At 42.4% G+C, this 72,089-nt stretch overlaps 1 protein-coding gene across 1 annotated transcript; it reads left to right on the plus strand.

Moving 5' to 3' along the window:
* The first annotated feature begins 956 nt into the window (after positions 1–956).
* On the plus strand, positions 957–55,478 carry ajap1 (adherens junctions associated protein 1). Its single transcript, XM_068597825.1, has 6 exons — positions 957–1,860; positions 31,763–32,514; positions 45,908–45,995; positions 46,133–46,375; positions 48,226–48,358; positions 49,262–55,478. Exons 1-5 carry the CDS (start codon positions 1,832–1,834, stop codon positions 48,296–48,298), a joined length of 1,185 nt encoding a protein of 394 aa, XP_068453926.1. The 5' UTR covers positions 957–1,831; the 3' UTR covers positions 48,299–48,358; positions 49,262–55,478.
* The last annotated feature ends 16,611 nt before the right edge of the window (positions 55,479–72,089 follow it).

The following is a 72,089-nucleotide window of genomic DNA, read 5'->3' on the forward strand; positions in this document are numbered from 1 at the left end:
TTTTTTGTTCTTGCAAAAGTTCACGGCAGCCCACAGAAGATGAACAGTCCCCTGACTTCAGCTCTAATGTCAGCAAGAGGTTGACATTTAGGCTGTTTTTTTTTAAATTTTCTCAGCAGTCAAGTCCACCTATATGTCCTTGAAAAGTACCTGCAGACTTCACGTGTTTTTCAAGCTACAAACTAAATAGCATAACTGTGCTTTAATGAAACAAACTCAGTGCTGGAGTTAATATGATTATCGTTTTCCAAATGTATACAAATCTGCATTTCATGGTTCAAAATGCAATCTGCCCCTAATCTTGCATGGCCGAGACTAAGGTGTAAATGAGTCGTTCACCAATCCAATATACGTGATCAAATTTAAGGATGTTGACACCCTGGAAGTGGACCCTTCTTCCTGCCCCACAGCGTCTGTCGTTTCACTTTTTTTGGTCTTGCTAACGATCACTTGCTTGTCATGGTACCAATGCTATGATAGCATGGCGGGATTTAGCAAGCGATAGTCAGCGACACCCCCCCCTCCCCGCACCCCCTTCACACTCACCCGAAAGTGGTCATCAAAAATCATTCTTCCTGCAATGTAGCCATTACCCAAGATACTGTAGCCAGCTGCCATTAGCTTTGTCTGTAATGCATGCAACTGTGGAGTACTTTTCTGCAAGTGGGCGTGGTTTCACCTTGCAACCCCTTGACCACTTTTCTTTTTTGTGTGTGCATTTTTACAAATGATGCAGTGGGTGAAGTACACCCCTCCCCCATCAAGAGACTTTCAACATGTCATGCCTAATCCCGCACTCATGCGTGTGATTGACGTGACGTGAGACACTCCACCCCATATGAAACCAGGCACTCCGGCACGTGGCTTTTTTTTTTTTTTGGTATGTCTTTAAAATGACGTCACGGCAGCGAGGTGCTCGACAAGCAGGTCGTTCGTCAGTCTGAGAGAAGGAGAGAAGCAGCAGGAGACGGACCAGCCTCCTTTCTCCTCTCTCTGATGACAAACTCTCATCCCTGCTCTCTCCAACTCCTCTGAAAACAACTCTCACCCTCCAGGATTTTCCTACCGTCGTTTCCCACCCCGGTCCTCCTTTTTCTTCAGTTCCACCTATTTTTCTTTTTCTTTTTTCTTTTTTTCTTCTACTTTGTCTAACCCCTCCGCGCCACCAGAGAGGTTGGTGATGTGGCTAATGAGGACCCCCTACCAGCGGTGACTCGTCTCCTCCGCGCTTCAGAGATCCTATCATCCTCATCATCTTCGACCTCCCCCCCCAAAAACATCTTTGGACGTTCATCTTGCCTTTCAACAATGTAGGAGAGAGGTGCGCTTTCATTTCTGCGACTGGGATGCCAACTACATGCCTTTTTTCCCCTTCTTTTTTTTTTTTTTTTTTTTTTTTTTGCTCACCGCCTCTTACATATTTGTCTTTACAGCCAGTGGTGGAGGGAAGCTATGAAAGATTTCCATGAAGGCAAAGTTTGAGGGTACCTCTGTCGGTTTCCCGCTGCTCACCTGTCCGCGCGCGCGAGCCCCCCCGCCCCCCTCCTCCTCCTCCTCCTCCTCCTTCCGTTCTTTGACTGATTATCGCAGTTAAAACAATTGACGCACAATTGAAAAGAGACCTGACTGTTGTTCTGCTGTTGCGAGTGGGCTTTCGGAATTTCATGTGCGCAACGTTGAAGGATAATGGCTTAAATAATGGTTGCGTTCCCGACAGCCGGAGTAAGGTCCGTCACTTGAGTGTTTTCATCAGCGACTGTCGACTTCGGAGGAAACCCATCCAAATGGGAGGCTACCTGGACGACTGAGTCGGATTCGGGAGCCGAGAACAATGTGGATAAAACGGAGTGTTGCGCGCAGGTAAGACACCAACATTGTGTGTTTCATGTGACATTGGAGTTGCTGTGGAATTTGTTGCTCGGGGGCGACCGAAAAACGCAAGTGTTGTGTGCTATTTGACGCCACTGTTGGACAACATGTCTTAGTTTTGTCTTCTTCATCGACGCCACTGCAAGTTAGGAGTCTGTTGGAATCGATGCATGTCTGTATCGACTGACGCTCACACACAAAAAAAGTACAGACGTGTTTCTTTCTGACACCAAAGTTGTCAAACATAGCGAGTGTTGTCGTCGTGGTGTTGAGACCGAGGGGACGTTTAGACGGCGGAGGCTGCTCATGTGGATCAGGTTTTTGGGATGTTTAAGGCAGATATGTGATCGAAAACTTCTCATCCTGTACGCTGGGGGTCGCCAACAGTACGGCGCAAGCTGCACGCATACACTCACAGAGGCACGCACGCAGGCGCGCGCGCTCAAAACACACGTGTGTGGACGCACCGTGCGCGCATACACAGTCTCAAGGTTAGGTCTGCCAGGCTCACTCTTTAGGGAGAAACCAAAACGTGCACGCGTTCTCAGAGAAACGCCAAATTTACAAAGTAATTTAATAAATATTTTTAAAAAAAAGATACATTGTGCATAGTGATACGAGTGCTGGAAGTCTGATACATATGGAAGTAGTTTAGGGAGGGTCAGGAGGCTGATCCCAGGTAGAGGAGAGCCACGCAGACGGAGCTTTACATCCTTTATCCCAGCATCCTCTCACGCTGTGCTTCCTTATATTGTAAATAAATAAAACATATCTAGGAATAGAAGAAGTAGGAAAAAATAATAAACGTATGCTTTCTTTGTTTTTTGATGAGGACAAATGATAACCTCAAAACTGTAGCAGTACAGAGAGCAGTTTACAGACTTCGGAGAGTCTGGGAAAAAAACAACAGCTAAATTTAAGCTCATGGATTTGACTGTAAAACAGCTTCAGAGGTGATGACACGCTGTGAAATAAGACCAAACCTACCAGCGAGGTGAGATCCCTCTTGCCACCTGCTGGATCTCATTTCCACCGGTGGCTCTAATTCATGCCCATTTTCAGCCCTTCGTTTGTCATGTACGCACGACTCCAGTGCAGCTACATGCAAGGGCTGACCTCGCCGGGTTAACGGCAATGCACGCTCGGCAGACAGAGCGGTTGTATTAAGACGATGAAATGAAATGCATTTATGTTTCCATATCTGGAGATTGATCGGGGAGACGCACAGAGAAACCAATTTCCATCCTCGGAAATCTCCCTGTTGCTGACATGATATGGAATGTCAGAAATGAGACGCAGAGTGAGCGGGAGCTGCTGTTGTGGACTTCTCGTTTTGCAATAAATTCCCCACGCTCCTGAATGCTGTTTGCATTTGTCTCTAATTGTCCTTTCACTGTGATGGCGGTGTTTAGTTTCCAAGACATTTAGTGTGTGGATGAAGCTTCGCTTTCATGTGCAGGTTGTGTTTAACAGCATTAGTCTAATATTCATAACAACAACAAGAAACGCAAGCAGTGAGCACAGTGTGGAGACCGCTTCTGTACCTGTTGGAACAAAGAACAGACCACCTACAGAAACTTGATACGTGGGTGTAAATGCAACAGCACTGAGTTCAGCAGCCGAGAGAGGAGGAGGAGGAGGAGATGGATGGATGGGTGGATGGATGGATATATTCCCCAGTAGATTTAATACATGGATTGAATCCACTGGAGTTAGTCTTTAAGTAATCTGTGCAAAACATCTCATTCGGACACCTTGTGGACTTGGGCTTTGTGATAATATACTAGGATCACCTATAGACATTTGGTGTAATGGTAGGATGATGATATCACAATATCATCTCACAGACATTTTGTTTTTCAAACCAATAAGCAAAAAAAAACAAAAAACAGAATGAGTATTTTACGTTGTTTTAATTGAGTGTGGTTTTCTCTACAGTGATCCTGAACACTGGAACACTTTTTTCTTCAATTCTTTGGGTGATCCATCATACATACACCCCGATGGGGTATAAAATGATATGGCAATATGTTTCACTTAGACTATTGAAATTATATTGCCCAGCTTTCAAATATCTTATTGCAGAGTAACAGCAGGAGCCACCTCTGCTGTAATGGGGTTTCTAAAAAACTATTTTAAGAGCTGCAATAAAGTTTGAATAACCAATCTTTTTTTTTTTTTGATTGTCAAAAGATAGTAAAACATGTGAACCATCACAAACGTTTTAAGACTTTGAAGTTAAGTCTTAAAACGTTTTTTTTTTTTTTTTGTGGAAGCAGTTGTCTAAAGATATTTAGTTTGCATTGCAATACAAAAGTCCCACTGGGCCGCTGGGATCAAAGAGTATTTCAGCTGTTCTTGATAAATTACTTAAATCAATGATCACAATTGTGGATGATTTATTTTCTGTGAATGCATGTTTTTTCTAAGTATGTGGTTAGAGCTCTTGAAATAAGTTGGCGGAACACAGTTGCTTGCTGAAACCCTTTTTGAAGCTTAACAAACGAATAGAAAATGTATTCCTCTAGTAAGATTGTAGAGGCGCTTTATTCTCGCTGCACCTTTGGCAATGACAAGAGGTTCATTGGCTTGAATAGTGTGAAAAGTTAAATTCCCCCTATAGCGTAAACTACCAAAGTACATCATCATTACTAGGAGATGACACGATACACCAACTCGTCCCGTGAGCTCGCGTTGCCTCTTAAACGTGACACTTTCCTGTCAAAGTAATGGGCTTCTCAAGTTTCATCCATAAACATCTGAAAGAAGATGAATTTAGATCCTGGATTATAACAAGCCCGAACCAGAGAGTGTCTCACTTGAGGGCTAACCAGCAGGGATTCATCTCTCCCAGGCTCGGCGTCTCCAGGCTCAATCTTTCATGACTGTCACACAGTTTTCGGGTTCCCCACGGTGAGCTCGCATAACGCCTCGGCACTGGAGATGCAATCAGGCCCCGGCACACTGCAGCTGCAAAATATAGCTGGCGGCGAAACCGGTTGCCTTTTCAGGAGCGCTCCACTTGTCAGTTCCCAGTTGCCTACGACCACGTATATTAAATCCAGGTGACCCTACATGTGTCTGGCCCTTTTCGGTCTTGGATAGATATCTGTAGTTAATGGGGATGAAGTAATGACATGGCAAGTGATTTGACGAAAGACTCAGAATAATGAATACGCTGGAAGAAAAAGAGAGGCAGTGGGTTTATTAATGAATCCCAGCTCACAAATGTATGTGCATTGATGTTCCTGGTGATCATGTGTTTAGTATTCTGAGTGTTGTACTGAGCAATTGTCTCATTCTGATTAAAATCACTGGCTTAATGAAACACGGTTCCTAACATTTTGTATTATTAACTCTACAGAGGGGGGTTTTCTCCATTGGGAAACGATTGCACATCAGCAGTATAAAGCGGCAGCGTAGGGCGTCGGACACGTCGCCGTCCTCACTCGTTCTTCAGAAGAACCCAAAGGTCTAAGCATGGCATTACTGTGAAAGGGTCCATCATATATTCAGATATTCCTGTGATTTAGGTGCCATCTTAATAGCCTCTATGAGGGTTATTAACTGGGCCTCTCTGGAGCGTGATTAACCTAATTTGCAGTGAAATAGGCTGTGTTGCCTCTCTGAGATCCTATCCTCTGGAGACGTGTGTGTGTGTGTGTGTGTGTGTGTGTGTGTGTGTGTGTGTGTGTGTGTGTGTGTGTGTGTGTGTGTGTGTGAGAGAGAGTGTGTGTGTGTGTCGTAAACACCCTGTGCTCAGCAGTCTGTTAAATCCAGAAGGACCAGAACAGGTTGGCCCTGTGAAATGGTGTAAGAGTCAAAACAGACATGGATGTTCTTTGAAGATACAACTGAGAGAGAGAGAGATAAGGGAGAAACTTGCTGTTATTACATATAGTTGGTAAACCATCCATGTCTCGCCATCAGGCAGAAGTGGTCCATAACGGCGTCCTAGCTGCTTAAAGGATGCCTTTTAATGAGAGGACGGAGATCGGTTCCTAGCTTTTGGAAAACGCACAATACTACTTTTAAATTCATGCTTTGTTGGCCAAAGACCAAAGTTGTTTTAATTTAATAGGAAATAGCAATGATTATACGTATATTTCTTTTCTTTTTGGACCTGAACATACTGTGAAACCGGACCATTTTGGCACATTAAATCTTTCCACTAAATCAATTCAGCTAATCCCAACTAAAGGTGGGCAAACGGCTTCATAAGGCAGGCTTCTGTGCAGGAACCCTAACGATGATCGTTTGAGGATGGAAAATGACTGATGAATATGGGTTATTTAGGATGGATCTATGAGCTACATGGGCCAACAAGGACACTGCTGTCTTCCTGAGCTAAAAGCCCCTCATTCAGTCCCCCCCGAAGTGCCAGCATCCCTCAGCCTGATTGGATTTAATGACCAGCTTGTCCGGTTTGGGCCACGCGACAAAGTGTGTGCTTCTGTTGCACTGAAGCACATCCATCGTACCGAGTGAAGGAACTAACGGTACGGAGCTCATACTTGATTCATGCAGCGAGCCTTCTGCTGGATCAATACTGCCTCTACAAAGGATCAGATTTATCCGTCATGGCCCTTCCCACTAACTGGACTTCTCTAGGCGTGGTGGGCGCCTCTCAGCGGGCCACTTTCCACAAATAAAAATGCTTCATAAATGAACAAAAAAAATCCCCCCCACCCTCCCCTCTGAGTATTGGACAAACCTTTAAAAAAAAAGTTGAGAGCGAGAGGCTGAGCTGATTGGGGCATTGTCTGCTTGTCTGATCTTTTCTGCTTCTTCTATTTCACCATATTCCCATGCTCTTTACAGCCCTGCTTATCTCTCTGAGCATGTGGGTCATGCACACTGCACTGAGAGTAATTAATGGGATGATGCAACACCCTGGCTGTTGCATCTTAGACCCACTCAAACCACACACGCATCTCTGGAATCGCATGCTAAATGACTATTCATGCGAAGTATGACGTCAAATTGAGCATGTGCATCACAACTGCATTGTTTGTGACTTTTGTGTATGGGGGGAAAAGCCGCTGACGAGACATACTCGACTGCCCCACAATGCATTGTAATGTCTGTCACTTTATTAGGTTTTTTATAGATATTCAGTGGAAAAAGTAACCGTTTAGATCCCCAAATATGTAGTCAGTTTATCAAAATATATCGCCTGTTTGAAAATGACGGAGACTTACTGTCAATAGTCTGCTGATAATGGCAGAAATAATCATTCATGTAGTAGGCAGCATGCAGTATGTAGGAGGCGGTACGTCAGGAGGCGATTTTAAACACAGCCACACACTCTCCACCCATCCTATTTTTCCTCCGTTTTCCACTTTGTAATATGTTCCGAACTCAGCAACGTTTCTTACACTTCAACCCCAGTAGCAGGTGCCACAGTTGAGCCTTACAGGCGTGTGTGTGTGTGTGTGTGTGTGTGTGTGTGTGTGTGTGTGTATGTGTGTGTGTGTGTGTGTTGCACAGTACCAAAACATATGGAGGATTTCATAGAATATTTGCCTCCCAGAGGCCTGCTGCACAGAAGCAATCCATAAATCTCTGGAACTCTTTGGAGAGCCAACTGTGGTATTTATCTCCCTAATACAGGATATCTACTCTGGAGAGCTTAACTCCTACACCTCAGAGCCTGTATTTTTCAAAGCTACACAACCACCATGCGGCTGATATTTGAGAGAAAAAAAACAAAACACAACCAACGCATGGAGATAATTCCAAACAGGGTATTGTTACTTAACAGATGTGACGAGGTGAAACAGAATTTGACAAGTCCAGTGGGCAGACATGTAGGACTGGACTGCAGCACTCTGGCACTCTCTGAAATAAAAGGTCAAAACAGAGGATTGACTATCTACAAAGATGATTCCCAGCTCCCCCACCAATGTTTTTGACCTCTCGAGAAATCACTTGTTCCTGGGTAATAGCTCATGTCTGAATTAAGGATTTATGTATTACGACTTTGAAAATTCTAAATGTTTGCTTCTAATCTCTAAGTCAAAGTACGAGTTTGAACGGGTCGTCGTAAAGGGGATAATGTTTATAGGAGCCAATGTAAGGCAGAATATCGGAGATCAGCGCTCGTGAGCACCGGACCAGAATCTTATGTCACCCAGCGGAATTTATCACTTAGTTGGAGCCGAATCGAGGAAGATTAAACCCCCATTATCAACAAATTAGAAAGTGGGAAACAGACAGGGAATAAGTCATTTGATTCCTGTGTATCTTGGCTCTATAGTTAGCCTCCACAGAGCCATTTACGTGAGTGTGTGTGTGTGTGTGTGTGTAAACATGCTTGGCTGTATTTGCCCTGTCGCGCAGTCTCAAAGATTGAGCACACAACCTTCCTCAGCTCCAGCCTTCCTACACTGCATATTCAACAGGCCACAAATAGAGGATCAGAGGTATCACGGCTCCGACGGAGGAAGGATGAACCCCCCTCGGCTGTACTGCGTGAACCGCGGTGCAAATAGAGCCCACAGCTGGGGCCCAACGCTCGTCGGCTTGAATATCTGGCGCACGTATGCCAGTGTGGCGTGATTGGAAAAAGTGTAGCACTTTAATGTTTGTCATTAGGTGAACTATCACCATAAGATATTATAATTACAGGATAATGATGATAATCATAATTATATCAGAAAATGTCATGAGCTTAATTTTTTCCTAGGGGTGACACTGTTTTGGTATTTATCCTTGCAGGCCCGGCTCATATGGCATTTAAACGCTTCATGAGCTCTTGGGTCCTCACGAGATGATGTATGAGTCAAAAGAAGTAAAGTCACATGCCACAGAATAACAGTCTTAACTGTGTTGTATTTTCACTTATTACAGCTTGTCAGCAATAATCAAATATCCTCATAATAACTAAATTATGTAATTGTTCCACACTATAATCATAAGGAATTGTAAATGTAATATAATTTTTTATACATTTGTATAAATACAGTAACACATGTGTAGTTAAAGTCTGATATATCTTCATTTTATACATTTGATGGGATTATTTTGATAGCATGACACATTAGTATCTGTATTGTGATTATCGTCGGCTATATATATATATATATATATATATATATATATATATATATATATATATATATATATATATATATATATATAAAAGCAGAAGGTTTATCAGCCATCGGAGGTTTATCAGCCATCGGGGCCTAAACCTCCAGGATCTGCCCACCCCCATGATCTTCTCTCAGAAATTAAAAAAGGCTGTAGGAGCCTCATCCCTGAAAAGTGCTTTGCACAATAGGAGTCGTGAGAGTGAGGAAAAAAGCGCCAAGCATAGGCGGGGGAAAAAAAAACCTGGATTAAAATAACAATAGAGCATTTTGCTAATGGTCCGTTTTGAGCTGCTGTCACAGTATGATACTGTCTGTGAGAATTATAGTGGATAATAAAGGTGCTGATGCCTCGAGAGAAGTCCTGATGCTCCGCATGTTGTACCGTGCGAGGATGTATTTTGAGAGCAGAAGTATTCTGACTGTCATTCGTCCCCTCGAACGCGCCGTCTTATTAACACACATTAAAGCCCGGAGACAATCATGATGAATTAGGCTGAGCACTTTCCTTTAGTGAAAAATGTACCTCCAAGTCCGGCAATTTGTGAAGCACATGGTTCAACAATGTGTTAAAGGTTGCCTTCGGTGTCATGACGGATTCCATTGTGTTCAGGACTGTGGGCCAGGTGCCAGTTAAAATGAGTTTTAAATGGAACAATGGAGGAAGCCATGTCGCCTCATAATTCATAACTATCCAATATGCAGCGCCATTCATCAAGGCTGCAGAGTTCCTCTCAGCATTTTGTATACCTTCTGACATTTTCAATTTGCCTTATCATTAACAGTCTATTGAGTTTATTGGACTGGAATGGCAGCCCTGCCATCGTTTTCCTCATTACTAACACATTCCTCTGCCTTTTTAATGGCTGTATGTTTTCCTAAATGACATTTGGGTGTTTCTTTCAAACTGTTTGCATAAATTCTTTCAAACTGTTTGCATGATTACACTCTGGATTTTATTTCCTCACGCAAGTGGAGATGATTCCAGTCAATTTAGGCGTTACTTCTCAAGAGACACTTGGATTGCATTGTACTGCAGCTTCGGTAAATGTACTTGTACTTGTATATTGCTTTTCTCATCTTCCGACCACTCAGAGCGCTGCAACACTACATGTCATTCATTCAGCTATTCACATTGATGACAGGGGCTACCATGCAAGGTGCACCTGCCCATCATACTCATTCATACACGGCAGTCACAACCTGCAAGAGCAATTCGGGGTTAAGTATCTTGCCCATCGACATGGGCTAGCGTCGGGGTTCGAACCGCCAACTCTCCTACTGGGGGACCACTTCTCTCGCTCTGATCTTCCTGTCCGGTTTTAATAATCAATGCGTGAGAGTGGAAGTGTAATGAGGTCCACTACACTATGAATATCATTGCTTGTAGATATGTGTGTGTGTGTGTGTGTGTGTGTGTGTGTGTGTGTGTGTGTGTGTGTGTGTGTGTAGCTGATCCATACATTTATCCACAATGTCTTCTTAACTCTAGACTTCATGATAATACAGGAGCATATTATTTCTCCATTTAATACTGTTGTGTGTTTTGGCAGAGTAGTTCCCCATGGAAACGGATAAGAGGATGACAGGTTGTGAGACTTGCAAATAGCTGGTTGAAAGAAAAGTCATACAAATATCAGCATATTGTTCGTATGCTATAAATATGCCATCCAGTTTGATTATCTAAATAATGTAGAGCTTTTCATGCCACCACCCATGGTTTCATTTGTGCGTGTGCGTGTGTGTGTGTTTCTGGAGCGTGGAGGATTGAAGCGTCCACATGCTCCCTCGCTACCCTCGAGAGTTTTGCTCTTTGCAAGCGCCGTGCAATATAAGAGTCTCGCTTTTGCTCCATACTCTAAATGTCCCAAAAGTCCCCAGGCCCCTTGTCTGCTTCACCCCACACTTACATACTGAAGATAAAGCAGCAGCGCAATTAAAACAATTCCATACATGAATAAAATAAGTTTGTGACCAGCAAGGAAGACATTTATAGTTGTCTGCCTCACAGTGGATTTTATGAAAAACTGGAGGCCTGGGGATTCAGTCAACGTGTTGTCCAGTACACGTACACAATTATGTGTTGTTTAGATTTTATGTTGCAGTATTTCGCCCCTTCAGAGAGTTTCAAGGTGTATGTATAGTTTGAGTCATCTTTATAATTATATTTTTGTAAAATTGTGTTACTGGTGTTTAATTCCAGTGAACTCATTCAATTTCTTAAGGAAGTGTGAAAGTTTGCAGCCGTCCTTGACATTCTGACTCTTGTTTCACTGCAGTTTGTCCTTCAGAAGCTGTGTTATCAGTAAACGTAAGGTGCTTGACAATCTTAATATATAAACCTTTTACCTCGTATCCCATCTGTCTCATTCAATGGCTCTAAATACTTATTGAAGTCAGTCAGTCCTGAGAGCGTTTTCTATTTACTGACGGCTCTGAACGAAGGCAAGCATCGTGGTTGCCTTGTGAACATGGCTCGTGCTACAAAGTTGTCCTCCGTTGTTTAAGCTACAACCTACTGAAGTCTAGGTTGTAGCTTATCAAATATTTGACATTGTTAAATCTGGTTGGTCGAGTTGACTGATTTGGAATCGTGTTTTTTGTTTTTGCTCATTGATCCCACTGTTTCAGCTTTATGTATAAAAACTAGAGGGCACTTGGCTACTCAGCGTTGTTTGGCTACTTGGCTACTCCGTTAGCTGTTAACGCTTAGCCGAACACACCGTCCAAAACAATAACAGTGTACAAACTACTTCCGCCCCACTGTGTCCATGGATGGTTGGGGGTTGTCGATGGACTCGACAGTGTTATCACTCGCTGGCTCGACTGGCCGGGGGCTAGTACAGAGCGGTGAGGTCAATGGCAGGATAAACCAGGCAATAAAAGGTGTTTTGAGACAGAGTGAGTCACGCAATCACAAGCAGTCCTTGAGCAAGCAGCCATTACTGGCCTCCCAAAACATTGTGCCGCTTGCTGCAGCAGGGCTTTAAGCCGCAAACAGTTATTATAGCGCCACAAATGGCTGTTTAAAGTGGCCTAGCCCAGAAAACATTTAGCACTCTATTGGAACTACTTTCCTATATGGGTGCTCTGGTAAATATATGTATCGTATATAATAACTAGCCTGATGCTGTTGGTATTTTCATGAACGATGAATCATTCTTTGGTGCCGCCCATGGCAACTGGGAGCCATAGCTTTTTTCCCCCGTCTACCAGAATGACAATATGCAGAGCCAGAGTTTTCTTTCGCACTGACGCGGCCTGGTGTACACAGGTCTGGCTATGCAAGACGACCAAAAGTGTAACGTGATACCATTCTTGCGATTCCTGCTTAGAATCTGTCCGTCAATCTCACAAACCTATCTGTCTCAGGCAGAGCATGTTTGCAACTTGTTCACTTCTTTTCTCCTCAGCGAAGACTTACATCTCTATTTCTGTCCGCCTGTGAACCGACTTATTCTGTATTCTTTTCCTCACTGATGGTCAACCCTCTTTAACCATTCACAAACCATCGCGACCAGTGCCTTGCATGCAGTGGGGGCTGTGGTTGAAGAGTTGGCAGCCGCGATGTTGCTTGCATTGTTGTGTTGAGACACTTTCTCAGTAATCCCAGTACGGTTCTGTCAAGAGACAAAGAGTGTTGACGTTGAGCATGACGTTATCAGTACTGTATTGCTGTGAGCATATAGCAGTGCAGTGTGTGTGCAGCTTATTTGTCGATAAATAAATGCGACAACTTACTGAGACACAAGCCGAGCTCCTACGTCTTACTTGCCACTGGCTGATTAAAGTGAAGAGGGTCAGCTCAGAAGTTAGCAACGACGCCGTCTCAGGCTCACCGTTAACCCACTGAATCGATCAAAATCCATTCAGTGGGTTAACGGTGAAGTAGTTCACGTCCCTAAGTGTGGTAGCGTATCTTCGTGTCTTTGCTTGTGCTGCTTCTCTTCTACAAAGAGTGCAATAGTTAAGTTAAATTGCTGAGAGCTCCTCTACTTGAGGCTGTCTCGGCTTTACAGTACATCACTGCTGACCTCCTCTTGAAAACAGTGATCATTCTGGGTCAGACTCTCTTAAAGCTATATGCTGGAATTAATGGAACCTGGAAGGGCAGAGAAGGACTGTTGTGACCTCTTTTTCTCAATATGCTAACAAAAAAAAATGTCCTCTCAATCATCCCAGAGGGGTCGGAGTCATTTCTAAAAGATGTGAATTTATGTTTTCTGTAAGACAGCAAGGCAATTACCAGCATATTAGAGAGTGATGCAATTATTTATTGTGCGTCAGCACTGTTCACGTGTTGTTGTTTTTTAGAGGTCAGTTTAGTCTTTAGGGAGATTAAGTGGCATTTTTCAGATCCCCCAACGCTTCATGCACTTGTGATTTTACGGTGACGCTGATCTGGCATGAACCCTCCCCTATTGTTGAAAGCTGTTATCGTAGTGTGACAGTGCATGATGTCATTTATCTACTGTGCATTCATCAGTCTCAGCTGACCAAGCAGTGATCTGTGGAGCAGAAAATAGATGTTTTCCCTGGACAGCAGAGAGGTGCACTTACTGTAGACATGGAGAGCTCAGGTGTGATTTTCTGGGCAGAGCAACACTAACACGTCAGGTGGAGAAACCTCTCGGAGACGCTGACGCCCCGTTAACGCCCTTCCATTGTCATCGCCATATACAGTGTGTATGCAGAGCGTTTGGGCCAATTGAGCCACAACATACAATGTCATAGTGACACACACTACTATAGGGCTTTGAAATAATTCAATGTTTATCACTTTTGATGGAAATATAGTTTGATGATGAGATAACTTATATACATGTTGTACAACTTTAATGGTTCCTATTTGAACAAATCTAAGTTTTTGTGTGTGAAGAGTTTTTTTTCTGTTTCAATGCCTAACAAGGAAACACAGGTGACTGCATTAAACATCCAGTTGATTACATAGAGAGCTGGAGCAGACATCATTTAAAACCACATCAACATTCATAATAACTACTAATCAGAGATGGGAGTTACTTAAACCCACATCATTTTGTTTATTCAGTAGTTGTTTTCGGCATCCTTTAAAAAAACACCATTTCCCTCAAACCTCCAGACCATCTTGTGTTTAATGTCCTTGGTGTAATAATAACAGTACAGTTTTATCAGTGATTTACAGCTAAAGAAGATGCAACATTTACATTAAAGAGAGGATTCTTGGTTATCGTGTTATGAAAGAAGCCAAGTTACAGTGATGTAAGGATGCTTGCTGGTAAATTATCAAAGGACTTGTAGCTATTGTGTATGTTTTTAATGATTTTTTATATTCATTCACATCAATCTTTGTTAAACTCTAAAGCTCACAAAGGGTTCAACCTCTAATAGCAAGTGCTGAAGTGTATAATCTTTAATGTTAGCGAGTGTATAGTAAACCCCTAGGTGCCTTAAGTTGCCCTATTTAGCATTTGGAAGCAGTAAAAAACATTTGATACATGGTTTATAACACACAAAAAGACTAAACTGGTGATGCAATGAGTGGGCCTTTCAAGGTAATTACTTTTGTTGGACAATATATAGTCCCATTATTCAAAAGTTAATTGCCCGGACATTACTGGGTCACAAACCTTTGCAATGGCAATCACTTAGAACAATGAAAACAAAGTTCGATCTGTGCAAAAAATAAATAATATGTAGTTACTACTTAATAGCTCATTTTGGAAAACTAAAAGCAAATTGCAAAACAAATTGATGTGTGCAGATCTGTGAGCATCGGGTTGTATCAGTATTGCTGGCTGCAGTGAGCTACAAGCATCAGGTGGCCTGAAGAGCGAGGTGTGCAACCGAACTCCACCGAGAAACTGTTGGATTCTACAAACTGCTGCTCTGCTGGACTACACGTCATCATTTATATATCCTGGAGAGCTTTTGCTGGACTACACGTCATCATTATTACATATACTGGGAGAGCTTTGTTCCAACAAGCTGAGGACAGTAAGCAAAAGCTCCTGCACTCATGTTGTCTCCCCAGCGATCACTGTGTGAGCGCGCTAAGTGTGCGCGCTGGTAGCCCCGCCCCCTTGAGCCCCGCTGCATGCAGCAACATGAGAGGAAGCGGAGCAGTGAGTGTGCTTCTGAGCCGCGCTATTTTAATAAAGTATTGATACTAAAAATATGCAAAATCCTATTGTTTTTAACATACGGGTACCGCGCTACCTTTTTAGTAGTATATTTTTTAAAAAGTGTTTAAATCGGCTCAGGCACCGAAAGGAAGCACAGAAATCTGCGTTGTGTTTCGGTCCGGTAGGTACCGGACGTCGTGGAACCGGTGCCACATTAGCACCGGTTCTCGGTACCCAACCCTACTGCTGTGAGTGTGCTCAGTGCTAAACTATGTGCACACACGTGTGTGTGCGCACACATACAGAGAGCAGAGGAGAAGTGTTTACACGCGACCACGTAGAGACATAAATGACAAGCTGTCGTGTAGATCCGATCAATAAAATACGGCTGTTTAGTTTGTTTAATAACAGAAGAAGGTCTAGTCCTGTTCTATAGGAAAGGGAACCTTAAAGGACTTCTTGTGATCTGGCGCTATAGAGAACATTACAGGGGGGGTTTCGGCAGCGACGGCAGCAGCGACGGCAGCAGTGACGGCAGCAGCGACGGCAGCAGCGACGGCAGCAGCGACGGCGGTAGCGTTGTGTATGATTAAATACGACTGCACATGGAAAAAATAAAATGACATAGCCAGCATTTTAATCACCACATTTGCGTAATCCTCTGTGTGAAAGGCGTCATCAGAACACAAGCAAGTCATAATCCACCAGCATGGTAGCTTTTTGGTTCTAGGTTGAAGCTAGAAGTTTCTAGACTTTCCTGCAACGTCCTCCATGGGAAAGGCACTGCCAGTAAATCTGCCACCAAGTCTGCTCCTTCAGTCATAGAGTATAAAAAAAATACAGCAAGCAAAACTATAAAAAATGCTTTTCTAAATATGTTCCAACAATTTACTCCTTCCTTCCTACTGAGTTCAGCCAGCTACTTTTCTGGAAGGCAGAAGTCACGGTGCTAAACTGACCAATCACAGCGCATGTTAATGGTCAGGCCATGTGACCGATCACACGTGTAGGGTCTTGAAAAGGCTCTCCCATGCACTTTATCCAGGCTGCTCTCACATAGAGGGAGACAGGTGAAATGTGATTGGATACAAAATGCTGTTAAACAAGTCCCAAGAAGCCACACAAGAGCTCTGAAGGAGCAGAGGAACAGATGAAGGCAGATCTGACATGAGTGAAAATGAACTAAGAGGGACAACTAAATATAATAGAATTAGTGTATTTGTGAAAAACAATTACATTATAAAAAAAACATAACTTTTAATTATAAAAAATAAAAATACATTTTTTTTCAATTTTATTATAAAATACTTATAACTTAGTGATTCTGTTTAGGCCTTCAGAGAAAGCTTAGAAGGCCCCTGACGGCCGCCAGTCTCTGTCCCTCTCTCATTCTCTCTCTGACTCTCACACACTCCAGGGGCCATTGTTGTAATTTGATGAAGCAGTCAAAAGCAGCTTGCTTTGCCAGTGGGCTCCAATCTGCACTCCTGTGTGTGCTGCCCTCACAGTGAGTCATCTGAAAGGAGAAGTGTCCTTGTTCTATGGCCTGGATGTTATCAGTTTTTACCCCCCAGAGGAGCAAGAATGCCAAACAGCTCCTTCCCCGTTCGTTCTTTTATTTCTCCATCGCTGTCAATCTCTTAGGGTAATGCGAATGCATACCCCCACCCCCCTCCCATCTCTATTTTAAGAGTCTTCTCCCCAGTGTGAACTGGCTGTGCTCGGGGCTGGCAGAATCAGAGAAGCTGGAATGAATGGGAACACATTGTGTGAGCTCCTACCAGCATCCCTCTATCCTGAGTGTGTTTTCAATCCTTAATCCTTTAACATTGTTAAATGTGGCAACTCAGCGACTGGATCTACTAAATAGTACCCCTCAAAATGTGCAACTTTAAAGAAAGACATAACCAACCCACACATCCCCTGGAGGCTTTTGAGGAAAGCCGTGACATTGTCATGTGTTTGAGACAACTTGGCTATAAATAACGTCTAATACAATGATCCACACAGGCACTGAATGCCAGAATGAATTTTTCCAAGTGGAAACATATCTGATTATGCAGACACTCTCGAAGACAAGATCAACATCATATTCCTTCAGACTTCCCCCCCACAGCGCATATATAGTATATGGTATTTATTTGCAAAGCTGCTTGCTATATTTAAAATATGAATTCACTCACTCACTCATCAACCAGATGTTAAGTTGTGATGTTATGATAATAATTATGACAACATAGGATATCGTGTGCAAGATGGTGACTAAGAAGTCTGTTTGATCTAAGGACATGTTACCGTTGTCTGATTTTTCACCCAGTTTTGATCTATAAAAATAAACCACTGTTAACTGTTCATCATATTTTAATTGGTATATTAAAAGTAAAAAGTAAAACCCACAGTTACCCTCACTAAACCTGAAGAAGAATATTACATAGACAGAAACATAGACATTGTATACACTCGGGAGATGCGGCTGTCTTCATTCGGTTCGTCCCACAGGCCTCAGCATCTCAACGTGGTTATGATGCAACAGTTCAACACAAACACATGAATCAAGTCCCTTTATAGTTTGATCTTGAAAGGTTTTGTTCTTGAAATGTTGTCGACAGGAAATTCTCCCCCTTTTCTCAAAGAAAATATTTAACATAACCAGGGGCAACTTACTCGTGTGCGTGTCCTAGCATTTTTATGATGCAGCTGCAACAAAATACTACAGCGAGTGATGACGATGGACGATATCTACCAGATTAGGGGTGGGCGATGTCTATCAGATGAGGGCTTTATTGTTGAGCCTGTTAAAGAGTCTGGAAAAGTAAAGCTGATTCTGGAGAAAGATAGAGAAAATTCTTTGTTGAAACCACAACTGGATCAAAGAGTTGGGTAAGGCTTGTTGTTTCTTGTTTTCACAACAACATAAATGGGATTATTACCCGTTTAAAATACTTCTAAGCAGCTGATAATACATCATTAAAACTAATGACAAGATTTGTTTTAATCCATAAAAATAGAATCTTTTCTTTCTTTATATAACCATAATCTAAGTGTTTATTTAAAATAAGCATGCTGTAACAGGGATAAGAACTTATTCTATTCTGCATGAATTCTTCCCTAGATAAGGTAAAGGACGTCAAAGGATTCATCAAAACATACTGACAATTAGTTTGTTACATCAATTGATTTCCAAACACCCTGGTGAGATCTAAGTATTTAATACTAGTATTTAATGTCAGTTAACATCCTCGTACGAAATGAAAAATACATTCACTCAGCTCCAGTAGCTCAACCAGGTCAGTATTCGGTGTCTATAAAAGCGTAAAAGTTCTTTGTGATGGAAAACAAAACAGATCAGCTGTGTTGATACGATCTAAATGACTAATCTTAGAGATTATTATAATTTACTGGGGGAAATGCACCACCTTTTTATGTGGATGTCCAATCAGTGTTATTGTAAGATCGAATCAATTCAAGCTATAATGTTCACTGTGATAATATTAATCTAAATTTCCTGTAAATGCTTTTCATATTCATGTCTGGTGAAGTTCAGATTATGTTAGCGAGGTCAGTACAACACAGCTACGCAGCTGTCGTTGTGTCTAGAAATGTCTGGTTTTCAAGGGAATTTTAGTCACACGCCTGCACTCCTCAACACACACACCTGTTTATCAGTATGTTGACACTAGAGAAGCAGACTGGACGTTGCACGTCCCTTTGTGCGAGAAAAGATGAGAACACAGGATTCTCCTCCTCCTGATAGGATAGAGCGAATCAGATGTTAGGACCAGGGGAGACGAACCTGTGACGATAAACTGTGTATGAAAAGGCCCCACTTCCGTTTGTGGGGCAGTTGTTCTTTTGCCTGCCTGAAAGTTGGTTGTTCAACTCATTGCCTTTGCAACTGCAACGCTTGTTACTTTACCAGTAATTGAGAAAATAAATTACGAAAAAGAGAGAAGTTGTCGAACTAAATTCTTCCAATCTTGATACACGCTAACAACTGGACGTCTGATGCAGACACAGTTTCAACCTCTCTGTGCTGCATTTCTTAGTTTGTATACTCTGGCTCATACTGTGTGACAACGGCTCAATGTCTGAGTCAACGGAAACACAAAATCCATCCTTATCCATAACATCCTGTCTGCACTCATCAAATGTCATTTCTGGCTGTTAGAAAACAAATATTAAGTATTTGACTTATAACTTACAATAGTTACGACATGGATTCATCACATCACTGGAATAATGTAATCAAAAACATTTTTTTTGCAAGGAAAATACCAGCCGTTAGTTAAAGTAAACAGAATATATAAAACCAGCGAATAACAACTTTAGATGACACGTTGGTGTAACGCTACGTTACCATAACAACAGCAGTGCTGAAATTATTGATTAAAAGCACACAAGGAAAAATCAATTTGAACTTCTAAGACATGTCTGAGACATGTCCCCTGTGTTGATAATCTTAAAATATCTTGCTTCGGTTGGGGACAAAAGGCCGCTGCACTATTTCTGGATGTATGGACTGTGATTACATACATGGAGTACACTTACGATCCGCTACAAATTACATTACAAATTGGCCAATTTCCCCTTTTCTTATCTATGGCATATGCTTTCTTGTGAGTATTCCCGAAGTCCACACAACGCTGAACACATTTAAATGTCCCAAAAAAAAAAATCAAGTGAGTGAAAAACAAGTTTGTTGTTGAGATGCAGTCCTCCTGTGCAGCCCAGTCTCATTTTAACCTCTCGCTGTGTCTGTTTGGGCCCACCAGAGAAAACCACCCACTGTAGTTTGAAACTTCATGAACTGTAACTGATGAACCCTGTCCCCAGTGGATCGCTCTCTTTTTTTCTTCTTTCTTTCTTCCAAGTGCCGTTTTTAGAAGCGTGTGGGAGAGACATGGATACCATAGTTCAGCGTGTAAATGTTTCATCAATTGCCAGTGCTACCCTGAATAAAACCACTGGTTATGTTTTGTACTCTAAAATCATTGCCTCATGGCTGAATAGTAGCATCTTCCCCAGGGGGCTGGAAAAACCCCACTGAGAGGCTTTGAAAAAAAAATAAGAAGAAATTGCAAACCACCGATTCAGAAAGCGACCTGGAAGATAGCGTCTGCCAGCCCACCCGGCTTTTCACCCCGAGGTGGAGTCACCTTCAACGTGAAACCTTCCACCAGGGCTGTGTTGGCCGGAAAATGATGTGTACTCACTGGCAGGGCTGTGGAGAACCACGCTGATAAAACCTCCGTTGATGGCAGGGCCAGGCGGAGTGAAGAGGGCGGGCCTTTTTTTCTCACCTCCCTCAGGTGGAAAAGCCCATCTGCTGAGGCCTCACTCCTGCAAACTCCCAACAAGTTCTAATTAACTTAGTACTTTGCACAAGTGATCACAGCGTGATGGTGACACAGGAAGTGGGCCAGAGATACAGTGCAGAACACAGTAATTAGGTGCAATATGTGATTAGCTGCAGAGGTAATGCTTCTGTTTCACTGGGTCGATTGTGACTCAAAGGACGAGTTCAAAGAGTCAGATGATCCTTCGTTAGCTCCTTGTGCTCTCCTGACAATAATTTATACACACTGTATGAAAAGAAGCTGACTCTAAACTTGGACATTCTTAAAATCCCGGTGTGTGGTGCTTCTTTAATGTATTCCATACTGTTTGTGCCACTCTTTGTTAGCCTTGACTTCTTATGATTACTAAAACATCGTGGCTCTGTGATGTTTTTTTTTTTTTTAATGGCTTCAGAAGAGCTTTTAAAGTTGGCCTCCTTACAGAGACCTGCCCTTTGTTTCGGTTGCTGATCTCAGCCCCACTGGCACACGGTTTGCAGAAACGCCGCGCATAATAGCCTGCACAGCACTCAACGACTTTGATCTTTTCTGAGGGCAAAGCGGAATCATCAAGCGCCTTTTCCAGTGCGCTTGACATGTTGCAAGCCTTACGTATGTGATGAGTTTCCTCCTCTTGGTGGTTGTCACTGGATAGAAAACCTGCCACTGTCTGATTAGATGTAAATGAGTAACACGCTCTTCTGTTAACCAACAACGTGGTAAAAGTAGGCCGGTACGGTCCGACATTCGGTACCCTTAAGAGAGCCGGTGAAGAGGGAACAGCAGCTGTCTGCCTAAACAACAACCCGTCACAATCGCATTTTCAACAAGAGCTGGCATGTGGTAAACATACAGTTAGTTACCTCTTAGTTACCTAAAGCTCATGAACACACCAAAGTCACAAAAATGAGTTCCCACCTCTGGAAAAGGGTCCATTTGAAGAGCATCTTCTGCACTCTCCGCCTGGTGAGTGTCACTCTAGTTTCCTTATACATTTCGTAGAACTTATTCCAGTTTGTGTCCAGCACAGAATCTGCCGGATTTTAATCCCTGCTTGCAGCCTTTCCAACACTGTGCAGTTGGCCCATGATGCCAAACGTCAACTTCTGCTGCAGCTGACGTCTGATATCGAGTGCTTTGTTTTTTTTGGCAGGCAGTCGTTTTTTTGCAAAAATCCCCCCCAGTAAAATTACTGAATAAGTTATGATGTTTCCTGATGTTCCGTTTTACATTTTCAACACGGATCGCAGGTCAAACGGATCTGCTGGCAAAAGGCGTGCATATGTTTATTTCCCTAACACACGCGGCTTCTTGTAAACTGTTAATGTATTAGTAGTTTTTAGGATTTTTGAAAGTTTGGTCAACATTTACTAATTATTCAGTGGTACTTTCACCATTAAACCCTCATCCTACCAACCTATTGAACATACAAGGAATACCTCGAGAATGAACTGAACTACTGTAACAACTGAAAACATAAACTACTCTGAGAAACAGCGATAAGCAACAAAATAAATGGCATTGAATAAAAAAGTAAAAATAATTGTATCTATTCTACGCATACGCTTCAGCAGGGAGTGTGCCGAGAACAATATGAAGCAATAAAGATTGAGCTAGTAGTGCCGGCAAGAACCTCTAACTACTCTTCACCTCAATGTTTCAAACAAAATACATGAAGCATACTAACAACAATCGTAGCTTTGTGACTTCAACACTGGGTGAACAGCAGCTCAAAATAGGTCAACACATCGGGTGTTGACATGGTTTAAGGGGACGAGAAGATGGGGGGTGAGTTGGTGTTACAATCCATACAACCATTTTGCCTGAGATTCTACAACTATCCTGGATGTATGTCTATATAGTAAATGCTTCCACATGTATGACTCTGTACATGCACACAAAGGTCAGCAAAGTTCGCGTCATATCACTGCTGACATTATGCTAACATGATATGAGTCATGCATTGGAGTTAATACAGGGATGATGCAGTCATACTGGAAGAAAAGGTTTCACGGAACTATGAGTAACATGATGATTAAGGCTCGGGCCGTCATGGGACTTTCATTGCAACTAATGAACCTATTCCTGCTCTCCTTGACGTCTTCAGTGTTGGTAATGTAGAGCATCTGTGTTGTATCTGACAAATGTAGCAATCACATGACAAACCCAACTGCACCGTATTGACACTGAGATGCATTAAAATCAGCTTCCAACATCTAAGATCGTTGCCCTGATGCTACGTGAAGCAGAGGAAGGGAAATGTAATTACTTCATCTGAAGTGCATTAGTCATTGTGCTGCCGGAAAAACGAGAACTCTCAAAAGTGCGACAGCTGAATTCACGGATTGTAAGCGAGTGAAAACATGTCGGTCATAAAATCCACACTCGAACGCTTCCTCACAATGTGATACGTGGGACGTCGTCAACGTCCTCTGAGGCAACGCAACCTGTGTCTTCAAAGCATCGCTGTTGCGTGAATAGGCCCTTTTCATGAACCACTCTCACTCTTTTGCTCAAGCATTCGATTCAGGATTATGCTGTGAATCCTTTTTTTCTTCTTCACAGACTTCAAAAAGTTTATTCTTCGTTAATTTTGCTCTCATTGTGTCCGTTGCATGAAGTGTCCAGTTACGAGGCAAGGTTACTTGTATTAGGTGCTGCATGCGACAGACTACTCAGTCCAATGTTTTCTCTGTTTGCACAGTGTGAGTTTTGAAGAGGACACTGATAAAAAATGAGAAGAAAAAAGAGTCCTCTTTAGTTCCAGCATTAGCGAGACTGACTCTGTGTGCTTGCACTGCTGGAAATGTCTTCAGTCGTGCTTTGTAAACCTCGTTTCCAGTTTCAGTGCAACGCTGCACTTCAGCAGCATTTTGGCCTCAGGCATGTTGTAAACTAAGTCGCACAATGTTTTTTATTCATGACTAACTCAAGAATGCAATTAAGCTGTAGAAATCTGTTAGAGTCTTCTGATATTTTGATAAAAAAAAAGGGAAACCCTAATTATGTGCTGCGTACCGCGGGTTTGCAAGCATGAAGATCATGTGTTTAATTTGGAGTGCCTGTCAGGGCCTAATCCCTAACTAACCCTCTTGACAGTGGCATTTGCAGGAAGCTGCAGAATATGTTGGAAGTAGATTTACTGAATATAGTACAGTTTAAATTGGCACAGAGGAAAGAGGGGAGTGGAGCTTGGTGAACCCAACCTCCGGGGATTTTATGTATTTGGCCCAAGAAGCATAATCCAAATATATTGCTCCGAAATATCACATCTTACACACACTGTTACATTACCTTGCTTTCGTTCTTAAGTCAGAGAGTGAGAGCCATAAGAAAGCAGGCACAGGCAGACAAGAACGTCATCGAGAAGGAGTGGCAGGATGAGAACAAATCTCCAATGGAGTTCACAGTCCTGTCTGACAAGTGCTGGGAAGAAAGGAGCAAGAGGTTCAAAGATATCAATGTGACCTTGAACCGTAAGGTGAACCAGGTCATCCTGGGAAAGAATAATATGATCACTGAAACAACGAGTGAAGAGAAGGCTCTTGAAACAAAGAACTTGGTGACCGAAGCCTGGCTGAAAGATGAAGAGAGTGAAATCATCCTCTCCCAACCTCCTTCCTACCTCACCCTCTCAGACTCCCCCCTCCTCCAATCAGCCATATATCTACTCTTCCACTCAATCACCTGAACCCCTCACTCTTAACCCAGAGGCCGCGATAGAACGGTGAAATAATAATGACGGATGTGATGCCTGAGTTTTCCTCACCACAGCGGCTTTAACATCTTCCTGAAGGTTGTGACCCAATTTGAGGATGCAATGGATTGGTGAAACAAAAATGACAGATCTATAAACAATGATATGCAGGGAAAAATCCAATCAAAATTATAATTTGAACTCTAATTCCATGACTGAATGTTTAAACATTATTTTACTAATTCCCATACTACAAAACACTCAAGGGCACTGATTCATCAAGGCCGTAAAATACTCTTCTCAATTTAAGTTCAGTTAATAAACCTCTTGAGCCCGGTGAAAAATGTATATGTTTATTCATAAGCCGTGATCAACAAGCAATACTCCAGAATGAATATACTGTTACCTTCCAGAATAAATCAACAACTGACTGTCAAATAAAATAAAGAAAGTTCAATTGAATAACATCCAAACTATATGTAGTATTATAGATTTCTAATTGAACTGAATTGATTATAAATAATGCATACTCTAAGTATGCACACACACCTGATGAAAGGTGTTTGTGTGTGTGCATTTGTGAGCATGTTGCAAGTTTGTCTCCGACTCATTTGTCTGTTTGGAGCAAGGTGTCACTTCCTTAGAGCTTGGGGAGAAAGGGAATTACTCTGCAAGGTCTCTCTCACACACACACACACACACACACACACACACACACAGAGTGTACTTTGCCTCTTGTTCGTGTGTGTGTTCAATTTGATGCGTTCCTACCATTTAGATCTGGTTTACATATTTCTATTCTCTTAACAAAGCAAAGGAGAGTGTTCACGGCCTGCGTGATGTCACGTCTCTTAATGAAAGGTCGAACTGTCAATAACACCTGGTTGTGTAAACAGCCTGTCGGACATATCGGTACCGTGGCGTCGTCATGCTGTGTCATCGATTGTGCGCACGCTCAACAAAGTTAAGCTCCATTAGTGTTTTTTTAGCATCAGGACATTAGTTCCTCTCGGTCTCCCTTCGCCTGGTCATGGGTTGAAAAAGGAAGTTGGCTTTGCCTCTGCCGCAAAGTATTTTCAGTTGCTTTTTTGTCAATATATTTATGATTAGTCAGCCCTGCTGCTTCATGCACATTACTGTGCAGCAAAGTCTTTAAGTATTTTGCACGGTGTATTGATGCTAAAAAGGTCCACGGTACCCATATGTTAAAACGATACGCATGGTTTTAGTATCAATACTTTATTAAAATAGCGCGCAATCAGAGCGCACTCACTGTTGCGTGCGTTGAGTACAAGGAGGCGGGGCTCAGGGAGGCGGGGGTGCCTGCGCTCACACACGCAACATTTACTACTATTATAGATAAATATACCAGTACCGTATTTATGGTATTGTAAGTATCGGGTATCGTAATTATTTATTGCAGGCATAGTATCAAAGTCATAATTTTGGTATTGTGACAACCCTATAGTGTGTGTGTGTGTGTGTGTGTTTTATATTTTCTGTGTATGCCTGTTGCCCAGGCCGCCTCTTTCATCTGCTATCTGTCATGTCCTGGTTAGACTCATCATTCCAGCAAGTCGTTTGCTGACCTTCAAACTCGACTCCTCCCGGCCAACAGACAGGCTAATTAACGCTTCTCTCCATAACTTCACAGAGTAATTTCAGTCCCTGTATGTCTGGCTGTAAAATGGACTTGGCATATTGAGACCCAGGACTTGAAAGTAGCCAGTTGGGTCAATGAATACGGCCCGAATAATGCATACAAAGTAGCTTGCAATCAACTTGAACCTCCCCCTGTAATGGATAGATAGATATATAGATTCTCTTGTTGTTCTCCTATATCTGGAAAAAAAAAAGCGTGCCTAGGAATGTGTCCTCCTCCTCCGCTAACATACCGGTTTTTCAATTTTTCAGCTCAATGCAGTTCCTCACTGAACAATCCATCTGCCTGTGTGCCCCGCGGCGAAACGCCCGTACAATCACCATGCTTTGTGGTGATGAGCGTGTGAGGCGGGGACAGTACGAGCTCATAATCAGGAGATGTCACAATTTCCACTAAAGGGATTTCCTGCCATCTTGTTGAGGCTTAACTGTATATACTGAAGTTAGTAATGACGGCATGATGGAGCATGTGCCCATAAAATAGGACACCAGACACACATTCCCACCAGAAAGCAATCTGGTATGTTCACGCTGTGAATGCTGCACTTTATCAGCCATCTGTGCAGTATACTTCCAAATTTTGCTTTCATTATGTGGGATGTCAAAGAATATTAGAGGGTCGCTTTTATATAATATGTTCACGCCTTGAAAATGATTATTTCTATTCCAATTCATCAGCGGCATGAGCTGTTCTTTCTGTGTTTACCATTGTATTCAACATTGTCAACATTGAAGATGTAAGTACAGAGACGGTACTTTACTAGTATATGTAGACTGGTCAATACACATGAACATATCTGTTACCATGTTACTGAATCTAGCATAATGAATGCTGCCTGAGACTGTCTTATATATGAATTCAGTACAGAATAGGAACAATTGGTAATATTGGTAATTACTGAAAGTTATGTATGACAATTCTGAAATAAAAGAAAATGCATAAATGTCGTTTTTAAAAAGAATATAGCAAGTTCAGCCTCTTATTTTGTATCATAGACTCTATATAGGAAGTGTACGTAGTCAGTGTGACATCACTCACAGGTTAGTGGACTACGATTTGGAAGTCATGCATTTGGGATTTTGGTTGTTGCCATCTTGGTTTATTTAGAAGCAAAAGTGACCGGAGAAGATGGAGCTCCGTACAACCTATCGCTGAATGACACTTTTGTGAAAGTTGTAAGATGAAAACACGTACAACTCCCAGACCGGACGACGTGGTAGCGACCTGTCATTCACAAGGTAGCCCCGCCCTAAAGCGCACCGTGGTATTTTACTCTAAAGCGGACCATAAATATAGGAATTTATCATGCTGTATTGAAAGAGTCACTCATAATGATTGCTCGTTGATTCCTGTACAGTCAGATATTTCAGAGACAGTCAGAGTATCTGTGCTGGCTATTAGAAAGAATCAAGTTTAAAGCACACAGATTAAACAGATTAAAACCTGTTGACTCTACTTTGTGCTCCAGTCTCATAAAAGCTGTTAATCAACTACTTAATACTTAAATTACACAATTACTAAAGTCATTACATTATACATTATGTATTGTTCACATGGATAATTGAAAGCATTGTTATGTTAGAGACCATGATTCCTTAGTGGGGCCTGAGTGTGTGGCATCCTCCTTCTACCCATAACCCTTTTCACAGCAGCCATTAGGGCATGTCGCACTGTCGCACACACTGGTGTAATTCGTTCAATAAATGATGGTCCCGTTCTATTTTCTGTGTCACAGCCATTTCGGTGAGCCGGCATGCACAATACCAGGGCCAGCCCCATGGAACAGGGCCATGCTCAATGTCATTAATTACATCTGTGTTGAGCGTGTGATGACATGTCAAAATGTCTGCTGTGAAAATGATCTATTAAGAGTTATGGAGTAACTTAGTTGTTAGTTAGTATTGTGAGGGGCTAACCTTGAAGAAGGGTGTGAACGCTTCAATAGTGTAGCATATTGTGTGAGATGAAATGACAGGGAAAATGTGTTAAATACATGAAATGACAAATAATGTATTTTGACTAGACTTTTTAAATTATTTTAACTAATCTGTTGATACATTCATAAATAAATACATTACTAAAACACAAAATGTTGACATGGAATCAGTACCTGGAACATTTAAATGACGACAACACCATCTGGTTTATTAAGAGATGTGTAAACTGTGTAATTTAAGCGCGATGTTAATTAATCACCTCAATCTGTGTTTATGCTCTTTAATTGACAAATGATTAAACACAAAAGCAAGTCATTAAAAAATTCAGGATCACACAGCTGCCATAAAACTACTTAAGATATTGAAGAACAGAAATTGTTCAGATTAGTTTAACAAACCTGAGAAAGATAGAAAAGCTCATACACTAAAGATATATATCTATACAAATGTATGTGTATATATATATATATATATATATATATATATATATATATATATATATATATATATATATATATATAACATTTTTGGACACATTCATTTTTTAATGGAAGGCTTCCTTTCGGCAGTGCACCTTGTTTGATTGTGGAACTAAAGATGATTGGTGCATCTGTAAAAACTACCATAATTAATATTGTATATCACTGCTTAGATTAGCAGATTTATATTTACATTTTTTTTTCCAACACGTTGAGTTGGATCATTGCAATGTCACACTGAATGTATTAAATAGTAGCGTCGACTCTTGGCCATTTTCGAAGGAATCTGTCCCAAGCTGGATTTCAATGTTGGTGATCTGCGGCTTTCATTCAGCCGTTGGTGTTTTATTCATGAGTAATACCTATTTCACACTACATAATAATACTCTTTTCTTTTTACTTCCCACTCGCCGAGATTTGAAACAAATCGGCATTGGAGCAAAGTTGTTGTTGCACCGAGGGTGTTGGATGTTTTCGCATGAATAAACATAACACTGAGGCTGTGTTTGAAATTGCATACTAATGTTTTACATACTTCACACTCAATCAGTATCTACTGCATACCACTTCCTAAATGAACAATTAGTACGATTCTACCAGCAGCCTTTTCCCACTGAAGCCGGTCTCAAGGCACTCAGCAGGCATTATTTGGATGCGCTGACCATGTTTTTGGAATCCAAACGGTTAATTTGTTCCCTGAAAACCTATTATGTCTCAAGCCCCTTGGAGAAAGATGCCGTAGGGCTCAACTCCCTGTCAAGTCATGTGGAGTAAACATCACAACGGCTTCAAGACTCCAGATAACAAGACAACAAGTTGCGTTGCATAATCAATTCACAATCTGAGCATCTCCACTCCTGTTGCTACCTCCACAGAACAGTCGTCCATCTTGTAGAAACCTTATAACCAACTCAACACCCTTACACCACAGATTTGTACCGCCAGTATTATTATGTATTTTCTTTCTGATCAGATAACTCTTGTTGCCATGGCTGCTCTGAAGTCTTCCTCATTGTTGTGTCCATGTTTGAGCCCGGCAGGGTATTAAAGCGAGGGACTTAAAGGGTAACTTTTGGTATTTTCCCCTGCACCCTATCTTCCCCATGTGTTCATGTCTAAGTGACTGATGGGGACAGTTTTTTAATGTGTCCAGTATTGAGGAATAATGCTAAAAGCAACTTACATAACTAGGCTTCAGGTTCCCAACGTAACTCATCCACATTGTCGAAATCCTCTTAACCTTCAGTCAGGATGTTGAACATATTTTAGATACTTTTGACCATAAAGTCAGACACTTATAACAATAACAGTGGGAGCTGGCAAAAAGCGAACGCTTAAAGTGGACAAAAATGTTGAAGCCAGCCGGCCCTGATCGGATTACATTGCAGGCCACGAGCAGTTGTTGTAAAAATACCAAAGATACCCTTTAACAAACTCCTCAGTGAAACATTTTACCGCTCTTCTTCTCATTCTGCTCCAGATCCCATTATGAGCATGATGAGTGACACCACTTCCCTGATCAGATATTGCATTAATGTGGCATGGAGAGTTAAACTTGAGTCTTCTCCAGTGTGTTGATTGGTGAGGTGCCAGGATCTTAGTCTGAGGTCACAGCCAAAACACTTGCACGACAAGTTATACCCATATTTTTTAACTGTCCTTAATAGACTGACCTTGTCACTGCTCTTTAATGACCACATCAGTCACCATTTATGGCTCAATCAAAATGCCGTTCAGAATTATTTATCAGTTAGTGGTTTGCTGGTCCAAATAGAAATGTGGGGTGAATGATAAAAACATGATTCAGAATCACTCCTCGTCAGTGTAAGTGTGTGCATAAATGTTGACCCACGTCTCTTGAATTGTCTTAAGTCCTATTGTTCTTTCATTCTTATGCTGAATAAAAATAGCAGCGTGGCAATGATGGATGAGAGCATAAATCAACATGTTTTCTTGTCATTAATGTCAAACAGTATTTAGAAACTCCTCACTAAACCATAAAACTCAGTGCTGTGACACTGACATTTAAATATTGTGTGCAGAAATAAATCCACAGAGTAAAACAGTAGGGCTCTTTATTCTAATAATAATCAAGTCGGAATTCATTATAACTTTAATGTAATTTGTTTGAATGTATTTAAATGTGACGCACGAACATCCTAAACTATGTTGATGTTACATAAGTGACAAGCCAACGTTACACTCAGGCTGTTGTATTTACTCTACATATAGCCAGACCTTTATTCTTGTTCACACCACACCCAAATAGTCTGTCCCCATTTTGTGCAAACAAAAAGAACAAGAACAAACATATAGTTTACTGACACGATAACGGGGCATGCAAGTGGGCGGATGTGTCGAATGAACTGACATCCAGTGATATTTTGAATCTATTGCAGAGCAGTTATAGTACATCAAATCACTTGCTGTGAAATTACTGCAATCTCTACTGAGTGTCTCTCATTCGCCGAACATTCACATTCGAACGCAATGATGTAGATTTGCGAGTGAGAGGAATCGCAGATGACGTGTACTGCAGTCGTAACACCAGCATCCCCAACAGCAGTCGGGTTAGTCTCGCCAAACGTCAGCACAGCATAGCCAGGCGATAGTTGGAGACTTGCAAGAACATGACTTGGTAATTATACGAACTACGGACATCTTTGTGTCGCCTCTGACAGTCGATGAACCCATTCACACTTTCCCATCCATCATCACCTCTGTGATGCTTCCAAAATGAGTCCGCCGTGTGGGCTTAAATTGGCCAAGGACAGCAGAGATGAAAGATAGCCCATAATGAGGTTTCTCCCTTAGGAATCAATGTGTAGCTTTGTTCCAGGGGCCGCTGAAGGTTGTCTGTAAAATCAGTCTACTGCAAGGTCCTGGCCTGAGCAGCCAGCCTATCTATCACCTTGCCATCTTGTTGATGAACAGAAGGGAGGTTTATACAATAACAAAGTGCATTTTTTTGGACATACTTAGTTTTTTTTTTAAAAATACATCAATGGATTGGCTGCGGAGCTGAAAGTTTCAGTGATTTTTCTGGTCGTGCTGTGTCTTCTGCCGGGCACTACGCGTTACTCCCTGATCATTGCGCTGCATAATCAACTTGCCCTTCGGGAATCAGATGACTTTGTTCCGCAGGGAGATAATGCAGAATATGATGATCAGCTAAACCAGGCCTGACCTTGTGTGTCGGCATAATCATCCCTGGATTGATATGAATCTGTAACATCAAGGAGAAGTCATCACTGATTTCGGCTGCTGAGAGCAAAGAGTGCAAATCCATAATCTTTCACATGTTGTACAACATTTACTTTGTACCCGACCTTTAGACTGCAATTCGAGAGGCGCTCTGTGAAGCTAATCATTATCGAAGCTTAATTGAGTAGGAGTTGAAGTTGTGGAATATAACTTTGCCAGGAGTGCAAATGGAGGGTGAATACTGATGTGAATCTTTACAACTGACCATTAACTTGCAGGCGGGAGACGAAGGGGACCTGATTAGTATGGTTTGAACATAAACTGAACATACACTGAATGTAAAATGCCTCCTCTCGTTTACTTTCCCCTTTCCCTGCAGTCCGTCTGCTTTGAGGCCAGGCAGCAGCGTGGGGCACCGGGTGTGGATCCTGCTGGCCATGACCCACCTCACCCTGGACTTCTCTGTGTGCAGCCCCCTCAGTCAGGGCATGGGGGTCAAACTCACGCCTAAGACGGTGCCTCGTTCTCGACCTCGCTGGCAGCCGCTATGGGACGCGCCCGACAAACTTCACTGGAGAACAGTGAGCCCGTTGGCCCGTCGGCTCCTCAACCCCATCCCTCCACCCCAAGACAACAGAGCAGGGGTCAAGGGTCAAAAGCATCGGAAGCCAGCACATAAAGGACAAGCAGCGTGTAAGGAGTGCCGGTTGAGAAACTCTCAAATGGAGACAAGTGATCCTTTGGCTGTAATAGCGGGGCCTCCAGCAGCTTTATCCAGCGGGAGCAGAGCAGACGCAGTGCGGTTGTTACTTAGAGCCAGGAGGCAGCTCAAATGGGACAGCATCGACAAGTCTCAGGAGGGCCGGACTACCACGGTGGCCGGATTTATTGACTGGGGACCCACAGGGACAGATAGCTTAGATGACAATGGCAAACAGGAGTCCAACGCAACGCTGTCCACCAAGGTCTCGACTACCACAGGGGCCACAACCCCTGACACTACAACCAGTCTCTCCCAAAGGACATTGACTATGGTGACCACACCAGAGCCCAAGAGGCTAAGCACCACCAAGGCCACTGTCAGCTTTGGGGAGACTGTCAAACCACCAAAGCCATATGGGGACACACCAGGTAAGACATCAAACAGCATTACAGCTAATCATCTCTTATGAATGTCATGGTCAGTATGCATAGCCTTCAGAAATCATTGTTTGAGCTGCCTGTTGTTGCTTCAGTCACACTTAACAGACTCAACCCATGTCTTCAATACTGAACAGATACGGTGCTGTTAAAATGACCATTTAGTTCTGTTCTGCAGCCTGTCATTATAACAACAAAACACTAGCTTACTTTTCCTTTAACTAGAGACAATTTACAAATTCATAAAATCAGTATTTAAAACAGATGAGAAACCTGCATGGCAATGAGATGAACACCATGGATTTAGAGCAGTCTCTCAAGTGTATTTTATAAAGATAAATAGGCTTCTGGCCCGCAAAGTTCACATGACTTCATTTTTTGATGTGATGAGGTATCTCAGGAAACGCCGACACTTCAAAAAGCAGTACCTGAACACATTTAGAAATGAGGCTTTTTGTCTTTGTATGCCAATGTGCACACAAACAAAACAAACTGAATCAGGAATGTTCAGATCATCAACTAAATGTAAATAGTCCTTCAATGATGTAACAGTGATATCTAAGAGGAAACTTATACCGGTGTAACGGGCACACTGGTCCCAAAATGTTGAAAGTATTATCTTCACAGAGACTTAGGGTTTGATTGCATGGTAGTTGAATGGTAGTTTGAAAATCCCCTGCTGGCAGGTGAAAAGAGGCATCTGGTACACCATAATGTGTCAGGCAGGCAACATTTGTTTGGCTGTTAACGTCCTCCCCAGGCAAACAGGGACAAAGGTCACGATGCATACAGAATTGGGGATTTCAATTTGTGAGAAAATAGGGGTAAATTGCCTCAGAATAAATCAAATAGAAAAGCAATAATGTGGAGTTTTTTCCTACCCGTTTTCTCTAATTATATTGCAAATGAGTAATGGTCTACTTTTCACTGAAATAATATCGCAGCTTGAAAAAATAACACTTGAATCACAAAGTATTTCCTCGGTTCTCCTCGTGCCTGATCTACTGTACATGAACACGTGTGGTTTTTATGGGCTATCCCTCTGTGCAGTGAACACACAAACCTCCCTGCCAGACATATTAGATTTACCATTTCATTAAGTCCGTGAGGAACGGGGCTTTTTAAATGGACCATACAGGTAGCCATAAAACATAAGTCATGTTTAACAACTTGTGAAGCAAGCACTATGCTAATTGCACCTTTCCCATTTGGTGCATTAATATAAATGTCATAAAATTAGGCAGCTAACAGTAAGGGTGATCAAAAGTCCTTGGCCACCTCCTACTCAATTACAATGAAAAATGTCTTAAAGCACAGCGGAATGGGAACATGTACAGTAGGTCCTGCTGTAGAAAAAATAGTCCTCTAAAAAATGACAACATATCTATTTTAGCTCAATTGTGAAGTCTAAATATATTCACAAGACCTTTGTTGTTTTTAGAACTGTACTGTCCAAACACTTGAGGTAAACTGTCTGGAGAAATGTGGATAATGTGTTAGGGGGGGGTTTGTGGAGCTGTACTGAGATGAGCTGACCAACCTTTTCACTGTTGAAGGATGCTTACTTGCTTCCATAGGTCATGTCAGGCTGTCAGTTCAGGCTGTGAGTCTGGTGGTCCTACATGGGAACAAGGGCCGGGCAGTTTGTTTAAAATCTATTTGTACACTTTTGAAATTCAAATTTCTCTCTTTTACCAAAGTTGTCTTTTTGACTCGTCGTGAAACCCACTTCATTCAAACTCGACAGCAACAAAATAAAACTTGCCAAACCATCTTGGTTCATCTTTCCACTCGTCCAACAATCACCAGCTTCAGAATGAATTAACTGAGTGAAAATATGTTGGCTCTACACGCCGTGTTTACAGGCTGTCTCTCTCTCTGGCTGCAAAGAAGAGTCTCTTACTTTGTCTTCGGAGGCAGATCATTTAATTAGCTTTAAAAAAGTTGATAAAAATGCCCAGAATCACCAAGCAAACCTTGAAGCTGATACGACAGTAGCCTCACAGTTCATGTTAAAAAAAGAGAAACACTCAGCTCCTGTATGGGAACACAAATGACCATAAAAGTAGGTTTCAATGTTAGCGGTATACATCTATATTGTCTACTATGTGATTGAGGTGTATGCAGTGAATGTGAAATAAAATGGCAGCATGTAGGTGTCTCATCAGTGATGTTGTGATCCCTTTATCTTCTGTGGATTGAGAGGCGAGACCATAAAGTGACTCAAGATGAAGGCTTAAAATGTCATCCTTAAGGAAGCCTGATGAGAAAAAAATAAATTAAAAAAAGGCCTGATTTCTCAGACTGGGTGCACATTATTGTATCAATAAGCAGACCGTGTTTCATCAGAGTAGATGAATGGAATCTCTTTACAAAGCAACGCCCGGGTGCTTAAATGCTGCAGAAAACCTTCCTTTTGCCTTCACAACACATTAACCCATGTCAGCTCCTACTGGCCCCAAGGCAAGACATAATTACCACACCGACGGCACAGCACTGGATTGCTGATAAAACAAAACTATTACCGAAGGAGAGGGGCTTCACTTCGTCTGCTTCTTTTATGTCTTCCTGCTTTGTCTTTGAAGATGTCTATGGATACATTGCATTCAATTTTAAGTCTGATAATGCAAACTGGGATAGAAATAAAACTCCAGCGAACACCTTAAACTAGCGATCTTAATCGGTTGATAATCAGAATTCACGTAACAACTCAACTAGATTTCTGCTTGGTCTTGGGATTTATTATTGTATTCAGTTCAATCAAGAAACACTTTGTCCCGTATGAAATCATATAAGCTCAGTGCTTACTATGGAAAGAGGACGCACACACACACACACACACTGCACGTACATAACTCAAGCCTATTATATAATATAGAGAAACTCATGTGGATCTGAAAGGTTTTCAGTGTTTGCCCTAGGTTTACAGCTTCAGGGGGGGCGACACCGACAATGACACACACACCAAAAGCATTGCTTTTTCTGTAAATAACATCATTTTGTGATTCCATCTGTGCTTTTATAAATAACAGAATTAAGAAAATTACAATAACTTTCAATTAAACCAAATTGCCCCACCATACAAAAAAAGAAAAAACAATTGCAATCACTTAGAAAGATAAAAAATAAAGTTCTGTGAAAAATCTGTGCAAAAAATAAATAATATGTAGTTACTACTAAAAGAAATTGCTAAACAAAACAGAATGAGTGGATATGTGAGCATCAGGTTGCATCAGTATTAGTGCTGCAGTGAGCCGCTTTCCTCTACACATCTTTAAAAAACGCGGTTGTAGACTTGATACGACTGCCCTCAGTTCACTCTCCATGTCGAGGTGAGATCTTTTTGCTTTTGAGAGACGGAACAGCAGAAAAGACGACTTCATGGAGACTTCACAGAGATTGGCTTTTGGCAAAACGCCAAAAATTGCCGAGTCGCGCATGCGCAGCGTAATCTGTTAACAGCGTACCGTGAACATTTACCCGAAAGTACAGGCATTTCTCCATCTATTTATTAATGACTTAGTTTGATGTCTGTGTACTTTGTGACGTGTGAAGCCAGCAGCTCACTGTTGGAACAAGACACGAGCACTTTGGCTCGTTTCACTCGGAGCAGGAAAGCTGCTCCGGGTTCAGGGAGCTGCTCCGATGCTCCTTGCAGCAAAGCTACTGTTGCCGTCTTTAACCGGGGAGCGTTTGAAAGATATAGTTGTCTACTTTTCTTGCGACATATTTTTCTACGCTCTCTGCCCGCTGCTGTGCTCAGCGCTCACCTGTGTGCGCGCACGTGTCTCTGCACATCGCGACGAAACAACGCGATACAGAGGGCAGCGCAGAGGAGAAGTGTTTACGCGCGACCACGGAGAGACAGAAAGGACGAGCTGTCGTGTAGATCCCATCAATAAAATACGGCCGTTTAGTTTGTTTAATAACAGAACAAGATGTCGACCTTTTCTATAGGAAAGAGAACCTTTAAATGACATTTTGTGATCGGGCGATATAGAGAAAATTACAGGGGCGGCGCCCCACGCCCCTAGTGTAATGGTAGGGGAAACACTGGTTTTTGTTTTTTGAAGGAAGAATAAACATCACATGTTCTGGCTGACACTTGTTAAATGATGACTGGTTCATCACAACGTCTCTTATCTTTGCAGATTTGCCATCACTTCTATCGGTTAAGTCACGATTGAACTCACCAGTGTGATAACACGCGGTCTCGAATGCTTCTTGTCTGCATTTGGTCTCAGCGTTTGTGATATCGAAGAGCAAGGGAAATGTTAATTTTGACCTCAGGAGATCATGGTGGCATGTTCGCTGCTTCGTAAAATACTGTACGTCAACATCGTTTTAACAGGCATCACTTTAGTGGGGAATGTAGTTGACGTAGGTCATCCAAAATGAAACAACAAATTCATGAAGTAAAATAGCTGCCTCAGTGAAACTACTGCATTACAAATCGTATGGCAGTGCTTAAGACAAAAGGGCTGTCTCGGCAGGGCTGAGGGAGGTTTTCTGGTTCTTGCTCAGACGGATTCAAACTGTGTCGTGTGAACTTCCAAATTCCGAGCACGTCTATCTCCTCCACACAGCTTCCCAACATGGCAGCCGCTGAGCCGGCGGCTCGCGGCACTAGAGTGCTGAAGGCGCTAACAGTTGAAGCAGCGGCGGCGGTGCTGACAGTTTGAGAGACAGTGTTCATCTGAAGGAGGCGGGTCCAAAGGGTCAGTCGGAGGTGGCCTTAACGCTGTACCCGCCGCCGGAGGCGCACATGTACGGACATACACGAAAGCCACGCGCGACCCATCTGGCGATGTAAGCACAGCACAGAGGAGCTCAGATAACAACACACACAGAGGGAGACCGTATTCATCCTCTCCTCAGTTAGACGTTACTCAAATTCATCTTTACAATGATGATAGTTGCATGTTGCTGCATCAACGCTGCGAATATTGGATGGAGAAAACTTCCAGGCTGACTTTTGAGAGTTACGCTGGTGCCCACCATGTCATGATAACTGAGATGTATTACGCTGAAATTGCATAAGCAGTTCAAATGCTTGTACACTCTCATACGAGTATTCAAATGCAAAAAGTGGCAGGGCGCGAAACCCCAGGTGAGCTGTGCCTCGTGCGAACAGGCAAACATCAAAATCATGCACGTAAACGTCTCACTATTGATTAATCACAGTAATCCTCGAATCAAGTGTGCACAGAGGCAGCGCTGTGTTCTAGCTCCCTGTTTCTCTGTCATCCAGCGTTCCAGACAGAAAGGCCTCCGCTCAGAGAACACCTCTGGGAGAAACTCACCCAGCCACCCCGACATCACAGCAAATTGCAATCTGAAGGCTCTGATGTAGAAATGACAGGTGGTTCCAAAATATGTCTGTATTATGTGCAGAACTTTGACCAACAGCTACTGTGTTTATATAGTAATTTAGTTTCTTATTTCATGAGTAAAATATGTATTCTGTGCAATGTAAATAATGAATAATGACTGCATATGGAGCCCATGCTGTATGCTGAGGTCTCTTTTTATTCGTAGCAAATACATTAACTGGATACAACTTGTTTCTGTTTCCTTGCACAACAAAATTAGCATATATGTTTTTGGAAAGAATAATGCGCATAATTAATTTCAGATAAATGTTTCGCCCACTGCAGCTCAGAAAATGCGCATGTATATATGATTGCAAGTCAGGCTCTCAGCAACTGTGGATTACAGCAGGAACATTCACCCCTGCAATAAACGGTCTGCATGAACTAATTCACTCTGACTCATGATTACTGTAGGCAACCAGCACAAATTCAAGCCATTAGTGTACTTTGTCTCAGCCACAAAAGGCTTGTGAGGCGAGTGTCATGACCGTAATCATCTCACGCTTTGTGTGTGTGTGTGTGTGTGTGTGTGTGTGTGTGTGTGTGTGTGTTTGGTGGGTGTGGGAGGGCACATCTATGTCGAACACGGATGTTTGTGGAAGGAGCTAGAGAGCAGAGGAGGAAAGGATTCAAAAAAGCCTCTCTCACACCGAAGCACTGCTCAGTAGCCTGAATCTTCCACTTTCTCGCTCGACTGTGGTCTAATGTAATCGTTAATACATCGAGTGAAGATGCATCTGTGACAGCCTGTTGCATCCGTCTCACCATGAGGCCAGGAAAGCGCCAGAGCGCAGCGGAAAAGTTGCCAAAGCTTCTTGCCTCCTATAAGGAAATGTCTCCTCACATTAAGTCAGATGTTGCAGAGTAAACATGCACACACTTTGGGCTATCGTCAGACTCTGATCATCCAGTCTCCTCGTTAAATTACCTTTTTTTTTGTTTCTGTTGAAAGGATTTTCATCAGCCAGAGTCTCATTCACTCTATTTATTACCACCATGTGTGTGTGTGTTGCTGGCAACACACACACACACACATGGTGGAACCAGTAGAACCAGTTCAGTTTGTGTGTTGTCGGTTAGTGTAGTCGGACATTATTTTTTTGTCAATATGCCGTGATTTTACGCTTTTTTATCCCGTTTTAGAAGGAAATGTGACTCCAGTGAGTGTGAAAAATGTCATTAGTTCCGGGGGTTAAACACAAAAACACAACGCTAAACCTACCATCATTGCAGTTTCATATTTTATCGCAATAGCAAAAGTTGTGATCTCAAAAACCTGCGTTACCTACGCCTGAAGAAGGGCCAGCACGAAACATTGTCCATTTACTACGTTTGTAGCAGCGATCAGAAATGACCCATGGACTTAAAACCCTCACAAACCACTTTCATTAGTTTTACCTCTGTCTAAATTTGGTTTGGTCGGACCCCAACTGTGTAATGACACAGAGTACACGACAGCTCGTCACAGCTTGTCTGTGTGGCACTTATTGACTGCAGGCGATAGGTCTTTACTCCCACTCACTGTTGGCGTTGATGGTGCAGGACAACCAAAGGGACATCTATGTCTGTTATTGCGGAAAATTCAACAAGTTCACACCTTTCATTTAATGTGCCTTGTAATCAGTGAAAAGGCCTCTGTCCAATTTATAGTTTGGTTTTCTTGGGCATATTTCTTTTTTGATGCACAGTTTTCCAATTAAGAGCGTCAGCCCGTATACCTGAGTTGTCGTTAGGAAATGGCGCCTCACTGAAGGTGGCTGTATGTCTGCAATCAGTTGGCATGGCACGGCAGGCCACCGTAGCACCGAGCAGCCGTAGACAGTTCAGCCTTGGTGGTTAATAACTTGCATGTACATGTAACTTTGTGCATACACATATCTTGGTCTGTCAGGAGATAGTCTGGATGACGCAGCCTCCTGTTGATCCTGCTCTCACAGCGCTCTGGACATACAGGAGGTGGGAGGAGAAAGAGGAGGAGGAGGTGAGAGGGAGGAGGGAGGGACGTTTAGCTATAGTGCCTCCAGATGCTTGCTGATTGTTCCCGGCGACTGTGCTGCTAGTAACTGCGACCCCCCTCTACTCTAGGCAGATGGAGCTGTCAGCTCCATTACGGCTATGAGATGATTAAAACTGCAGTCAGTAAAGCCACTACTGATAACTTATGCGGCCTGAGAGTCGCAAGGTCCTAGGCTCGGGTGGAGTAAGCAAAAGGCTCCAAAAGGTGTTTAATCAAACACCTTAAATGCAAACAAAAGTAGTGAAAGAAAAAATACCATTACAAATAAAGGAATAATTATTTACTTTCCAAATACATAAAAATGTGTTAGTCACATATGTGAACCATACGCATCATGAAGTGCAGAAACAAACAAATAAAGAGCTTTCAATCTACAGAACCATAACAAGTGGCAATAAGTAACACTCTCTCTCACTAATATATCTCCCTCCAGCTCTCTCCCACACACACACACACACACACACACACACACGTTTCATTGTTAATTTTACATTTCAGGGTCGACAGAGATATTTTCAGTCAAGCATTTCCCTTCCCTGACTGTCATCAGCCAGAAAAACAAAAAACTCCTAAAGCTTTGTTCAGACTGCGAGCCCCGTTTTGGGTATTTCAAGATTGGATGAAAGGAGATTTTTGCAAATTGGATACAAAGCACATTTGGAATTTGGGTAGAGTCCATCAGATTTCCACAGATCCTTGGGTGCTGGACGAGGCCCGCTGTAGAGCCGGGTGGAGGGTTAAATGGGTGGAGTAAATAAGTAAGTCTAAATCCACTGTAGTGCAAAGTGAGCGCATGTAAAATGTATGTTAAGTGTCCCAGGGATCTATTTTTAAAGAGGCGGGCTCGGAGAACATTGTAATGCAGCATTATGACCCGTGGTGGACCTGTAGAGGCGTGCAACACAGCCTCCTCCACCGGGAGAGACGCTCAGGGAGACGGAGAGAAAGCACTTCTCCCAACGGTTACCATGGCAATCCAATAAATTTGCCATTACTCTCTGTATTGACTCTCAATAAAGTGGGTAAAAATGAATCTGCTTTTCTCGAGCGTTAAATCTGGACTTAAACGCTGATGCCCTGTGACAGGCGCGTGGAGTCAAACCCCCGTTCCCTGATTTACAGCGAGCCGAGCCAAGAGGAGAGGAAGGGGCCCGACCGAGAGATGCTGCTTCACTCTCATCTGCCTCGAGGAGGAGAAGGGCAGATGTGGACTGAGACACTATTTGGATGCAGGAGAGTTTCTGTCAATCAGAAGAGACACGGCAGAATTTGAATGTGACTTTTTTTTTGAATATATAGATATATTTTTTTACAAATGTGTGTTTTTTTATTGTGTCGCTGGACAGGAAACACAAATAGGATGATGGAGCATGCAGGAGACTTTGTCTCAGAGCCAAACAGTGCAGGTGCATGGTCTGTCTCCCACTCCATTCACCTGCTGAACAATTCAGCAAAGCTTTGTTTGGTAAAAAAAAAGGACAGCGCACAGATTCCAGGATGACTGATTGGAGCTGCTTCAGTAGCAATGCCATTTTACACCCACCCGAAAATTACAGTCATTTCCATTTGTCTGTTGCTAACAGGATGAGCTACTGCGTGTTCGCCACTGTTCCTAACAAAGGCACAAGACAAGCGCAATCCTTCCTGCAAGGGATGCCGCCATAGAAGCAACACATCCCCCTTTTTTGGGGGGGGGCGTTGTAACAATTGCCCTCCAGCCTGACTGAGTTATGCAGGGCCGCCTTTGACACAATGCGAGCAAAGGCATGAAAGAGTAATTGTTTCTCTGTCCCTCTCTCCACACCCTCTTCTTCAATAAGTGTTTTAGATTGCTTGGCGGCTCAGTGGAAATCAGCCTAGACTGACACCTTGACACCGGCGCTAATTGGCAATTCCTCGCCATCAGCACGCCGCCTTTGACGGAAGTCTTCTCCCTCAACCCGTCCCGCTCAGATGCCAGGTTGTAGGAGAGGCGATCTCGGCCAGAGGGCCTTGCAGCGCATTAGCCTGCAGCGCATATGCCCATACGAATGTACATTGTTCCGTGTGGGAGGGAGGCGGCTCAACTTTTGTAAGCCACAACTAACTGTTTTACAAATGAGGGGCCTTCCCCACATTTCTTAGGAGCTTTTAAGCCGGCACTGTGTGGGTGGAGGCACCATTAGCCCTAAATTGCTCTTTGCTATGGATGCCTGATTGGGCTTACTTCTACATTTACACATTCACACACACACACATGCATACTAGTTAAATGGGAAATCTCTTTACCTCATCATCTGTCCAGTATTGCCCCGTGGCATTTCTACTGAGAGCGCTAACTGCCTGCTGTCCCATAGCTCACCATGTAAATTGCCGATAGTCAGGAATTCAGAAAGGTCATACAAGTGGTCATGCAGAGGCTGAAGTTGTCTTTGGTTACGAAAGGTTACGGCTGACTGGAACAATATGTTCTCACTTTGCGACTTTGACATAGAACACATGTCCACAAGTACATTCATTGTGATATTCAGTACGTTGATGCATTCTGTCATGACAACTTGGCATTACACAGCAGGAAAGCCACAGGGTTTCAGGGTCCTGGTATTTGGCATGCCACAAGATGATCTTGGTTTTGACGAGTAAACAAAAAATGCTCCCAAAAAAAACTTGGCTGCTAATAGTTTGCGTCAGAAGTGTTGCGTGGAAATAAGAGTTGCTGAACGAGCAAGAGTTCCAGTCTCGACTGAAACGACATCTTGGGATCATCTTGTGACAGTAAAGCAGTTACTAACACGTGTAATGATTTTTGGGGTTTTGGTGTCACCAACATTAGCAAATCACACAACCAGGACACAACTCAATAAATATGTTACAAATTAAATCCTAAGCTGCGGTGATTCAGGTGAATTCAAGCTGAGCGTCTTTGTTGCTTTTCTCAGGGTTCGTCATGAGTGCTTACAAACAGTTACTTGATATTTGAATCTGTACTGAGGCAAACATTATATCACTGAAGATTGATATACATATATTTGATGGACTCAGCCTGAAGATACTGAGCTAATGTGATGTGACAATGGAAAAACATATTGAGAATCTGCTCCAAACCAGACGTTCCCTGCTAGGCACATTTATTGACCTCACACTGAGTATTTGTGTCTGAGCTGGGATGCTTTTATTAAAAGTAGGTAGTGAGGATAGATTTCATCTAACCGCCTTGCTTTTGCTTGACGTGTTCATCAAACTGTCATGGCCATGAAGGCAAAAAAAAAAGAAGGGAATCTAATTTATTTGGGAGCAGCGACGGGGGCTCAAATCCTGCTGCCGTCGAGGTCACAAGCTAGCTGTCCTCTCCTCTCTGGATCCCGTTCTGCCCCCTTCCCTCTCGATCTATCTCCCTGCCTCGCTTTGTTTGGCAGTGATTTGGCCAAACAAAACCTAACCGGCTTCCTCCAAAGCAAGGTGACTGCCAAAGGTGAAATTTCAACCCGACTGCCAGGGCTCAATGAGTTTCAGATGGCTGGGCCAAATCCTTCCCTCCAACTGGCAGTGCTGGATGAAAATATAACTGGTCTCTGAACTCAGATTTGTCACCCATATCATTATCTGCTCGATTATCTTTTTACCCTGAAACATAATGCCCCGAAAATGAGGTTATAATGGACTTAATGTTGATGTTTGTTTTGCTGGATCTCGCATTGTTGGGATAATTTGTCGCGTAGAAGGGCGGTTCGAGAAAAGTGTATATGTTTTTGGCTTCAAATGGCAGCCTGGAGGAACTCTTAATGAGCTATTTGGACTTAAGTACATCAAGAACATTTAGCATAGCATCAGTGAAACTACACACGGCATGCTCGCGTTTTATCAACTGGGCCAACCGGATTCAGTCTGGCGGAGCTGCTAAACACGCGTGTTGTGTTCACTGGCGAAACATTCGCCAATCAATGGTTGCATGCACTCCATGACAGTCTGCAAGTTCCCCTTGCGTGGGCAGAGGAGTGTTCATTAGAGGTAGGGACAGTGCCCGACCTAATGTCGTGCCATAATGTGATTTAATCAGTGGTGGTATTCTAGGGCAAATTTGCCAAGTGCTGCCTTTAATTTGAAGTTTCCTGACTGGGAAGTGCTCCCTTTCACGCTGACATCAGTGAAAAAAATGAAACCATTCCCAGCAGAGACTTCAGCTATTGATCAAGGTCAGGGGCGAGCTCTATTATGCCTGAACTCGGACAGATGTTAATTTATAACTGAACACTTTCAACCTAACAGCCTCGACGTCAGCCGGAGACGGGCGGAGAGGGAGTCGAGGCAGAGAGGGGATATGAGGGAAATGCAAATGACTCGCCAGATAAGTTAATGTGCCTTCGCCGTGGCGAGGGACTCTGATTGCGCTGGGAAGGTAAGGCTTCCCTGAGCCAGCCGGAGATATCATTAATCCAAGGTTGACCTGGCCTGCCTCTTGCACCGCCTCAGCCCACAGAAGTTTATTATCCACGAGGAGGCTTGGCGGGGCCGCATGCAGGCAGAGGAAAGGCCGCATGCTTTCCTCAAATGACCGAGCAGCACTTCCTTTTGAGTCTTTCCGAAGACAAATTGGCTTAGATCAGCAGCGAGGCAGCTGGCTGATGGAGAGGTGAGATGTATAAGGCACACGTGGGCATTTTCATCATGACGGTGTTTTCTTTTTTCTTCTATCTTTTTTTTTTTTATCCCCCTCCTGCAGCATGTCACCTGCTGCAGTGTGTCATTGTGTCCTCGTGGCCCTCGCGCTGTATCACTCACCCACACACATACACAACACACTTACCGTACAGTGCAGTTAAATGGGCTCACACTAATCCTCACTTTAGACATGTACCGCACAGTTTTGTTTGTGGATTACTCTCCTCTGGCAAAAGTGAGAGATCAGCACACACAGGAGTCTTAAGTGTTTAAATAAGAACAATGCTTTTGTAGTCTTAAGGAACAAAGGGAGCAAGCCGAGAATGTTTGGTTCACATTCATAACCACAAGCTGGTTAAGATGCAAAAGGAATGCGTCGTTTAAAGAACAGACGTGGTTGTATGGCTTTGCACTGTTCAAACAGCTTAGCAAGACAATGCAATGAACCAGATACCTGTCATTAAAGTACAGCGCCGTGGTTTTCATTGCTCTGGTTTGACTCGGTCTGATTATACAGAGGTTGATGGGTTTATAATCCTTCTTAAATCACACATCAGTGAAAGTCACTGAGTTTATTCTCCATTGACCGTTCAGTGGTTTAAGGGATCCAGTCTGAACAAGTCGTCATTTTTTTTCAACCATTGTCTCCGTTGTCTTTTTGATAGCACTTTAATTGGATTTTAATTTGTCCAATAATGATTTTTTATAATAGAGCAGACGAGTGCAAGTAGATCTGAAGCGGGCCGTGCATTATGAATATGAAGTGGGTGACCGGTGGATACGTCTCGGCTGGATTTTCCCCCACTGTCGTGTATTATCTGTTTTCACTCCTCTACCATGCACTGACACGCCTTTCCTTCCAAAGCGCTCAGATTACCTATCAGGGCCACCTTTATGATCAAACATTTCATTTGATACAGCATATCAAACAATTTACTCTTACTTAATGTTCAAATAAAAAGCCTGGGGGCTACATTCAGGTGAGAAAAGGTGACAACAAGCTTTTGAAGGATTCCTTTTTGTTTGACAAATACAAAATAAAACTGTGAATAAGAATAAGAATACCTTTTACAAGTACTGAGAGAAAACTTTGACTTGGTTATCCATTACAGTTGGCGGTAATGGAATGGAATAATTCATATTACTCCTAAATTATGAATAGCCGCCCATGACGGTGTCATCAATACTTACTGAAGAGCAAAATGTCACCCTCTACTGTTCAAGAGAGCCGCCCTTCGTCCTTTGGAGGGTTTGTACAGCGCAGAAGAGAGAAGTGAAGTGCTTGTGGGCAACCGGAGCGAAACAATTTCCTCAACAAATCTAATCCTCTGCTCTCGTGTTTATTTTCTTTCTGCAGGTTTGGCAGTTCACCAGATAATCACAATCACTGTGTCTCTCATTATGGTTATCGCAGCCTTGATCACAACTCTCGTCCTTAAAAACTGGTAGGAAAGATTCCTTTACTTTTTAACTCAGTAACTGCGGAAGCTCGCGCTTGACTAGAAACGCCCCGCAGATGATTCAGCAGGGTACACGGTATGATTTTATGTTCGTTTCTTGTCTTTGGTGCGTGTTTCTGTAGCTGTGCGCAGTCGGGAAATGGCCGCCACAATAGCCATCAGCGCAAGATCCACCAGCAGGAAGAAAGCTGCCAAAACCTGACAGACTTCACCCCGGCACGGGTGCCCAGCAAGGTGGACATATTCACTGCCTACAATGACAGCCTGCAGTGCTCACATGAGTGCGTCCGGACAGCCGTGCCCATCTACACTGATGAGATGATCCAGCAGACGCCCGTCTACAAGACCGCGTACAACGGGAACAGGTACGCTGGCCCAGGGCTGTTTATAGCACAATGTGGATGCACATTGAAGCATCAGTTCAGTCAGCCAGCACTGGAAACCCACAAACACTTTGTGCTTTTACAACCAGATTCTGTGTTTTTATATTTTATGTTATTTGAGTTCAATTGCTGGAATGTAAAAGGAAAAAAAAAGAAATCACCCACTGAAACAGGCAATGTTGTCAAAATCAAAGTCAAATGTAGGCAACGCCACACACTGTAATTTCACACTTTAAAAAGTTATTGTATGTTTACCATTGAACAATTATGTTAACTAATGTCAGAGGACACAAATGATGTTTAAAAAAATGTAATATAACGTTACATAATGTGGAGTAATTGATTCGTAATTCAATAAGTTCAGGAATAGGCATGCTTTATAATTGTTCATAGCTACTTACAGACTGTGCGGGCTAAAAAGCACAAGACGTCTAATTCTCCTTGACAATGATTCAATACATAGCTCCTTAAAGTATGCAATAATTAAGAATAATGTCTATGAATATAATAGTGGCATTAGAATGTTCCAGAGGGCTCAAAATTCTGGCTTTCTCTAAAGTCTGGTCGATATTGTTGTAAAAAGACATGATTAAAGCATTGAATCGGGCCTGTTTAAGAAAAATCCCTGTTGGCTACAATTTGACCTTTTTTCAGCCCCAATACCTGGGCTTTGGGTATCAGCAGAGTCCCAATCCTTTACCACGTAGAGGCACAATGTCACCGATACCTGACCAAGCTTTTGAGTCGGCATCAGGCCGATATCAGCGTGGTTATCTGTGCATCTCCAGCTTGGATTCCTCACACCCTTCCCCTGGCATGCGCTGCTATTCTCCACAGTCAGCTTCAGTCAGAGGTTTGTTTCTCAGCGAAGCCACACACTAATGGGTTGACTTTAACTCCATCGTCCATCGCCTCATCCCTCATCCTCCTGCCACACACCTGGCTGAGCGGCGCCTCGAGCTGCACACAGAAGTCTAGACCTACCAGCAGTTTCTGTGGTTGCGTACTGAGTCAATTTATAGATGCACTGTCGGCAACAGGTAGCCTTTACGGTGACATTTCTGCCTCACTAATCTTTCACTGAGCATCTGAAATGGCAGATGTATATGTATAATATATATGTGATATCAGCAACCTGCATACAACACATCCATGTTTACCAAACCCAGCTAATACGTGCTGCTTTATACCACGAGATGTAACACTGGTGAGTCATTGGTGTGTTTGCATATCACGGAGCTGAATCGCTTCCCTCTGCGGGGGAAGATGTGTCTCTCTTTGTGATATAATCTGACATGGCAGGTGTGTTTTCTATGAAAATCAGGCATAAACTTTCATTTGTATGTAGTGTAACAATACGCTTTGTGGAGTTTCAACATTGCGGATAACAGTAACAGTCATCGAAGCTGCAGGGCCGGCAGAGATGGTCACACTTACTCTGTGTATCCAAAACCCTGTAACAGATTCATTATGCTGGCAGCGAGGATAGGATCATTCATCTGGTGTAAATAGTCCAAAGTGTCAGTGTTTATTTATTTAAAGTCATAGAGCGATGGCCACATTTTCCAGCAACATTGTTGCTGATAATCTAGAATTTCCGTAGGCTTCGGTATGCGATTATCTTTGTTGTGTTGGTCTGTGACCGATAGAGCACAGTGTTTACAGTGCCACTAGAGGTTTGATTACTACAGCAGGTCTTTGAGAGGATGTATGGAGTCCTTGGAAAACAGCATCATTGCCTGCTCAGCAATAATGTGACTTTGGAATATAAATATGAAAGCAATCAAACTGCCATCCATCAGTATTAACGCTCCCACCTCTTCATCCCGCAGGCCCTCCCCCACTGAAAGACAACTGATTCCTGTGGCCTTCGTGTCAGAGAAATGGTTCGAGATCTCTTGTTGACGAGCTGAAGGCCTTGCTTACTTCATGTGGGCGGAAGAGACTTCCTGAATTCACGCTCTGGTGGGTACCGTGCCACTTTGTCCCCTTGCTGACCGTCGCCTGGGCCCCGGCCACCTCCATGACTGCGGTGATGCTGACCCACTTTGGGAATAGTCGAGAACTTGGCATATGTTTGTTATTTGTGACATGATTACGCTCCTCTCCATCGTCTGCGCGGTGATGCAAAAAACGAGGCGGAGGAATCCAGTTTAGTGCGGTATCGGATGTCTCATTGAGATACAAAGTTAATTATTTATATATCAGTATTTAGAATCTATATATTCACAATTAATCATTTCCCTCCTTGTCTCTGAAACACTCGTTCATACGTGTACCGCCACTCTCCCCGTGACACCAAACGAATATTGTTTTGAACACTGAACCGGAGTGGAGGAGCACTTTTTCTCGACTTGTGCCGTATTTTTTATGCATGGCTAATATATGCCAAAATGGCCCGCATTTGAAATTCAAAGCATGAAAGTTAAACACATGCTCTGGCCCCACAGTGTTGCTGGAAGCCCGGGGGGAAGTGTAACGTCTGCTATTGACCCAGATTTTGAGAAGGAATAGATGGCCTGCAGGTAGTGCAGTGAGAGGACAGCGCCTCGCCGATGTCTGGACACACATTAGTCTCAGTCAGCTCCGCTCTCTGCACAGCGTGTCCACAGTGACGCAGCTTTAAAAGATGTAGGATGCCATATTAATACGCTGCAAACCATATGGTCTTCTTGAATGTATGCTACAGGATATGTTTCAAATGTAGCACTGCCACTTCATGTGCTTTTTTATCAGGCAAGACCTGGATTCGACATCACATATAGAAAGTATAGTCCTGTTCTGAAAATTAGGTCTTTGTTACAGTTTTTTTGTGCTAGGCTATGAGTGATAATTGTGTTTTTTTGTGTGTTTTTTTTCTCTCCGCAGGTTCCATTTGGAAACAACAAACACACAAAAACAGCTTCTTTTTGTAAAATAGTGTGATCACTCTTTGGACACTGGTGAAGATATTTATTTTTCTAGAGATGACACGCAGAGCAGCCACAACGCTGCCACTCCATAAGTTCCAGGAACGTACAGTCATTTAGATATAGATTATATATAGGTATATTTACAGGACGTGTAGGACGAGACTGTGGACCTCACAGATGTCTCAAGGAAAACATTTGACGTTTGAAAAAGGAACCCAAGGAGCTGCTGTGGGTGGGAAGATGAACTGTATTTCTGAACAATGTGCCAATAATGCCACTATGTGCCACAACCTGGATAGAAGGAAGTTTCAACAACAACGGATGGACTAAACAAAGAGCGCTATATCAACCCTGTATCGACTCCAACTACATTTTTTTTTTTTAAGAAATGTGAAAGATAAAAAATGCTACAAATGTATTTGAAAATGTTTTGAAATAGTTTTAAGAAATGTGTCGCAAAAAGAGTCTAAAAGATATTTATAAGACTATTCTATTAGTTTGGGGTGAGGAGGGGACGGTATATGCTTTAGTGAACATAACATTGTTTCTATAGGTCCCATTTTAAAAAGAATAGTTATGTCTATTTTTTTACGCACAGCCCCGACAGTGGAGGTCTGGAGCTTTTGGGATTCGGCGCTGTTAATTAAATACTCCCACCCGAGCTGAGATTACAACAAAGAAACCCATGTGAATGCACCTGGTGCCAGCCGATCCAATGTCCGCTCCGATCGCTCATTGTGTCAGATTTGTACCCGATTTGGTTTAATGGAAAAAAGAAACAAAAGGTTTCTGTGGTGCTGGATCACAACGAATCCCACAGCAGCAAAAGCATGAATAGATGGAGTAGGGACAGCCACAACAGACTGCATGGAGCTGGACAGGACATTCATACTGCCTCAGGTCTGTCTGGCTCTTTTGCACACATCACGTAGGTCTCAGTTTCAGTAGCTGTTTGGGATGAATTCTAACGATTGGTTATGATTTCTGATTTGAGCTGCTAATGCAAAAAAAAAAAGAAAAAAAAAATGGAATAGATTCAATTTGAGCTTCAAATTCAAACCATTCATGTGGCAATTTGCATGAATGGGAAAGAGATTGAGAAATTAATCCCTATGCAGAAAGTAAATGAATATCCCCACGTGACTCCCTGATTCACTTGATAAATGAATACTACATTTGGAAAAGCTAAAAAGTCTGAATTACAGCCAGGAAGTCAAGAAGAACATGAACCAATTTGTTGAAGATGGATCATCTAATTATCCGACCGAGAGCGGAGGAGAAGCTGTGAAAGAGGCGTCCGTCAGGATCAAAATGATCTGCGTCGCGTGTTTCCAAACGCGATGGAGGGAGGGGTTCTCTCGCTGGACGACATGGTCGAGGTTAGTCCCGCTCACTTAATACTTGAGGACAATGTTTCCTGCATATCAGAATTTCAGCTATCACAGCCAGAGAAGTTGGGGGGTAGTGCACAAATAGATTGTTGTAATATGGGCCCGACAGATATACGATAAAAAGGGGAGTTTGCTTGTGCTTTTTCAAAGAGCCAACAGACTGCCAGTGTATTGTTGAAGAGAAGGGGATTATGACGAGCCAATCAGCCACTCCCAAATTGCTTTAAACGGTCTCTTGTGTCAAGACGAGGGATCGCGATGGTCAGGAGAGGAAAAGCTCTTCTCAGAGCTTCCCCCTTTTTCCACTGAGCCCGAATAATCTTATTATCAACCTCCAGCTCTGAAAGACAGATTACCTTTTTGAAAAGGAAGCCGCCTACGAATCTACCTTTTTATTGTGCTGTAGGTTTGTTCAAAGCACAAATACAATTCTGTATTGTACAGGTTTTTTGGCTGCAGACAGCAATATGTACAGATTCAAAAAGGTGTTGTTTTTTTTTGTTGTTGTTGGGCGTCGACAAGGTGACGAGGGCGAGGATCTCTTCAGTAGTTCGCTTAAGGTTGTTTTCAGGCTTATACTTCTTCGAAGGATTCAAGAAAGCAGGTCGTCCCAGTGAGATCAGTATCTGTAAATGTGAGCCATTCAGGAGGCGCCAAGACGGCCTGAGATAAACACTGTGGAGCAAAACACAACTCCTGCTTCTGCCCATTCCCGACATGAAAACACCACTCTCTCATGAATAACCCTTACCAATTCAGCCTCACGTGTGTTGTCAGGCTGCGGAGTTGCTTCTTTGACATAACATATATTTTTTTGAATGAAGAGTGTTATCTTAATAATCAAGAGGGTTATGAAAAACTTACTGTATATTATACACGTGTAAATGTATTTTCTATATATTTGCTTCTATTTGTGTACAGGTGTGTTCTATTTTTCAGGACCTTACCCCGCTTTTTGGGAAGGTTTCAGCTAGATCGGGGATAGTGTCTTTGTTTACATGTGTAACTACGGTATTTCTTTTCAAAACACAAAAACTAACCTTGTGCCAAGCTTCCTACCTGCACTTTCAAGCAGTATGTGTATTATATCTTCAGCTAATCAGTATAATACTTCAGTAGACGCTGCAATAGTTCAGATACCGGCGAAGTGATTTTCCAGGTGGAATGTCTGAAAGTACGGCGTGGTTGGAGGAGGTGTTGTGATTATACCTTGAGGTGTTCATGGTACGCTGAGAAAACCAATGACTTTCTGTTCTTAAAAATCATTTCTACATGAACTCTAATATCGAGTCTTTTATCACAGGAATAATCATTTTAATAAAATTTAAAAAAACAGTGTAAATTCAACAGTAGCTGCCAAGAAACCAACTAAACTTGACCTAGACTGGGTTCCATGTATGAGTTGCCACATTGTAATCACTGCGTAAACTAACCAATTAGCATTCATGAGCTTATGAAAATGATCAGGGAAAGACGTCTCCAGACGGACTTGTGAAAAGAGGATGGTTTGTTACGCACAATGATGTGAGAATCCATTCACCTTTTTTCATGCTTTAAAGATTTTAAAGGATAATTCTAGTTCTCATTTCTCTTTTTTTTTTCAGTCAGCCTCCTAAAAAAACTGTTGGCCAACGCGACAACCTGACTATCAGTTATTTTACACACAGAACGAACCAATTAAGTCCAACGGGGTAAAACACACGTGCAAAACTGTGTGGGCACACAACTACGGCAAGCACACTTTGTCAAAAATCATCCTTGAGGTCCCTAAACTGTGTCATCATCGTATAGTTTGCCTTTATTTCTCCCCTTCAAATAGGTTTGGCTAAAATGGGGCTTTGTTTACAACCTGACTGCTCGTGCCTTGTTGGATTTTTATTTTTTTACCAGTGTTGCTGTGTTCCAAGATCTTTACGTTGAACTTGGTTAAATATATTATTCTTATTATTATTATTATTATTATTATTATTAGTGGCAGCAATGATGAGCAAAAAGAGGTCCGAAAAAAAGACCCAAGTTTTACAGAACCTGAATTATCCTTTAAGGCTAACATTTAGGATTGAGGAGGATTATAATATTCACAACTATATGTCCACCAACATTTCATCACCTGAAACTAAGAGCCGTTGTGTTTTTGTTAGCTTAGATTGAGCCCTCCATGACTAGATACGGAGCGGGCCCTTTATTGGTCTGCCATGTTGCCCCGCCATGTTTCTACGCTAGCTCAGAACGGTCAAATCACTAGCTCCAGAAAGGCCCTTCACGCTTTTTTAGGCCACCGAAGTTCTCGGACACGCGAGTGGGCTAAGAACCAACCAGACGCTTACCAAGACCTTTGTAGGCGACTTCAACGCTCACGATTAACTTTCACCAATTGAAATACTGAACGACGCCGCGGTGGCGACCTGTCCATCACAAGGTCGTCCCTGAGGTAATGTACCTAGTGAGAATTATATTTTATATGATCACACCTATTTTGGAAAAAAAAAGGAATGCAAGTTTAAGGCGCTTTCCACATCGACTTCCCTTTGTCAGACCAGGAGTTTTCCACCTGTGAGGGCTGAGCGCAGCGGGATTCAGAAGACTGCTGCAGTTTCCACTAACACACACACACACACACCGGTCCTGTTGAATACTGACAATTGTGAGAGATCTGTGCTGAAGTATGAACTCCAAACTTTTAAAAAGTGTGGGCTGCTCACCGTTTGTGACCATGCCAGTTATTTGAATTCCTGCAAACTGTCTCATCAAAAGGAAGGTGCATGTGTTTGCCGAGTCTCTGCAGTAGTCACTCTGTCCCTGATCATTGTAACGTCCCTCCACCGGAAACGTTTGAAATTTGATACAAGGCTAATAACAAGTGAGTCCTTGTGCTTTGAAAACCTCCAAAATCAGATCATCGAACAAAGGGCAACTTTGACGTCTGGAATCCATTTCTTTGTTTCATACTGTAAGAAATATGGGTCTGCCCTGAAAAGCTAGTTAGCATTGGGAGCATCCCCGCTAGGCCCACAGGGAGCTGCTGACCAAAGGCATTCATTTTTCATTCCTTACTTCTTGACGACTGGAGACAAATATATGAAACGGACTGGAGACATCGACATAGATCACCCTCCCTCCTTTTACCTCTGCCTGAATGCAAACTGATATGCAAGGAAATGCCTTGCTGCTTCCTTGCCTTTTCAGTTTACGTGTCAGGATGGCTGATGAGTGTGGTGCATCATAGCTAAGAGGGGGGAAAATGATTCCGCTCCGCTGGTCAGATGTGATTCGGGAGACATTATATTATTTGAGGGCAACGCAGGCAAAGGCCGAGGGTGAAGGGGGAGGAAAAAGTCTTAAACAGACAACAAAGACATGACATGCCTTTTTTTAGTTCTTTTCACAGCAAATTAATGTTTCGCAGCTCCCGTTTCTGTCTCCTCAGCGGCTCCCACGAAACCCACGCTCAAACCTTTCAGCAGAAACGAGCTGTCAAACCAGCAAGGGTCTTCCCATCAGGATGAAGGATGCGCTCGTTTGCAGAGGCCGTGATTTCCGTTTGCGTGTCAGATACACAAAGTGGAATCCATTGACGTGTGGGGGTTTGAATTAGATGGAGCCTGAACATCTGCAAGGCCGAGGTTTGTTATGTTTTTTTTTTTTTCCACATCACAGGAGGAGACGGTTTGATGCGTCGACTCGGTTTAACCACGGCCTGCGGGCGTCTGGCATAGAAACATGTGTTCACAGCCGGCATCGGCGGTGGTTTTCATCTGAATGTCAGCAAGGTGAGACTCGGGCAGGAAAAAGGGCATAATCGGCTCTGATGCCGATAAGTAAAACGCAGCGAACAGGACAAAGTCTGATGTGTATCTTACTGAATCCTTTATCATTTTTTTTTGCTGTCAGAAAACTGTAGCTCCTCACTCTGCTTCCCCCCCACGCCGCTTCTCCTCATTGCTTCAGCATAAAAAAATCACGTACTGTGCGCTTACTGCATTTAAAGCGGAGGGCTCTGACTCTCTTGAGTCACGTTTTTACTTTTCTATTCACAAGAGCTAAGGCACTGTCGCCGTCAGTGGTTATCAATACGATCAGAGACTTGGAAAAAAAATAATAATCCCCAATCGGTCATTTGATTTGCCCGCGACGCTACAAGGAAATTTGGAAAATTCAGATCCTTTGCTTGTTCCCTGAGAGTTGATTAAAATACAAAATAAAGATATATATATATATATATATATATATATATATATATATATATATATATATATATATATTTCTAGGGGTGAGGAAGTTGTATAGCTGGTGTTTTCACATGTGGGCACACGGTGGTCTGTTCATCGAAGCTGACTTACAATCACAATCCATACCTACCATAAAGGAAACCTGACTCGAGTTGTGTTGTCGCCATAAAAATGAAGAGTTTGTACTTTGTGACTCTTAAACTTTTGATATTTGTGTTTAATATATCAATGAGTACCTCTGTTAACTTTTGTATAAGACCTATGACTATAGTATATACAAACACACATACACACACAACACACCTCCACAAAAGGGACTCAAGTCTGTCTCTGTGACGGCTAAATGTTGTGTGACTTTTATTTCCGTGTTTTATGAACCACATCTCTTCCTTTTGTAGTTTATTGGTAAACGTTTCGATTTCCAGGTGACTATGATTTGGTTACTCTTGTACTACTAAGCTCTGTATTTGCAAGCACTGTAAATGCGATTCTCATTGGATTCGTCCTCTGTACATTTAGTACTCTGATGTTGCTATTAATAAAATGTAAAACAACATGGGCCTGTGCTATACGGGGAGTTTCTTTGGCGGGAGTTCGAGGGGAAGAGCAGAGATCCGGTCCAAAACGGCACAACATGTATAAGATGTCAAGCGTAATTGAAATGCCCTTGTGGATGTTTGTCAAATCCAATAACGTGCTGATTTTAAGCGATGAATTCTGATCTATTTGAGTCGAATACTCAAACCGAGAAGAGCAGCGTGGTGCACCGGGATCAGGTACCATGGTGATAAATAAATGACACTTCATTCAACAGTATTACATCTCATTCGAAGGAATTGTGTTGTTTTGATCACAAAGACGAGAACAAAGCATGAATGCCAGATAAATAATAAGTAAACACAGATATGCCGTTATTAAAGAAGTTGGTATTGCAAGAAAATACAGCAATAAAAAAGGGATTTGGGCCTCCCTCTTATTATTAATTTCAAACAACCTTTAAACGCTCACAAGTTCAGAAGAAAACACTCAAGATAAAGGTGTGAGCAACAGATATATGATAACTCCGGTTTATTACAACCATGTTCTTATTTGAAGTGCTTCGACCATCACTTAAATCCGAAATATCATTACACGTATCGAATCCACTTTATTTCGACGTGAAACTGAAAATGTCAGGAAAATGCAATGGAGCGCAGCTGCAGCGGGCACAAACTGAACAAGCTGGTCGCTGTGCTATATATGCTATATATCTTATTCAGCACAATCTCATCAGAACCAAGAGGTGGTTGGCAAAACTCAAGACGAAGCTGGGATCAACCGGAGCTGTCCCTCGTCTGCCTGATTTCCACTCCCAAAGTTTTTTGTTTTTTTTTATCAGATCCTGATGTGCACATGAAGCTCCTCCTGTTCTCTGTTTGGTTCTGGCCGTGTCCTCGAATGAATGGTTATATCGGATTTAAAAAGCTGTAATAATTGTCTGTATATTGCTTTCTATCTTATACAACGTAAAGGTACCTGAGTATATTAGTCATGTTATTATTATTCAATAAATATCATCAAGGGTATAAGCTGCTGTGCTTCGCTGCCTAAGGTCTGCGTTGCTCAAATGTTATGAGAGTATTATCACTTAACTCCCACTTTGACACTGTTTAATTTGCTAATGTGTGATTGGCTATTATAAATGTGGGATTATCTCTTCATGGGTCTAAACGGGACCGGCTGGGAGCCTCTCTGGGGTCATTGACACAGGAACATCTGTTATGTTCTTGACAATATTAGCATGCTTATTATCATTGGCTCAAATGCACGATTTACTTCTTAACTGACTAAAAGTAACTCTGGCACCGCAGCCCGTCTGAGTAAAAAGCTCCAAAATGAGCAGAGACATGTTTGTGGGTGGAACCTCAAGTGTTCCACCAGCTCCTTTTCCACTTGATTAAGGTGTGAAATGTCTACTAAGCCGGCTCTTCTTCCCAATTCCAGCAGTCAACCTTTAATAATAGCATTGATGAAAGCCTAATGAGCACAGCGTCTGTTTGTTTAGTATTCACTTCACAATGGCTTTTGGCCGACTGGGTTGAGAATCCTGTTCGATCAAAGTAAAGTTAGAACCTGATCTCACCAGCCACTAGCGTCTCAATTATTATTTGTTCATTGTTTCATGATATTGCTTTTGTTCCTAGTGGTGTTATATTTTGAGTCAATACGACTCATGGGAAACGTCGGTCGGTTGGCTCGGCATGTTGGTCCAGACTGAAAACATCATTCTTTCTGCAGACGTTCACGGTCCCCAGAGGATGAATAGAGCTCCGTTATCTGGCCAAGTTGTTCATTTGTCCAATAATTTGGTTTTATGACGAAAATACCAACGAAACTAAAAGCATTCGAATGTACTTGAGCTAAACATCAGCATGCTAACCTCGTTATTGTGAGTATATTAGCATGCTGACATTTTGCTAAAAGGTAAGCATTGAGTACGGGCCAAAACACAGCCTCACTTCTTAACTACTGGATGTATAACTATTAGTTTTTTTGTACCGATATGCATGTTCCCCAGAGGATGAATCCTACTGACTTTGGTGACTCCATGACTTCTCCTCCAACACCACATTGAGGGTGAAATAATAAGTGAAACATCTTGACGATGGAATGGGTCGATGTGACATGTAATACTTTGGTTTATGACTACAGTTGCAAGGTCATAAATGTCCAGGTTTGTGATTAAGATTTATGTTTTAAGCATTATCAAATTTAGTTTCGATTGATCTGGTGATATCTAAAAGGATAATTGCATCTTTTCATCATCTTTCTTTGTTTTTTGTGAAGTTTCGATAAGTTGTAATATTAGTTACAGTGTTGTATGGCTCAGCTCAGGGCAACACATCTGAGCCTTTGTCGTCTTTTGCACTGTGGACTCCACTTTCCTGTCGTCACCAGCTCCATGCTAACAAACTTGGTTTCAACATTGACCTAGCCTAAAATTTGATAAATGGTCAAAATCAAATTTATTTCAGCTCCATTCCATAGCAATGTTAAATCCTTCATGCACTTTCAGCTAGTGTGGGACAGTATCATGTAAAAGAGGTGGAGTGGTTTTCCAGTAGACTGCCTTAGTGCTTTGAAGGATTAATATTTAATTGCAACTCAACAATAACTCTTGTTCTGCATGAATGATGCAGTTTCCCTCAGTTTCACTTGTTTTGGTAATGGAAATATAACGTCACACTCATTTTGAAATGCTGAAATATATGGAATATAGAGACTGAGCAAACCTTTTGCCCAGGTCTTAGCAAACCTTTTGCCCAGGTCTTAGCGAGATGCTATAACAACAAACACAAGGATGGAGTCATTTTCTAACTCCTTACACACAGCTGATTCCATCGATAAAAAATAAATAAATGTTAATTTCCCCAAGCAGCCAGTTAGTGTTTTTCCATTTAACAACCTATCTTCTGATCAGAGGCATCTCTCTCATTCTCTCACGCCCTCTTTCTCCGTCTCTGGGTTGTCGTATTCTTTCTGCCTCGCCCTTGCTTTCTCTCTCATGCTGTCTGGGTGATTTTGGGATCACCTGGAGATACAGTTCTCCTCTCCTGCTTGACGAATCGGCATGGGCAGAATGAGTCCTTCTCCGTGCTCTCTGAAGCCAGGCTCTGTCCTCGGGGAGACCTGGCAGGCCGCATTAGCATGAGGCCGGTTGGATTGGCCCGCACTGTCTGTGACAGGCCTGGAGCCCCCCTTGCTCCTCATACATTAAATAGAATTATGCAGTCCTGCCTGCACAGACGGGTGCGATCAATGGGGTGGACGACATATGCCAACAGCTGCCAGGGAGATATTTTAGTGTGATGAGATTAATCCCAGCTGCATACCTGCACCCATCAAGGACTCGGCCACCACCAGGTTCAGACAGTACAGTCAAAGTTTATTAGCTCTTTGGTTGTCTGGTTTGGATGGGAGAGACCTTTTTCTGACTGACAGCTGAAACAGGTGTGGGCAGGGCTGAGAAGACTACCAAACAGCTACTTAAAGTTCTGTTTCTGCCATGAAATTGTACAGCTACGACGGAGACGGTTGGTAGTATGCAGGTCGAGGAATTGATTGTGCTTCACCAAATCAAGATCGCATTTTTAAAAAATCAGCAGCTTCCATTTGTGATGGAATAACATTGATACGAAGTAGTCTTCATTCATGCAACTCTTGCTGCTAGTTTAAGCTGCACCAGAAAAAGTCTCAAATACCGGACCTCCTCACATCTGTCTCTCTGTAGCTTTTGGACTCTCAAATCATATTCTGGTTCAGTTTCTCCCAACCTACAGGCAGGGGCTTAAATCTGCAAACCTGGGGAGGTGTACAACCAAGGCTAGAAACACACTGACAAAGAAGATCAGGGTAGCAACTGAAAGCTTGGAGAACAGGTTTTTAGGTGATGATCTTGCGTCAGTGTGGACAGGCGGGCAAGACCTCACCGACTACAGGAGACCACCAACCACACTGTCAAGAATCACCAACTGACTGACAACCTAAATGTGTTCTACAGCAGGTTTGATAAGCTCACTTCCACACACCCCAACTGCTCTGACCTCAAACAAACCACCTGCCTGGCTATTCCTCACCTCTCCCAACCGACTCCCCACCTGCACTTAGGGTCTGGGAAGAGGATGTGAGTCTGCTCTTGCACAGATAGAAGATCAGGATGCTGAACAGATGGCCCCGATCTTCACGCAGATCTTCAACTGATCACTGGAGCTGTGTGAAGTCCCGTCCTGCTTCAAAACGCTCCATGATCATCCCGGTTCCCAAGGAATCCTTCATCACAGGGTTAAATGACTACAGGTTTGTCACCTTGATGTCTGTGGCCATGAAATTGTTTTAAAGACTAGTGTGGACTCACCTGAAGGACATCATAACCATTTCAACTTGTTGTTCAAAATCGTATACTTTCAAAAGCTCAATAAGTCATGTAGTTTGGTCATGTCATCACCTAAAGTAATAGCTGGAGTGCTGAAAAGCCAGAGGATGAAATAAATCATATTCTTCCGTCATTACACTTCTCTGAGTACGATGCAGGCTCTCAAAGTGTGTCTGTTTGATCATCAAAATTCCTCCCTGGTCTGGTTGTCGGTTCTAGACAAGCCGTGGGCCACGCTTGACCACATCCCAGCACAAAACCAATAAGGGCAAAGTGACTAATCCTCTATTGATAAACCTACCAAGAGTTTTTCGGCAGCTCGTCTTCTTTTTTTGGTTGCAACATATTCCGCAGAGAAGTCATTCAAAGAGGCAAGCAATAATGAACTGTATAGCTGTGCACTGTTAACGGCGATGGGGAAGTTGGGCGGCACCTCCTTCATGCCCTCTGTGCTCTGCAGGGACAATGCCACCTGCCTTTCCATCCCAAGACAGTCCTTTTCTGACATCAACCTCACGAACAGCAGGGCCTCTGCCTGTGGCCTAACAGACCTTCTTAAACTCTACACCTATCCAAAATAAATCTCTTGAGTCATAACAGAGTGCACAGGTCTCCAGGTTAGCAACTTCAGCATGAGACCTTTGAAGACTTTTCTCTGTGTAAATGTTAAATTGTAAATGGACCTTTCTAGTCCTCGGACCACTCAAAGCACTTAGAGCAGTTATACACAGACTAACATTCATACACGTGTCTACACAGGTTTCTGCCAGTTGCTCTAGTTACCGTCGTAATTTTGACCTTCGCCAACAGGTGACAATGGTCGTCTGTATGTGTCAGCCCTATGACAGTTTGCCCATCCTGTACAGGTTGTACCCTGACTCTTGCTCAGTGTGAGCTGGGACAGGCCTAAGAGTCAGCATGTGCAGAAGCTGAAATCGTAATGTCTTCTTTGCTAATGAAAAGCTGACAGTAGCATCAATAGCTAGCTACTCTGCCCTACCTCACTTTTACAAATGTCACACTACAACAGATTCAGAAATGGGGCTGAAGATCATCGCATATGTTATGTGTGGCACATAGACTAACACCTTAACAGGTACAACTAACAACAAATCTGCCCTAAAATTGTAAAGCTTCAAAATGTATACGATATAAGAGACACAGTTCAAACCATAGTGAGATTGGTCACTGCCGAAATACAACGCAAATAAAAAAGAATAGGAATGCAAAAAAAAGAAACAATGAATATGCTAAAAAAGAGACTGTCCGCTAAAGTGCCCAAATGCCCCAGAAATACGCATGCTCATGCTCAAGTAACAAAGCCCTCTAGTAGTCAAAGTAATTATGGCTCAGAGAGCTAGTATGTCATCAGAGGAAGAGCAGGCAATAAAGAGTTGAACTTTAACACGTCAGACCACTAATTATAAAGATTAAAAAGCCAGTTAGTGTAAAAGACCAACCTTTATTGACATAAGAGTTAGAGATAAACATCATTATGAATTCTAAAGAACTGAAAAGTGAGGATGTAGGAATTCACTTAATAGCATGAAGAAACCTGTAGCAAATACAATCTTTACAATCTTTGTATTTGCTAAGAATGTGGTGGTCGAGTTGCATTGTTGATCATAAAGAAAATACATCTGGGGTCCCATCCTGTGTCCTATGTGATACATTAAAGGTGTTGAATTCAACTTTAAGAGCACTCATACAGCAGCAAATAACATTTTGATATATGTTATCCAGGTTCCTTCATTGAACCAGTTCAGGATCTTCTGGCTTCATGAAAAGCAGAGATGGTGGAAAACCTGTAAATCCTTGAAAAACCTAGAGGTGACATCACAGCCGCCACTTTCATCTTATTCCACAGTCTGCGATTAGAACTTAATCCTCCGAGTGAGACCGAAAAGCTATTTTATAGCTCTGATAATGAGCTAAAAATGGACACAGAGCACTGGAGTATTACGCAGCGCTTATGGTCAAATGCCATGCAATAAAAACACACTCATCCTTAGTGCCTCCAGTCATGCATTGTTAAGTCTGCAAATGGCAAAACATTTTCGGGTGATAGACCGACTTAATACGTCCCTCGAAGGGGACTGAGAGATGCCACAGGGGGCGAGAGAGACAGAGAGAGAGAGAGAGAGAGAGAGAGAGAGAGAGAGAGAGAGAGAGAGAGAGAGAGAGAGAGACGATTCCTTTAAGAAACTTAAAACCAGATGAGGCTGCCTCAGGAAAGCATAAACATGACAATTTAATTCCTCTTGCAACTGGAGGAAACTCTCCAAAACAGGTTCAAACCCAAAGTCTTGATTCGCCAGAGGTGATTTGTGATGATGTCACGCAGCTAAAATAGCTCCTCATTAGCACCTCTGAAGCAGGTTGCATGATTAATCGTCACCAAAGATTTACAATCCAATTAGAGAGTGTCTGGGTGAGGAACAAATGGCTCATCTTTGAGGGGAACACATCAATGAAAAGACCCAAATGGACTTTTTTTAGGGGAGAGGAGGGAAGGGGGGCTTTTTGTGCCTTGGGGCTGATTGATGCTGCAGCGGATGGACTGTGCGTCTCTGTGATGTTTGTCAGTTGCTGTGGCCATCTCTCAAGCGCGCCGGGTGGCTTGTCATAAAAAAAAAACGTTTGTCAAGTCATTGAATTTAACGTTTATTCTTGACATTAAACACTTTGCTGAAGTGATTTTACATGATATTCTGTCAGAGACCGGCAACAACAACCCCACCAAAAAAATGTGGGTCTTAGCCGGCGCACGTTTGTGAGCATGAAAAGCATGCGGAAGCATTTCTGTGGGAATGACTAATTTAGCAGCCGACACAGCTCGGCTCTCCAGCCTTGCCTGAAGTTTTAATCCCCACATTTGCATGGCTAAACATAGATCAGCCTTCTCCACACACACACACACACACACAGACACACACACACACACACACACACACACACACACACACAGGATATCGACTCGAGGAATAAAAGCGCTTGTTTTGACTGCACGTTGAAAATGTTGATAAAACATGCATGAGCTCCCTCTTAGTCTTTCCTGGCGGCTTCCTGGAGACTACCTGTGTGTGATAGACCGGTGTGACACTGTAGGCACAAGTTCCCACTGAAGTCAACCAACTTTAGATTTATTATTATTATATATTTTCTTCTTCCCATCCTTGTTGGAACCGGTCCACTCTGTGTTCCAAAGAGTGATCCAATTCCTTGCAAATGGGCTTCTCCAAGAGCTTCTACGCTGAGTCGAAGGATGGAGCTCACAGATGCGGAACGGATGCAATAACCGCCGACTCGCTGGCTGATAGAATAGCTTTATCACACACTACTTGCACTGTTGAGCTGCCACATTCTATCTCGCTGGTATTTATTGCACACAAAGAAATGTACAAACACAACGTAAAAGTGCTCAATAAGACACGGTTGATATACATGACAATGCAAACGCTGTTTGGTGTTAAATATATTGATTTGCATTGTGATTAAGCAGCTACAAAGGTGTGTGTGTGTGTGTGTGTGTGTGTGTGTTGCGTGGCTGGTAATCGTAGCTGACACCGAACACACCGCAGCAGCTGCCCGGTCCTCCTGTTTGGCAGAGCGTCCTACTGGACGGTGCCTCGCCTTTGGCAGAGAATGTGACGCAGAGTTCAGACAGACTCAAACAGGGTTCATCCTCATCTGTTAGTCGCTGCAGAACGAACGGCTCAAAGGTTGAGGAGTAAAAGGCCCAGCTGCTCACTGATGTCCAGGGATACGAGAAGCCATCGTGTCAAAAATGTGTTTGGTGAACTAGGTTTGAGGTCTGAGCAGTGGTGTTGGAAGCCGTTATATTTAGTCCTCCCCTTCAGATTGCATGATGAAAACTGATGTGCATATGATCAGAACGACCATTTTATAGATCAAAGGAAGGGAGCCCCCCCCCCACTAGCTGAGGTAGAAAGAAGCATGATCATGTTTTTTCAGAACTATATACGCACTATCTCTGAAAATAGCGACCAAATTTGGACGGCACCTTCAGAGATAGCTAACTATTTCACCAATACCTCTGTCTATCTTTGAAATGTATACACTTAAACACACATTAACTCTTGGCTGAAATCCAAAATGTCTGTTCTTATGAAAGCAAAGAGACTGATCACCAAAAAGGCTATTTATACGTTCCAAAGACTGCTACAATAAACTATAGATTCATTTTTATTTTGTGTAATCTTTAAATAATATGATGATACTGTGAGCCAACAAGCTGGTTTGAATTGAAACATAATCTCAGATTAATATCAGAATGAATCATATTGTTGTTGCATATGCATAACATAACCGAGTGTTGCTTTTCTGTTCAGATGAGAGATATAAAGATGACAGCCGGCGGGGCCTCAGCTTATAGGTTGAGAAGGTGTCTGATGCAGAGTTCAGACAGATGAAACAGATGATATTTAGCATTCTATTTATCCTTCCTACAATCACATGTCTCTAAGGATGAGCTATATTTAATGCCACTTATCATGCAAACATCCAGAAGGAAAGATCCTTCTCTTAATAATCAACAATCAAATGTCATTGGGTAGCCTGCTGACTCAGCCAGGTAGGAAGAAGCTACTTTTAGCCACTGATGAAGATGACTATTGAAGCTCGTTCTGCATGACCATGAACAATAAGACATGCGCTTGCAGGGTGTCCACATATCAAACCTGTCTTCATGTCCAAACAAAAAGGCTGAAAATAGCTTCTGTTGCTGCCAACAGCAGTCGTGCTGTATTGTTCATTGAAACTCAACTGGAAAAGCTCTCTTCACTGTTTCCACATGATAGCGTATGGAAAGCTGAATTTGTATTTCCTGTATTTAGGAAGAGCTGCAGCTTGAATCAAAACCGCTCTGACTTCTTGATCGTCACCGATGCGTCCCCCACTGAGCCTGTTGGCCCACCTCAGTCAGGTTTAGTCACGTTCATGGTGAGTCATCAAAATACCAAAAGAGCACAGGCGAGGGAGAAAAAAGTGAGTTTTTGTCAGGGGAACAAGATTGCTACACGTTATCCCACTTTACTGGCAGAAAGCGTAGAGTGTACAGAACATAAAACCAGTCAGATGTGATGGTCGTCCGTCATCTGACCCAAATGTAGGAAACCCAAGCTAGTGCATCCTACGGGGCTGCAAGGTTTGTGAACAAATGAATATATCTTAAATTTGTCTGTGAGAAAGTTCCTGAGAAAAGCCGACGGGCAGATTCACGACGTGTTCCTGCAGAATTGTTCGTTTCTGTGCTCCTACCATGATGAATCCCATCGTCCTGGGAAGTTATTGGCATGTTTCAGTTGATCCTAAGTAGCTGCCAATCCTCATAAAAGGGCACGAGACTGCAGGCCCGTGTGCACACACACACACACACACACACACACACACACATAACTGCAATGGCCAGACCGGAGTCTGAAAGCGCGCTGAGCACCAGACCTTAAACGTGGAAAAAGCCTTCGCTCATTCTGAAGTGGAGGGCAGGAAGCAAACGCCGTCGTATTCAGCAGCGCCAGTCATGGAAATAAAACGACGTCACGGGAATCGAGGGCGTAGGTTTGCATAACGGACGATATGCAAACCAATATTTTGGGAGCCTAGAATTGTCCCGACCAATATTTGAGGAAACTTCACGAATAACGTTTTCTGACGCCGACTGAGGAGTAGAAACGCTCGCTGACAGACGTTTGGATGATATATAAGCAAAGTACTTTTTCAAAACATTTGAAACTTTGTCAGTGATGCCAAATAATATAATGTTTATGAACATTTAAAGTCAGCACTATTTGATTTGACTCAGAAGAAACCTAGCATGTTTCCTGAAATTATCTTTTAATATTTCACTAAACTTTTATTTCACATTGAAATGAATTTAAAATAAGTGTCACAATCAGCAAGTCAAAGTCGATGAAATAGTGCTTGAATCATTTGTTTGAGTTGAAGTGTTTTTACTGAGAAGTTAGGTGGTAAATGTACATTTTGTGGAACCAATTAGCTTTCCGAGTAATTCAGTCTTTTATTTCAGTTCAGGGAATGAGTTGTTATTACAATCTGGAGTAAAACGTTGCTTAAAACAAGCCGAAATATCAGCTCGCTACATTGTTTCAACATAAAGTGTATGTAAACTTAATCATTTGATGCATAAAGAGGACATACTGATGTTTCATTTGCCAGAGTTAAGATTAATATTACATATATGAAATTCACACTGTTGCCTGAAAACAGCCGGTTATAATGTTTGATCCCAAAGTTATTGCAGAGAAATTTAATAAGTGGACGCATTAAGTAGCAATAGTGATATTTTATCTGCCAGGATTTGCATCTCCCTGTTATTTGAGCAAAGATTAATGTTAGATATATAAAATATATCATATTCGCTGAAAAACATCCTAGAATATCAGCTGATAACATTGTTGGGCCCTAAAGTGTATGTAAAGCAACTTAAAAGGTGGCTGAATTATGTGGCGATATTGATATTTTAGCTGCCAGGATTAGCATTGCCCCCCGTTAGAGGTTCAGAAATAAATTCAAATCATTTTCCTTCATCATTGAGGTGAATAGCACACGCAGATTAAAAGAGGTTAAAGGCACAAAGAGGGAAGCGTAAACCATGCCTCCATGTTTGATGACATAAGTAGCATTTCTTCGCTCGGGCAACTGTGGTCCATTACTTTCATAATGGGAATGAGGAACACGTGGAAAAGCTTCTGTAATACACTGTATGAACATGAACAACGCTTTCCCGAAGCCAACATGTAACAATTGGCCATCGCACTGAAATCATCTCTTATGCTGTGAAATGGAAAATACTAAACCGCTAGAATAATGGAACAAAAACACTTGCGCATCAGGAGGAGTGTTTTATTTAGTTCCAACTTGGTTACATGCCAATGTAAACGCCATTCACTCATGTAATTGCTTTATCCCGTTCACCTTGAAAGCAGCTGGGATAAGAAGTTGGGCTGCGGCGTTGTTGTTGTTGTTGTTGTTGTTTGGTTGACATTTTCTCTCCGGCACACATGGGTGCAAGCATGTTGAATGATTCTTCAATCACGTCCTCCTCCAATGATGCGTTATTATGAATCTTACTGCTTCTACAGGCAAGACCCCGCCCTGCATGAAATTCAAGGACTTAGATTGGCCGATTTTTGGCTATCCTGACCCAAACTACTCAAAGTCTGTCCCAAACCTCAACCAGTCGCATCTGCCTCTACCAGCTTTAAGGGGTTCCTCACATCGATCTCGTCTTAACACATCTCTCTCTCTCTCTCTCTGTTCAATTGATTTCTGTCTTTTTTTTTCAGCGCATGAGTGTAAATGCTCCGCAACAAATCTGTACTTTAATTTGGAGACGATTCCTTTGTCGATCCAACCCTCACTGCTACTGGTCACACACACATGTTCGTAGCCATTAGCAGCAACTCACGGCAATGTGGGGAAGTCACCTCTCGAGGGTATTGATTTTCCTCCCTGTGAAAGCGAAATGTTTATTAAAAGAGTTCAGGAGAGGAGAGAGCAGGAGAGGGCGGGGTGCCCTGAGGCGATCTCTTCTCTCCCTGAATGTGCTCCATCTCGCTCTCTCCCTCCCCACGCCGCTTCATTCTCACCCTCGGGCCGAAGACACATTGACTTCAGGGCGGCCTCAGATCCGCCTATTCCCATTCATCTCCGGGACGCGGACGCTTTCCTCATCGCCCCGATGCCCCGCTCTTCTGGTCCGCACAGAGGACTTTGATTACCTCCCTTCTCGGCCCAGTGGCGCCGAATGTCCAGACCGGGCAGGTCAGGAGTCCAGCTAACAATGCAGGGAGCGGGGATGAATGGGCCGGACTGAGAGCCTTTTGCTGTGTGTTTGCTCTCAGCTGATGGAGGATGACTTCTTTCTTCCTGGCTGAGTTCTATTTCAACCAGAAGATCAAAGAGGTAGACGCGACAGCAAGACGGAAACTCGTTTTGGGATTTGACGGATACCCATTTTTAAACACACTTCTTTTTATTTATCTTCTGTGTCGTTATTAAAGCAGACAGGATTTACCATCCATCTAATTGTGTTACTTCTTTTAATTACGATAATCCACACATTGAAAATGGGCCCTTGAAGCATCATGCATGAATATACTGTGTACATATACTGTGTATCCACTTTAATGTGTTTACAGAACCCTGAATGCTCTCAGAAAGGGATAGATTTTTCAAATTAAACGAAACCTACTCCTTATTTAACAAAGTGTACATTTAAAAAAAAAGTACACAGCTGACCCCAGTCTCAACTTTAGGGGTTAAAACGAGATCAAAGCTGGTTCAGATGTTAATAATTCAGAGAGCGTGGAAGAGAAATTGCACTTTGCAATAAGCCAAAAGCCTTTCTGTCGGGTTTGTTCATTGTAACGTTAGCTCCTGATCCTGGGGGATGACAGAATTAAGCAAACTGACGTTCTGCACATTGATTCAACAAATCCTGAACATTGCATGTGTGTGTAAGCAGTGTAAGACTATGGGAGGTATCAAGTTGATGAGTGAAGTTGTTTTGTTTAAAATAAACATTGCAGCACAAATAAGAGTTTTGTTATAGATTAGTAAGTATAACTGTTTCCCTGACAGTCACCTGGAAGTATAGTGTCATGTTCCTTTAGTATCATGAGAAATGAATTTGCTCTGTCTGACATATTGCCAACCAGATGCTAATTGCCTGCAGGCAACAGATGAGGTGGCACACTGTGATTATAATCAGATACGTTAGAGATTTTCATATTTTGCAGACAGCGTCCCGCCAGCTTGACCTTTCAGCTTTTTTTCCCTGTTTATGATCAATACAGCATCTGCCCTTCTCAGGATCGGGCCCTGTGCTCTGAATCCTTTTCTCGTGGCCTCCTGTCGTCACTACAGCATCATCATCATCATCATCATCATCATCATCATGAGACTGAGCCTTACAGTCAGCTTTGGTTTGTGTTAGAAGGCTCTGTTTTGTAATCAATCTGTCAAAGCATCGCTTTTAATACATCTTTTATGTTATGAGAGTTATTATTTTTGCCTGCATACACACACTGCGCTGTGATGATGTAATTGGCTGGGAAACCAAATGTGGTCAGCTGATCATGAGAGAAGACTTGATCGAGGCACATTTGTGAAAAGACGTCACTCACATTGTGTTTACAGTGATGCTATATTAATATTAACAATCCCATTAGCGTGGTTTTAAAATATATCGGTGAAGTGTTTTACGATGATATTCATTTTGTTCTTGTAATCAAATTTCAACACAATGAAACCATTTTGCAGGATATTTTGGATTTTATTAAACCGAACAACAGTGAACTTGTTTTCGGGTGTCGGCCGTGTTTTTGTATTCAAACTTTGACCTTTAATAACAATGTGTTTTCGGTTCATTTAAGTTCATTGTTAAAAAATCAGATCTCTAGCCGCTCTTACCAAATGTCGTCTCGTACAGTTTTGCAACTACAAAAACAGTCCAAAAAGATTCGAGAAGTAACAAGTGAGAGAGTTTATACAGAAGGTATAAGGAGGCCATCTGTGATGAAACATTGGAAGCTATAAGAATATACACCTCATTGTTCTCAATGAAACAGCCTATTATTGATTCAATAAAAAGAAGAAAATACTTTAAATTGGCTCATTGAGTCCAGTTTATAACAGAACATGAATAACACAAAGTCACTTTGCAGGCTCTTATTTTGGAGGGACATCCTGTAAAAAAGTAGTAGTAAGGCAATAATCAGCGATCTGTTTCCTACATTGTTTATTACATCGATGTCATTGATGATAGGAACATCCATACCGTCCCTGTGCTAGAAACGCTGAGAGCTCCAGAGTCATTATTACTGGAAAGTTCGAGCTTTCAAAGTCGTTGCAGCAGCTTCCATCAGTGGCAGCTGGTGAGAACATTAATTGCCAATCAGGTGATCCTCGCAGTTTGCTGGGGTTAAGACCATCTCATCTACTTAATGTCATCCACTGCCTCTCCCTGCTCACGCTGATCGAATGTTGTTTAATTACAAGCCAACTGTAGAGACTCAATGAACTATTAAATAACTTAATGATTTGGCTCTCTCCCCCCAATAGTTGGGATCCGGTGAAGCGGCTCGCTGCGCTTATAATACAAATGACTGCCGGCGGAGGCGTGACAGCTCCCGTACTCGCAGCAACACACATTGTAATTTAGTTGCTGTGAACCACAGAGGATATGTAAACACCTCTGAGATCATAAACACTGCATACTAAATTGTTATCCAAGATTTGCTCTTTAAACAGGCTTTAAAAACACATAAGTCATTTATTTCTGCTGCGTTGACTCCATCCCCGACGCTTACAACACTGAGCCTCCTCATCCCCCCGAGGTGCTGTATCACCAAATTGAACAACAACGTTGCACACTTTATGGATTGGTGAGGAGATGACTGCCGTCTCGCCCGCCGTGACCCGCTGTGTCAACACTCACACTGGGTCTCGCGGCTACTGCTTCATGCCGCTGCTACCTGATTTTACTGACAGCTTAGGTGGCAAAATGAAAGTTGCGGATTATCTGAGGAAGCTAGGAGGCATCTGAAGTAAGTCGGTCCCACTGGAGGAGCGTCAGTGGTCGAACATGCTGATCAGCCTGGAACTGAGAGAGCACAGAAGTTACACACTTGTAAAAATGACCATGCTCATGGTTTTTTTTCAATATTCCCATTGATCTTGTTGAGTACATTTTGCAGAACGCCACTGTCAAAGCACGCTCTACTGGTATTTTACAGAAATTAGAGGTGTTTTGTTTGTATCCTTGGATATATTTGCTGTTAATTGCTTGCTGAGTTGTACTCTCCAAGAGTAGGCCTTTTGCACGGTCATTAAAAGCAATGTTTTGCCGAGTCAGACATTGGCTGTGAGTGTCCCTGCACCGATGCACAAATAACAGTCCCTTCTGTGTGCTGATCATGTGATTGTGCTCTTCCTGTATGCCACAACGAGTCGACAATATCTTATTGTACACATATGTTCATTTAATTTCCTTATAAATTGGATTAAAGGCATCAAAACAGGGATTGAAATTTAAATATTCATGAAAAAAAATCATACAAATGTGATTGCCCCATTATGTAAGGTTAGGGCCCTAAAACCTTCAGAAGATTATACAATTGTATGTTATAGTGACCTCAATATCATCCAAAAGAACCAAAACTGAAGTGTGTAAAATGCTGATATTTCTTATATAATAATGAGTTTTATAATAATAATAATTATAATAATTATTATTTATATTACTTACTTATCTCTATTTTCAATTTCTGTGAAAAGGGGCTGCTGTAATCCTGTAAGGGACTAATAAAGGACTATCTTATCTTATCTTATCTAGTTAATGTTATGTTTACCCAGTTGTCCCCATAAAATTAGAAGTCATGAAATATGATGAAAAACAAAGATGTCCATTCATTTAGAGACGTTAAACATTGAATGGGGTCAAATTGACTTAATTACATATAATTGACGAAACTGACTCAAAATGACTAAAAAACAATGAATTGCTTCCATCTGATTATATATACATACGTATATCAATAATACTTATCACTTTTAGCATGTAGATAAAAATGCCCAAGTTCATTCAAATATCAATGCTGTGTTGAGAAACACACAGTCAGGTACTTCCAGTTGTGTTCCTCTCGCAGTATCCCAAACGGACTGTGGAACAGCTGATGCTCCCTTGTAACTGTGCTCCTGGTGAGAATCTGCTCGTGCTGATGCGACAGGAAGACGATGAGCGAGTGGAGCTGAGAGAGAGCGCCGACTGAACGGAAGAGGCTGGCAATACGTGATGCGTTGCTCCGCCACAACTTTACGTTGATTACCTTTTTTATGCCTCTGCACCGGCGACTCCCCTATCCTATTACACATTTGTGTGAAATTGTCACAGCAACTCCTCTGTGACGTCTCAGTGACCTTTTGACCTCCAAAATCTAACAAGTCCCACTTTAATTAGGTGTCCAGCGGCTAGAGAAATAGAGAAATCTGTCTTTGGTCAAATTCAAGTTAACGTTTTTGGACACCATGCGTAAGAAGCCCCCCCCTCGCCTATTATCGGACAAAAAAAACTTGTGGGAGTCTAACAAATCAATCCTGATCCAGATGAAGCCCTCTGTTAGTACCTCAAATATCACAAAATGGCCGCAGCTTTTTTCTTCTTCACGTTTCTGTGTCCTGAGCTTTTCCTGTTGCGCCCACGTTTCT

The sequence above is a fragment of the Clinocottus analis genome, unplaced genomic scaffold (assembly GCF_023055335.1).
Source record: "Clinocottus analis isolate CAN_PGR_092001 unplaced genomic scaffold, fCliAna1.0.p SCAF_4, whole genome shotgun sequence".
In the NCBI taxonomy this organism is placed as follows: domain Eukaryota; kingdom Metazoa; phylum Chordata; class Actinopteri; order Perciformes; family Cottidae; genus Clinocottus; species Clinocottus analis.

Excerpts from the sequence above, each read along its gene's own strand:
- ajap1 (XM_068597825.1), top strand. The coding sequence starts at position 1,832 with ATGTGGATAAAACGGAGTGTTGCGCGCAG. Across the intron at positions 1,861-31,762 it reads AAACGGAGTGTTGCGCGCAG|TCCGTCTGCTTTGAGGCCAG; the intron begins GTAAGACACCAA and ends CTTTCCCTGCAG. Across the intron at positions 32,515-45,907 it reads GCCATATGGGGACACACCAG|GTTTGGCAGTTCACCAGATA; the intron begins GTAAGACATCAA and ends TTCTTTCTGCAG.